At 49.9% G+C, this 62,459-nt stretch overlaps 4 protein-coding genes across 5 annotated transcripts; 2 read left to right on the top strand and 2 right to left on the bottom strand.

Moving 5' to 3' along the window:
- Window positions 1-9,460: 9,460 nt before the first annotated feature.
- On the bottom strand, window positions 9,461-42,866 carry EFTUD2 (elongation factor Tu GTP binding domain containing 2). Its single transcript, XM_081218561.1, has 28 exons — window positions 42,761-42,866; window positions 39,846-39,954; window positions 36,947-37,112; window positions 35,922-36,000; window positions 33,766-33,841; window positions 33,190-33,255; window positions 32,379-32,414; window positions 31,157-31,247; window positions 30,026-30,108; window positions 27,633-27,799; window positions 24,882-25,006; window positions 21,582-21,645; window positions 21,105-21,195; window positions 19,500-19,635; window positions 18,160-18,287; window positions 16,833-17,026; window positions 15,768-15,879; window positions 15,217-15,357; window positions 14,464-14,565; window positions 13,412-13,494; window positions 12,788-12,874; window positions 12,436-12,562; window positions 12,143-12,230; window positions 11,402-11,520; window positions 11,169-11,263; window positions 10,554-10,707; window positions 10,266-10,373; window positions 9,461-9,934 (listed from the first exon to the last, which is right to left on the bottom strand). Exons 2-28 carry the CDS (start codon window positions 39,948-39,950, stop codon window positions 9,839-9,841), a joined length of 2,919 nt encoding a protein of 972 aa, XP_081074687.1. The 5' UTR covers window positions 39,951-39,954; window positions 42,761-42,866; the 3' UTR covers window positions 9,461-9,838.
- A 261-nt stretch (window positions 42,867-43,127) lies between these two features.
- DNAAF19 (dynein axonemal assembly factor 19) lies at window positions 43,128-47,263 on the top strand. Its single transcript, XM_081218954.1, has 4 exons — window positions 43,128-43,184; window positions 44,856-45,007; window positions 45,408-45,540; window positions 46,448-47,263. Exons 2-4 carry the CDS (start codon window positions 44,865-44,867, stop codon window positions 46,874-46,876), a joined length of 705 nt encoding a protein of 234 aa, XP_081075080.1. The 5' UTR covers window positions 43,128-43,184; window positions 44,856-44,864; the 3' UTR covers window positions 46,877-47,263.
- A 637-nt stretch (window positions 47,264-47,900) lies between these two features.
- On the top strand, window positions 47,901-49,142 carry FAM187A (family with sequence similarity 187 member A; the record flags this gene model as incomplete). Its single annotated transcript, XM_081218934.1, has 1 exon — window positions 47,901-49,142. The coding sequence occupies one exon, from the start codon at window positions 47,901-47,903 to the stop codon at window positions 49,140-49,142; it is 1,242 nt and encodes a 413-aa protein (XP_081075060.1).
- An 831-nt stretch (window positions 49,143-49,973) lies between these two features.
- On the bottom strand, window positions 49,974-59,500 carry GFAP (glial fibrillary acidic protein; the record flags this gene model as incomplete). Of its 2 annotated transcripts, XM_081218916.1 has the most annotated exons (10): window positions 49,974-51,561; window positions 52,192-52,277; window positions 53,557-53,682; window positions 54,054-54,097; window positions 54,683-54,903; window positions 55,114-55,239; window positions 56,416-56,577; window positions 57,529-57,624; window positions 57,820-57,880; window positions 59,037-59,485. In XM_081218916.1, the coding sequence occupies 10 exons, from the start codon at window positions 59,483-59,485 to the stop codon at window positions 51,520-51,522; spliced, it is 1,413 nt and encodes a 470-aa protein (XP_081075042.1). In that variant the 3' UTR covers window positions 49,974-51,519. The 2 variants fall into 2 exon arrangements, with proteins under 2 accessions (XP_081075042.1, XP_081075041.1); XM_081218915.1 differs by lacking the exon at window positions 53,557-53,682 and having other exon boundaries at window positions 59,037-59,500.
- Between the last annotated feature and the right edge of the window lie 2,959 nt (window positions 59,501-62,459).

Below are 62,459 nucleotides of genomic sequence, written 5' to 3'. Positions count from 1 at the left end.
GCCTGACTGATTTTCATTAGCTGCTTGGCCTCTGTATTTAGATTATCTTCCCCCTATACTTGCCATGCCCCAGTCTCCGTCCCCTCCCCATTATCACGTTACCTCTCTACAAATGTATTTAAAATGACAAGTGTGAAGACCCTGTAAATATGTGAAAATAGGAATAAAGAACATGTTAGCTAAGATGACACAGGAGACAACATCCATACTGACTACAATATTAAAACTCTCATCTATTGCTAGTACAAGTGTAAATCACTACAGATCACTTTGGAAGACTGGCGATGTCTACTAAAGCTGAAACTAGGAATGCACTTTGAATCTGAAATGTCACAGAAATGTGTACAAAATGCTTGTTCTAGAATATTCATGGAAGCACTATTTGTAATAGCCAAAAAACTGGGAACTACCCAAAATGCCCATCCACCATAGCAAGGATAGATAAAATGTTATATTCTGACAATGGTACATTATGCAGCAATGAGAATGAATAATCTACAATTACCCGCAGCGATAGATGAATCTCACAAGACTTTCCATTTATATAAAGTTCAAAAACAGGCAGAGCTAATCTGTACTGTTAGAGGTAAGGATAGTGGTTATCCTAGGGTAAGGATAGTTATCGGAAGGGAGCCTGAGGGGGCTTCTGGGGGGCTGTTCCAGTTATGTTCTTGAGCTGGATGCTGAATATACGATATACAGGTATCTTTAGTTGCCACATTTGAGCTGTTCTCTTGATAGTGATAGTACACTTTTCTGTGGCATGTTGACTTCAATCAGAACCTTTAAAATATTTGGTTATATATGTATATATAATATTTATAAACAAATATGTATTGTGTATTTTATATATATATATATATATATATATATATATATATATATATATATACTCAAATGTTTATTAGGTATTATTTTCCTATAAATTCATGGATGAACCTGCCAGGGAGTGTGGAGTCCTAATCACTGGACCGCTAGGGAATTCCCAAGAGCAACCTTTTAAAGACGGAAATGATGTGTTTCCCTGGTGGCTTCCCTGGTTAAACATCCGCCTGCCAATGCAGGAGACACGGGTTCGATCCCTGGTCTGGGAAGATCCCATATGCTGTGGAGCAAATAAGCCCGTGTGCCACAACTACTGAGCCTGTGCTCTAGAGCCCGCGCTCCGCAACAAGAGAGACCACCACAATGAGAAGCCTGCGCGCAGCAACGAAGACCCAATGCAGCCAATAAATTTAAAAAGTAAATTTTAAAAAATAAAATAAAAAAATAAAGATGGAAATGAGACCCAGGGAAGCTAAGTTGTTTTAACTGCAGATAGTTTAAAAAACAGAAATGTAGCCAAAGACTCCGTCTCCTAGTCAGGACTCTTCGTCTGCTCCTCTCTCACCTTGCCAGCTACTGACATCCTTTAATCCAGTTACAGGTGGGGAAGCTGAGGCCAGAAACCTAAGCCAGAGGTCCAGGCATTCACCATGGTCCGGAGCAAACCAGGGCATCTGCTAGAATGTGAGCTCCCTGAAGGCAGGGCCACTGTGTCGCAGCCCCTTGAGCCCAGCCCAGCACACAGTAGGTGCCCGGCAAGTGTATGCAGAGTGCATGAGTGAAGGAAGGCTTGCCATTGCTAACATAAGAAAGGAGGGAAGAAAAAAAAGCCTCAAGTTTCAAACAGGGAAATGGGTCTGGTTTCCAGCCTCTGGCAGGGAGTGGTAGAGCCGGGTGCTGTGAGAACCACGTCACTTTTTATTCACATGGGGCCCAGGCAGGAAAGGATCAAAACCCAGTTTGAGAACTTGAGAGTCGCCCTGGGGCTCTGTGGTTTGGAAATTGTAGGGTCAACTTGAAGGCTGCAGTGTGTCACTATTTCCATTACACATTTTCCTGGGTCCCCACTTGGCTGGTAAACTCGGAGCAGATTCTTCTGTCCAGGGGGATGGGAGCGGAGGCCCAGAGAGGTAGGATTTGGGAAAGCTTCCGGTTGGCAACAGGAAGCCCTGCTTGCCCCAGACTGGCCGGATAAGAAGCTCTTGATTACTTGTGCTATTGGGAGGGGGGTGTTGTTAGCACAACCCCCTGCCCCCATAATCCCCAGCAGTTTCAGTTAACCTGTGAGACACATTATACTGCTCCTCCCTGCCACAGGGATGTTGTTTGAAGCAGATTTTTTTGTCAAAAATTTTTTGGAATCGGTAATGCAAGTAGTAGAGACGGAACAGTCAGATGACTCCCCCCAGTGTTTCCCAGAGCCCAGCTAGCTGTTTCTTGTGTATTTAATGCTGGATTTCAAGTTAAGGTCAATTTACTTGCAAATGAAGGGTAGGTGAAGTATGCTCAGGAATTAGGGGTGGGGAGAAGGGTATGGGAGATGAAGAGACCTCCTCTGGTACCACCCACAAACAAGGACATTTGGACACACTCAGAACACAGTGCGGGGGGGAGGGATGAACTGGGAGACTGGGACTGACATATATACGCTATTGATACTATGTACAAAATAGATAACTAATGAGAACCTACTGTATAGCACGGGGAACTCTACTCAGTGCTCTCTGGTGACCTAAATGGGAAAGAAATCCAAAAAAGAAGGGATATATGTATACGTATAGCTGATTCACTTTGCTGTACAGTAGAAACTAACACAACATTGTAAAGCAACCATACACCAATAAAAATTAAAAAAAAAAAAAAAGAACACAGTGCGCTGGCTCAGGACCTACCCTGCCTTGGTGAGAGGCAGTGCGGTGGGTGTGCAGTCCTTGAGTGTCTGGAAGCCCTGGGTTCAGAGGTCTGCTCTGCCCAGCTGTGTGCATTCATTTATGTGTATTTCTAAGATGGTGTGAGAATGTGATGAAATGTACAGGAAATCACATTGTCATATGTTAATTTTTCATTGTAAAGTGGTCTATAGTGGTTATCATTTCTTTTTTCTTTTTTTTGGCCGCACCATGCAGCATGCAGGATCTTAGTTCCCCGACCAGGGATCGACCCCAGGACCTTGGCAGTGAGAGCACGGAGTCCTAACCACTGGACCACCAGGGAATTCCCTGTAGTGGTTATCATTATTGGCTGGATAGTGCAGCCATTTACCTGCTGTGTGATATGGCTGTTACTTAACCTCTCAGCCTTGGTTTCCTCATCTATAAAATGGGGATAATGATATCTACCAGTTGGGGCTGTTGCGAAGGTTAAATATGTGAAGTACCCTAAATCTTGTAGGCTCTCAAGACATTAGTTCCCTCTCATAGTGCGCTTTGGGTACTTTGGGTATTCAAAAGCCCGCAACACAAGAACTTCAGCAAAACATTTCAACTCCTCTGGAGCAACCATTTGTTAGTACAGGGGTCTGTACTGGTGTCTTCTGCAGCTCAAAATTTTTCCTTCACAAGACATGATTCTGTGTCAGCATCGCTACAGTCTGATTCAGCCTTCCAATTGCTATTATTATCCACACCCTCTTAGAATCTTTAAAAATATGTGAGCAGACCCTCCAGAATGATTAGGGGGTACCAAAGGCCCCCAAGCCTGTGGCTCTTGAGGTGTTCTTGGACAAATGCTGCGAGGTCCTTGGAACCCAGTGCCTGTTTTTAGAAGGAGAGGGGGTGTCCCACCCTCCCCACCCCAGGCACCCTCTAGAGGCTGCGTCAGCCTAGCCACATCATCTGGAAACTTCCACTGCCTCTGCCTGTTCCTGCTACTCCCTCTTTGCCCCTCAAGTCCCCCAGATACTACTATATGGCCCAATGTTTTCTCCCCTGTGATTACCCCAGCCCTTCAGCCTGGGTCCTTCCCATTCCAACCCCAACTCAGAGCATCCTCTGTTCCTTGTCCAGTTCATTCATCATCATCCCCTCACTCACAGCACTCCTTAGCTCAAGGCAAAAGCTGCACGTCCCTCACCTCCCCCCTCTTGTCACTCAGCTCCCTCAGGCTATATATAGCACAGCTGTGTCTTAGATTGTGTACAGCCTCAAGTCCAAGTCCCCCTCCCCTACCCATTCCCTTCCCCCCACACAATAAGGAGAACAAGCCTGAAGCTTCCAGTTAGGGCAGGGAAGCCCCTCCAACAAGGAGGAGGTGGGATTGGAGAGGGATGAGAGTGTGCTGAATTCAGGACCACCCAGAACATGGGAACCTTCCCATCTGTTGTCAGGGGCTTTCCACTTCTCCCCCAGCCTGTTACCCATCCCTGCCACTTGCTCATTCTGGAGGAAGAGAAGCAGGCAGTGTGCAGGGGAATTCTAACAATCATCTTATTTAACCCTTAAAACGATCCTATAGGTAGATGCTACCTCCATTTTACAGATGATGACACACGCTCAAGAGAGGTTGAGTGGCATAAGACCAAGTATTCAGAGAGTGGTTGGTCAAGCAGCTGACCCCACGTCTGACTCTGGCCTGCACTCCGGATCCATTAAGTCTGTCTGCATCATTCAATTAGAGCCCTCTAATAGAATTTCTATTAGTGTGACCTGATCTGGGAGAGGTTTATTAAGCAAATTACTAATGTAGAAAGGCTTAAATCAAAGTAATTATTGAAGACTTGGCATATTAAACAAAAATGTTATCATAATTTTATCTTATCTGTTTACTAAAACAGGACTCTACAGAAATCTGGTCCTTGAAGTTTTAATTACTGTGTGTTCTCAGAGGTTCTTTTTTTTTTTTGTGGTACGCGGGCCTCTCACTGTTGTGGCCTCTCCCGTTGCGGAGCACAGGCTCCGGACGCGCAGGCTCAGCAGCCATGGCTTACAGGCCCAGCCGCTCCGTGGCATGTGGGATCCTCCCGGACTGGGGCATGAACCCGCGTCCCCTGCGTCGGCAGGCGGACTCTCAGCCACTGCACCACCAGGGAAGCCCAAGCCTCAGTTTTTCATCTTTGAAATAGGAATAAAAATAATAGTACCTACCACATACCTAATAGAATAATAGTTGTGAGGATTAAATAAAATAACCTACTTAAAGCAATTAGCACATTTCTAGGCTCATAGGTGCTCAGAAGATCATAGCAACTATTACTATTTTCTTGGTTCTGGGCTGAGATGCTGTGGGAGCATCGACATCATCTCAACGGGGAGGAGTTGAACTTCGCTCTCCATAGCTTGGCCTCCATTTTCTAAAGGGCTTGGAGTTGACCCTGATTCTTGCACTGTCTCATCCAGACATTTCCATCCTCCCACTTGTGGCCTAGAGCATTGATCTCTGGGGAATTCAGGCCACTGCTGGGACTGGGAGAGGCAGCACAGGAGTGTGTGTGAATGACTGGGAGGAGAGTTCCCATGGACGCTGGGGATATGCGGAGGCCCTGGGGAGATGCTGTGACCCTGGGTCTCTCCCTGAAGCAGTGAGGGCTAGGGAGAGAAAAGAGAGACGTCAGCTGCTGGACACATTTCCAGTGCTGAAAAGCCCCTTTAGGACAGACACACGGGCTAGGAGAGGAACAAAGGCATGGGATGGAGTGGGACTCTCCACAGTGCATCTGATCTTGCTCCATTTCTTAGCAAGAAGCTACTTTGGAGCCAGCCAGACCTAGGTTCAGATCATGACACTGCCATTTACTAGCTGTGTACTTGTGGATAATTCATTTAGCCTCTCCGAAGCTCAGTTCCTGGTCTATGAACAAGCTGCTACTTACTGTGTAGAATAGTGGAAAGGTCTGAAATATAAATACTTGAAATAGAATAGGTGCTAATGCTGGTCGTTGTCATCTCTGTATCCTGAGTGAGCATCACCCCACAGGCAGTATGAAGGGGTCTGGAGGTGTGAGGGAAGTCCCAGTTGTTTCAAACTCCTGGACAAATCTCTTTGGCCCAGAAAACATCCTTGGAAGGATCAAGACCAAGACCAGACAGCCCGTCTCTCACAATTAAGGCACAATTAAGGCAGTACAACTTGCGGGCGAGCCCAGGATCTCTACCCATCCTTGCCTCTATATTCCCATCTTAGTTCTCCAAATCAAGTCTGTCTCTGATCCAGCCACTTACGTCCAGAGGAATGAAAAGACTGGATTGAGGTAAGGGCTCCCCTCCATCTGATCTTTCATTACTTTCCAGTGCTTGGAGCTCCAGCCTGGAACTCAGCAGATGGGGGGTTAAGACTGATGCCCTGTCCTATCTCCTCCCCTCTCCATTCCTGACTTCAGAGTCTCCATAAAGCCGGACACTGCTTCCCTGACCCCATAGTGGCAGCTCCGTCATCAGCTCTTGGCTGATTCAAAACAGCAGACGCTGAGCCCTGGCTGGGCTGCCCGCACTCCACTTTCTAGACGTCTCCTAGCGTAAGCACCGGCGTGCTGAGGACCTGTGGGGCCAGCAGTCTTTGCTCCTCCAGGAGAGGAGAGGCAACTAGGAATAGAAGTCACCTCAAGCAGGGACTTTGTCTCGTGGTTAGACTTAGAAGCCACCCGGCAGGCAGAACCCCTGGTCTAAGGACCAGGACTCTGGGACTCCATCTAGTTTTTGATCAGAGCAGACATTGACAGGGTTAGCAAGTAGAGCCATAGGGGTTTCAGTGCAGGGATAAGGCAGGGGGTTGGTACCTGCAAAGAACCTGTCAAGAGATGGACTTAGAGACAGGGGAACAGCTCAGGGACCAGAATTTGTTCCATTAGCCTTAACATCCAAAATCTACACAAAATTATACACAGATCCATGCCTAATCGTTTCAATCTCTGGCTCTGGTGATTCGGTGACCAGTACTGTAACACTGTCTGGGATGGCTCTGGCTGCCTGGGGCCAGATCTTCCTCTGCAGCTCCATCAGGGACAGCCATCACAGACTCAAGGCCAGTGGGGGACCCAAGGTTAAAGGCCTGTTCCTCCCACCCTCATCTGTGGATTTTTCCAGCTGCTTTTCTTGGCCCAAGGATCACACCCATAGGGACACAGATGATAGAGGGGGAGGCAGAGAAAACAGTGAAGCTGGAATGATCTGGGCAAGAGGCAGATGTTGGGAGGAAGAGACGGAGAAATGGCTCCAGCCATCTGAGACAGGACACCCAGGACATCTTTTTTTTTTTTTTTTGCGGTACGCGGGCCTCTCACTGTTGTGTCCTCTCCTGTTGCGGAGCACAGGCTCCGGACGCGCAGGCTCAGCGGCCATGGCTCACGGGCCCAGCCACTCCGCGGCATGTGGGATCTTCCCAGACCGGGGCACGAACCCGTGTCCCCTGCATCGGCAGGTGGACTCTCAACCACTGCGCCACCAGGGAAGCCCCCAGGACATCTTTTTAAGTAGTGTCTATGTTGGGCATGGTAAGAGAGGTCTCAGCAGTCCACTTCTTCCTTCCCACCCTTGACTGGGAATTGGAGTTCTTCCTGCCTCCTTCTAGGACTGGTTTGACGCCTAGGAGCCCCAGCTCCTAGCATCTGGGGGCAGGATCACGTCTGCTAACAAAGGCTGGTGGGCATCACCTCAGGGTGAGGACAGCGTGTCTGAGAAGTTCCTGAGGAAGACCAGGGAGTCTCTGCTGGTGCCTATAGGTGAGTGGGAGATGAAGGAATGGGGGGCGAGGAGGGGGCCTTCTCTCAGAGAACATGTCTCCTAGTCCTTTCAAAGAATGAAGCACAGAACTCAAGTGGTCCTACCCATCGAATAATCAACAGCTAGAAGAGAAGTGAACCAACAACAAAGGTGCCGAGGAACTAAGGGACACATCCTGACAATGAAACGAAGGAGTCTGGATGGCTGGAGGTGGCAGCCAACCAAGCACATGGGATACTGACACCAGCGTCAGGATGGGCAGGAGCAGTTTGGGGTCCCCCGGGGCTCCCTTCCCCCGGCCCTGGGAGGTTAGAACAGCTGTGGGGGCTGGCAGCAGTTGGAGAAGAGCTAAGCGGGGTGGAAGAGTCATGATGATGGGCTACTTGTACAGGGAGGAGGGGAGTCATTGGAGGGAAGCACTTCATAAGTATTTTGAGAAGAAGCAACTCAATGTTCTAATGATAGCCTCTCCTCACCCCACTGCCAGCCCCAAAGCAGCAGCAGGAAGGCAGCTGATTATCCAGATGCCCAGCCTGCCTAGTGAGGTGTCTCTCACCAGGAGAGCGAGGTACTTGGTGACTGAGGTCCAAGGGGTCAGTCCTCTGCCTACATAGGCTTAGGAGGCCGCGTGGTGGTGGCAGCGTATACAGGATTTACCGGCTGAAGCGTCGTGGTTCCACCAAGATGTCCACACACCTGATCCACACCCGAGTGGCAGCCCAGGCCTGTGCTGTGGGTGTGATCGTGCTGGCTAAGTAGCTGGTGGGGTCACGGGAGAATGAGGGCAAAACTGATTAGGCAAAATCTGGCTGTGAGTCCTGACAGTTAAGGGACCGTGAGCTCAGTCCCTGTTCCCTATACCGGGCTCCACAGCAAGTCCTTGGTGAGGCCCTCATGCCGAGACAGTTTCAGGGTTCCCTGTTTAATTTCCTTTGTTCCAGGGGAAGATGCACAGTCTGTTTCGTGAGTTTGTCCTAGAAATGAGAAAAACCAACGCAGCAGAACCCATGCTGAATTTCTTTTCCTCTCTGGATCAAAAGGCAGACAGCTACTTACTAGCTGTGCGACAGTGGACCAATCTGTTTCCCCCCGTGCGACATGATGACAACCACCCCAGCTTGCCTCCCTCATGTACTGCCGTGAGGTTTCTCAGACAGATAATATACATTAAAGTACTTTGTCAAGCGTTAAATGGGATGTTTCCCCAGGCTGTGCGGCCAGGTGTTTGCAGCAGCTGTGGTGACCTAGGGCGGAAAGATAAGCAACAAAGCTGGACTCTCAAGGGGATATAGCTAGTGTTGGACCCTCAGGACTCTGGGACACCTGAGAGAGCCAGAGGATGGGTGGAGGGTGCGAAGTCATGGGGCCTTTTCCCTTCTCCCTCACACAGGTGCTGTGTACACGATGTACAGAGACTACATCAAGAGAACCGCACGGGATGCTGGGGAGAAGTGGGACTCCTGCAGGCCTGAGGCAGACCTCTTCGACCAACCCCTGGTATGCACCTAATAAAGGAGTTCGAGGCAAATCAACAGTCTCTTCCTCACGTAGACGAGAGCAGAGTAAGGGACTGGTAGTGGCTGGTAGGAGGACTTAGAGCCAAGGGCTGGAAAGCAGAGAGTTCTGGCCCCCAGCTCGAGGGCAAGGAGAATCCTCAGGGGCAGAGGAGGAGCTGTAGCCCTCTGATCCCAGAGACCCAAGAACTCCCAAGCCCCCTCAGGTGCCATCCACCAGGAATGGGAGCTGGGGACAGTGAAGAGGCCTCAGTGCTCATGGGAACACTGAGTGAAGAGGCAGGCGTTCCTCCCCCCACAGGCCGCCTCCCTGGGGACCAGGCAGGAAGAAGGCTGCAGCTGGGAGCAGAGTCGTCAGTGCAGCCTCATGGAGACAACACAGATCCAGGACCCAAGTGCCAGGAAGAGCCTGTGCTGGAGGGAAGGGGGCGGAGCGGTGGGGATGAAAAGAACGGAGCGAGGCAGAGGTCAGAATGTTCTGTTCATTTATAAACCATGTCTAAGGTCAAACTTTTATACAAAAAAAAAAAGAAAAGAAAAATCCACGTAAATCCTGAGGACAGGGCCCCGTGGGCTTCAACACTTCCGTCCCCTTCTCCTTCCCTGAGCCCAAGCTCCGCTCTGTTCTCTGGGAATGGAGCCAGGCAGAGGCCGCAGGAGGAACCAGGGAGCCAACTGCTCCTCCGTCTGGGCTGGAGGCCTGGAGGCTCCGGGCTTGTCAAGGGCGGCCACAGCAGTCCCAGACACACTCTGACAGCACGGAGTCCGAGTCCCACCCGGTCCCCAGCTTCAAAGTCCAGGATGCAGCCCCGCGCAGGCAGCAGGAGCCGCCAGGCGTCCGGGCGCTCACATGGGGTAATTGAGCACAACATCCTGCTTGGCGAGCTCCAGCAACATAGGATCATCGAAGAACTTGCTGATGCTGACGTCTTCACTCAGGCCCTGCAGAGTGGGGCAAATGCAAGGGTGAGCCCTGCGTGACCGAGCTGTGCCTGAGTGCGGGGAGCGGGTGGGGGCCGAGTGTCGGCTGAGCTGCTTCGGGAGCCCTGCCTTCAGGGTACTGTCCCAGGGCGGGGGAAGGCGCTCCCCTCCCAGGCACGCGGCCCCGGGTCTGGTTGCCTGAAGCCTATACAGATCGTGACTCTCCACGCTGTGCTGTGAAATGCTTTCAGTTTTTGGGAGAAGGGTCCAAAAGCAAGAAGTGAAGGGAGATCCAACTCCTGGCAAGACCCTTGGGGGTGGAGGGATGGCTGTGGGTCTGAGGGACATGTACCTTCCTACGACGGGTTTTGATCATGAATTCTCGGGCCAGGTGGGGCGCTGGCTGCGGCTCCAAGGGACGGATGACAATGCTCTTGTCCAGAGGATCACCGGGTACAATCTGAAAGGCAAAGTGGTTTCATCAGATGGTCCAGGCCGACCGCCCAGAGCATCCGGCCTAGAAGCAGGGCCCTTCTCTAGGATGCTGGTGATCCCCCTTGGGGCCTGGAGAGGAACAGGTCAGAGGGGATGGCCTTGCAGAGGTGGGGACCACAGCGGCCAGCCTGCGTTGTTTTCTTACCTGCCAATGGTGGAAGACAGACAAGGAAAAGGCCTGCCCCTGCGTGTGAGTCCGCAGATCGGTCTCAAAGCCAAAAGAGTCGATGGCGGGGATGAAAGCTTTGATGGTGTAGAGAGGGGAGCCTGGGATGGGTGCATCCTGAGTCACATGCCCCCTGAGACAGAAAAACAAAGGCCGAGTCCCTAGTCCTGAAGAGGCCCAAAGCAGAGAAGTAGTGTACCCCCAAATGTTGACCATCAAAGAAAGGATAACCACAAGTGCGCTACAGAGGGCAGGAACGGCTCTTGGCATAGTTCCCTGTGGAAGTCAAAGGGGCAGCAACCTCTGGGCAACAGTGCAACATTGACGAGACAAGGACCTGTAGACATTCCCACCACTGACACACCCCAGGAATACCTGCCCCAGGAGCTCTCTGAGGGGGGAGCCCAAGGAGAAATCTCAAATTATAATCTGTGGTAAGGCTGGGGATTGCCTCATTCCTTTCCTACTTCCTTCTAAAAACCTTGGTTTCAGGAGTGGGGAGTGTGAGGTCCAGTCCCTCCCCCTCCACAGCGAGGTTCCCTCTTGCTGGGCTTGTGCTCGCTGCCCCCTCCCTTACGTGCCTGGGCGGCTCACCTGCGCCTGGCCAGGACAGTATAAACAGCAGAAACACAATCTGCGGGGGCCTGGACCTCTACGAAGTAGTAGGGCTCCATCAGACGAGGGGTGGCCTGCAAGAGAGCCAGGAGGAAGGGTTCCTCAGCTTGGGGAAGGCTGAGGACCGAGAACCCGGGTAAAGGGAAGGCTGGGGGACAGCGGCCTCGAGGCCCCACTTGATGCCCTGCGGCAGGACAGCCCTGCTCGCTCACCATGAGGAAGGCCGAGTAGACGACTCTTCTGGCCGTGGGGATGATCTGGCCCCCGCCCCGGTGCAGGGGCTCCTGGGCAACCACCGCATCCAGGATCTTAAACTTGACATTTCGAATCACTGGAAAGGAGAAAGGGGAGCTGACTGCTGAGTGGTTCTGGTGCTAGTCAAGGGCGCACGGGCAGAGCAGCCAGGAGCCTCCTGCAGCACTGCAGCTGTCTTGTAGCCGTGAAAGACGTGGTACAGAATCAGCCTGCAGATGCGCGTTCTAATAGCATGTGCGGAGGTGTGAAGGTAAGCATATGTTCTCAGTGTTGGTTTCAGGCCACGTTCAGACAGCATAAAGTGTCCCTAGAAGTTTATGTGTTTCTTTTCCAGATACTTAATTATCTGGGGGATGTAGAATACGTTCCAGGAATTGCACATTTGTCCCTACTAAGTTCAGTCCTGGTCTATAAACCACTCCAATCCCATCCCCCGGATACCCTTCCTGAAACACATTCCAGAAATGAGGAGCAAATGTCAATCTAGACGTGACTTCCATTTCTAAGATGTACCAAGCAGTAGCACCAGGATTGGGAAGGAGAAGGGAGGAAGCTGGCCCAGGACATGGGGAGGCCCTGTGGGCCCCAAGCTGCTGCTTCTGCCGGGTCCGAAAGATGAGCCCACCCCACCTCATACACCCAGATGCAAGGACCCTAGAGGCCTGGGGCAGCAAAGGCAGAGGCGCTGGTGGACTTACACTCATCACACAGGGGCCCCTCCCTGGTTCCCCACTGGAAACCTTGAACGATGCTGTCCTTCACCGAGCCGAGAAGAGCCTTGTCCACCTGCACAAAACATGAGGGCCCCTTAGCAGTGACCCTGGCAACAGCCGAAGAGTTTAGAGGGAGAAGGAGGTAGGTACACCAGTGAAAGGGTACTCTTCTTCACCAGAAGATACAAAATACTTTCGGGAAAAATGAGAACACTCTGTAGTTTCTTCCACTCAAGAACTAAGAGAAGGCCACAGGGCTTCCACTAGTTCTTCTGTACCTCAGAGGGCAGGGTATCATCCACCAGGATGTTGGGGCCGGTGGCATCAGGGCCAAAAGCCCAGATGGAACGGGCAGCCAGCAGATCCCAATCGTACTTGGTCTGGAAGAACTCTCCCAGCTTCTTTCTGGGGGAGGAGGAGAAAATGGTCATGTCAGACAGTTCTGTGATTGCCGGTTCCTGAGGCCACAGATCCTGCTTTTCTGGATGACAGTCGCCTCAGCCTACCTACACTGTGCCAGGACCATAGCGAGAAGGGGGAGACAAAATCGATTCCTAGAGGGAGGGATGTGTCGTGCTAGAGACTCATCAAGTAAGCTGTTCGGCCCTGGAATCAGAGCCACGTTCTCACCTGTTCCATGTGATCTGGACCACCTCGTTCTCTATGTCCTCAGCAAGACCCTTCTCAAGAGGCTCAGCAATCATGGTGATCTTGTTCCTAGTCGGAAAGGAAATGGGTAATGAGGAGGGTCAGCAGGTTGACCCTCTCATCAGAAAGGAAGCGGGTTCTGAGCAGGGTCAGAAGGGCTGTTCCTAAGAAAGGGTGACAAAGGAAAGAGCTACGGCAGCGACATCAGTGAAGGCCACAGGAGCAGAACAGAGGAAAAGGGGCTCATCTTCTGACGTGTGAATCTATCACTTTAAAAAAGTAAGATTTGGGGCATTTTTTAAAAAAGCTTTAAACAGTATTAGTTATTGAACAGTGAAACAGTAGAGTTGCTGCTAGGGAAAATTTTAAGATGGTCATATTATACAGAGAGAAAAAGTGGCAATTACGAAACCACTGGGAGTAACTAAGGCAAAGAATTCCACCGCATCGTGTCCAAAGGCATAATGAGAGGGCTGGGGTAAAACTCAAGTATCCTAAGCACCCTCATCCCACGACTTAGGGGCCTCGATTTGTGATTGGGGTAGAGTTGGGGGCAGGGGAAAGCCACCCCTGTGAGTCCCAGGGTCACTATGACCCCCAGCTTACTTCTTATTGGGAGTTTCAGCAAAGCACTTGAGGGAGGATGTTTCCACGACTGTCTCACAAAACGTGACAACGGGGTCAGCCACCTGAGACACAAAATAAACTGTTAGGCAAGGTCTAACTGTTGGGAGGACAACCTTCTACCAAAGGGGACTCCAAGGTTCCCCTGACGCTACCTCTGCGAGAACCCCTGTCTTAATCAGCGTTAGCGACAAGTACCATAGCAGGCTGAGGCTAAAAGTCTGCACCTACACTAAGCGGCCTGGAAAACTTAGTGTAGCGCGCCATTTATGTTCCTGAGCCAAGAGGAAGTGGAGATCGGTTTAGGGCCTAAATTATGGTCCCCCAAGGTCTCTTTCAACGTCCGTAGAGCCACCCCACCAGCACCCACTGAACACCGTGGGTCTGTCAGAGCTCTGCCTTGACGGGCTGACCGGCGAGCGCCCGTTCCATCCTCAACCCACGACCTCGGGGCAGCACAGCCCCTCCCGGAAGCCCCCACACGGCCCACTCCCGGAAGAACGCAGCGTCTTCTACAGCACCAGCCCTGGGCTAAGAGGGGCACTTGAGGGCACTCACTCCCACGACCACCACCCATGGCCCTGGAGAAAATGTGTGTGTCCACTGAGACCAAGGCTGTGCGACGGGCAGTTTAACTGAGGGGCTACATTAAGACCTCACCACGAGTCCAGAAGAGCCAGTCCCCACGCTCTCCTCGAAACCATCCACTCTGAGCCCTCATCACCACAGATAGCTTAGCTGTGCAACCATTTTCTTAACAAAAGATCAAGAATAACTTTGGCTTGGGAGCCTTGACTCTGAACGTTTGACACTGAGAATAACCCCCACCGAAGGAGGCAAACTGGATTTCCAATCCTTCCCACACAGGGAGCAACAGGTCATGCTTTTCCCACACAGATCTCCTCCCCTGGACCACCCTTCTCCCCTTGGGCCTTCCTGGGGACTCAAGGGTTTGGCTGCTTGTAAAATCAGCCTGGAGCTGTGAGCCAAGCTCCTGGCCAAGCAGGCGCCAAAGAAAGGAGAGGCTGCTTTACCTTGATGTCTATCTCCGAGTACATCTTCCGCAAATCGTGCATCACACAGTCCAGGTAGAGCTCCCCAGTACCCAGGATCACGTGCTCACCAGATTCTTCCACCTGAAACACAGCGACGCTGGTGGTCACAGCCTGGACTCTCTTGTGGCAGCAACAGCAGACAGACAGCACCAAGGCTAGAACCCAGGAGGAGGTGCCCAAGCCCACTATGAGGAGAGCCACTGGTCGGCGCTGGTTCCAGCCTCTCCAGGAAGGGTCAGTGGGGAGCAGCGACCTATGAGTCAGTCCTCGAGACACCTGGACCACTGAGCACAGTGCTACTGGGTGTGAGGTCACGGACTGAATTAACATCTTAGCCATTTAGGGAAAACCCTGCTCTGTCTGTGGATATAAGGTGACCCTGTAGCCCTGGCCAACTCCTCAGAAAGCTATGCTGGCAGGCTCAGAGTGACTCACCTTTCCCTGTGTGTTTTTTGGAAAATCAATTCAAAGTGTACTTTCTAGGAATCACCTTTCCTATCTAAAGACGCTTGTGTAAGAGGCACACACACGTGCGTACAGGCCCATACACACAAACAGGGGTCGTGTGCTGCCTTCAAATGACAATTAACAGACAGGGACCAGTCCCTGATGTAGGCTGCCGGAAGCAGCAGATCAGAGCCACCCGATGGACACGAAGCAGAGTGCGGCACAAGCAAAGACCCCTCAGCCTGGGCACACAGGGCTCGGCAGCGACTGCGGCCTTGGGCCTACCTTGGTGGTGAGGGACGGATAGCTCTTGTTGACCTTGCGGAGGCCGTCCAGCATCTTGGGCAGCTCAGAGGGGTTGACTGGCTCCACAGCAATCTTGATAACAGATGTGGTGTTGAACTTCAAGGGCCGGAAAATCTGAGCCTGAGACCCAAAACGCAGAGCAGTGAGGACACCTGGCCTGAGCAGGCACAGACAGTGCAGAGGTCAGGGAGAAGCTGACGACCTGCTGGGGAGCGGACTATCTCCCCCACCTGGAGCCAGGGCGCTGCTTGGAGGCAACCTGAAGGGCCATTTATTCCCACATATGTTGGCAGAACAAAAAGAGGAGGGAAAGAATAAAAGGATCCCTTCTAGTTCCTAGCATTCGGTACAAGGAGAGTCCAGCAGGGTCAGATCTGGAAGGCTGGGCCCATGCTGAGGCCTGGCAGCAGGAAGCAGCAGTGACGCCGGGTTCAACCCCTGCGTGTTCTGCTGCTTGGTGCTCACGTGTGCTGCGGCTCCTCGTGACCCTCTAGCTTAAGCCAATCTAGTTGCCTCTTCCAAAACTCTACCTCCTCGTTGCCTCGGGGTTCAGTTATGGTCGCGGTCTTCACAATTGGTTGGTCGACACCTTCAATCAGAACCCAGTTGCCAGCAGGAACACGGTTCACTTCAATGTGGTACCTGGAGCAGCATCCAACAAACAGCAATGGAACTTGGGCAGAGTATTCCAGAGTAGTTATTCATTCCATAAAAATTTACTGAGCACCTGCTCTGTGCCAGGCACTGAGCCAGGAGCAGGGTGAGCAAAACAGATATTCTAGCAGGGGAGGGATGCGATAAATCAATAATATAGCCACACATATATGTGGTTACAAACTGATGCATGCCATGAAAGAAAAATGCAAGGTATAACATGAGGACAAAACAGGCAAATCTAATTCCAGTTAGATGTTGGTAGTAAGCAAACCACTGCCCAAGGGGTAGAATGTAAGGAGATGCCAAAAGCACCACAGAAGATACTGCAACTCTCCTAGCTCTTTAATTTTCTTCTGGCTTCTAGAGAATGGGGTGAATTTGGAGGGAAAAGGGGCTGTTGGCAAGGTGCAGCAGCCACCCTAGGAACAGGACAGCCTCGGTTCGGCTTTCTACCTAAAACGCCAAAGTGATGAACTGACAAGCAGCCCAGACACGCAAGTGAAGTTTAATTCTGCAGACTGGGACGCTACAAGGGATCCAGCAAAGTCTTTATCTTAGTCAAAAAATAGTCAGTGGAGTTTGGGAAATAATTTCTTTGGGAAGAAACATAAAGGTTATGATTTAAAGAACACAGAAGAGGAAGACAAGATTAAGATGAATGAACATGGAAATCCTGCTACAAGAGTTTATACAAACCATCCAAAAGGCAAAGGCAGGGCTCTTGGCATTATCCCAACAGTAGCTGCCTTGTGACCCTAGCAACCTTGGATAGTAAGAACCAGAAGTCAACAGATCTGCTGAAGGAGTGTCCATCTTACCCCCATCACAGGGGGCCAGGCAGCTACTGTGTTTCCAAAGAGGACCACCCCTTTCAGCTCACTGGGACAGTTCCACTGCAGAGGCCCAGGCATGCCCCTAGGGGCCCTGGTTGGCAGTACCTGGCCACGGAGATCCAAAGGCGGCCCACGGTGCATATCTGGGAGTCTTCCTCATCCTCCAGGGTGTAGTTCTCCCCCAGTACCTTCACAGGCTGCCCAGCATGGATGGTGCCACTTAGCACTCGGCCAAAGGCATGAAACTGAACTCCATCATCTGTGCTGTACATCTTGGTAGTATGGCACATCAGGGGACCCTGGAGGTGGCGACAGAGTGCAGCCTCAACCACACAGACTCTGTGGGTAAGCACCACTGTCTCCACCTTCCTTGTTAGCAATGACGTGAGCTCCACGAGAAGGCAGCCCAGACCGAGAAGAAGATATGGCAATCTCCTGGGAAAATTCCAACCAAGGCCCACCCCCTGCTTAGTTAATAGATGTCACAGGCATAGCAAAAAAAACCCTTCCTTCTTCTTGGGGGGGATGAGGGCACTGGGAAAGAGAAGCAGGTTTAGGATGGCAGAATGGCACTTTTAACTTGCAAGATTATAAGACTAACTTGCCCCAAATTTCCTCCAAAGAAACGACTCACAATTCTCGACTGGCTGTAACGTTTATGCCAAGAAACTAGATTGCCTAAGGAATGACTGGGAAAGATTTTTTTAAAAGCCAGGACTGGGACTTCCCCGGCGGTCCAGTGGTTAAGACTCCGCACTTGCACTTCAGGGGGCACGGGTTCGATCCCTGGTCAGGGAACTAAGATCCCGCGTGCTGTGTGGCAATCAATCAATCAATCAAAAATTAAAAGCCACGGGCTTCCCTGGTGGCGCAGTGGTTGAGAGTCCGCCTGCCAATGCAGGGGACACGGGTTTGTGCCCCGGTCCGGGAGGACCCCACATGCCGCGGAGCGGCTGGGCCCGTGAGCCATGGCCGCTGAGCCTGCGCGTCCGGAACCTGTGCTCCGCGACGGGAGAGGCCACAACAGTGAGAGGCCCGCGTACCGCAAAAAAAAAAAAAAAAAAAAAATTAAAAGCCAGGACTGACAAGATTAGTTATCATTCGTTCAAGCTTTACTAACTGTTAGGCACCATGCTAAACACAACCGTGACACTTGCTTAATCTTACTTACCTCTCATAACTACCACATACAAATTATTATCATCACTTTAAGAGACCAAGACCCTTAGACTCATAAAGCCTAAACAATGTTCTCAAGATCACACCAGCAGTAGTGGTAACATCGGGCTTTGAATTCACGTCATTCTGACTACGCCCATTGGGAGGGCCATGTAAGGATGGAAAAGAAGGCATCGCTCCTGTGACTGGAAAACAGTATTCCCCATACAGTAGGGGACGGAAATCAGAGAACCGGGGAGCCACGTTCCCTTACATCAGGGTCACAGTCGCTCATGGCCTCGCCAAGGTCGGAATCCACACCTCCGGTGTAGGTGTGCTCTATCTTGGGCTTGGCGCCCACCTTTGGAGAGGGGATATGCTGTACACACATGTCCACAAAGCCTGTAGAGGGAGAAGAGAAAGCCATTACTCTACACTCTCATGGGGGAAGGGAGTGGGGAGTTCTGATCCACTCATGATGGTCAGAAAACTAACAGTGAGGGGACTGCTTTTCAGCTCTAAAAGCTATGGTCCTATGATTCTAGGCAGAAGTGATACCCTGTTTCCTGGGCATATGCTGCTAAAAGATTTGGAATCACACCGATGCCAGGGAAGAGCAAGAACCAGGTCTAAGCAGTTCCTTGGAACTCAGCTGACAAAAACTTTGATGTATCTGTATCGGTCCATGACCTTTTACTGAATATAAGGAATTACTGAGCACTTACACAAAACTAAATAAGTACCCCATCTCTTCTTTCTAGATCTACTTAGAACAATCTCCGAACTCACTCTTCCCTTTGGGAAACACTGCATACGTTTCTGTTTAATAAGTTATTCTGTTTTTCTAACAGCCAATAAGCCATACAAGAGAGAACCTCCACTGGCACCTTGGGGTGCCTAGCATGTCTGCTTTTAGTTGGGATCTCCTATGTCAGATTGATGACCAGCCCAGAATGAACCATTAAAATTATGTGCTTTAGGGATTCAGATACCTAATTCCTACCAGACTCGGAATCAAGAGATTGCTGAGAGGGCCCTTAGCCATCACCTTTTCCACCTCCCTTTTTTCTACAGATGAGAAATTAGAGTGACAGAAGGATTGAGTGGCTGGCCCGGGATCACCCCATGGGACAGGGCCAGAGGAGGATTAAGACTCAAGTCTTTTCCCAACCAGTCTGGGGCTTGTTTTACTACAGTACCTGCCTTCTGCGTGACTGAAATACGAGAAAGGGAGCTTGGGGGAAAGAGAGATCGGAGTCTATATAATCCATCTTCCAAGTCCCAGCCTGGGGCTTTTCCCACTATTTTACCACACCCACGAGTCCACCTTCCTGACTGCCCTCTGGCAAAAATACCAGAACCTCAGAATCTGCTTCCCCATCCCCTTTACTTGCATGCTCCTCCTGGTAGGGAAATTTAATTGCTTTTGTCTTCCCAACATAGAATTCTTGGTACCATCCTCTAAGCAAAGCAGCTAGGCAAAAACCCAGGTGCCCTGAATCCTGACCTGCAGTTTACTTAAAAGAGACTCAGATCTCCAAACACCACTGTGGGGTAAGGAAAAGGTCCCCATGATACATGTGGAGGAAATGGTGATGACGACGAGCTCCTTACCTGTGAACTCGCCAAAGAATTTTTTGCAGACCAGCCTGAGCAGGGGGCGGATGTTCAGCTTCAGCTCCTCCTTGGTCAGGTGGATGCCAAGCTCATCCAGGGTCCTCGGGAGGCTGGTGTCCACATCACCCACCACCTGTGACAGAAACAGACACCATGTCAGCTCGAATGATAGCCCCGTGTGGTGGTACAGAGGACAAGGGGGGCCAAAGGGCAAGAGCAAGGGTCACTGCACTGGGTTCTCTTCTACAGGGAGAGCTCTTGGCAAGGATATCAATTTGGTTTCAGGGAAATCTTTGGTACTTACACTTCAAACCAACAGTGGGTGTAGCAAGCTCAGTTAAATGCCCACACCAGCCAATAAACCTGGCCCTCTCAGACGGACTGCTATCAGTGCTGCCCCCTGGTGTCCAAAAAGCAGCATCTCATCTCACTCAGGAAATCCCTTACCCTTCCTTCCCTATTTAGAGATTTCTCAGATTTAGAGGATCACTGCCCTGGAAGGAGCCAAAAAAGGTCACCCAGCAGTCCATCAGCTGTCAGGATGGAGCCAAGCTAAATCATCCTCAGCAGACTCAAGGTCTCTACGGAGACGGACTCTATAAATTTCTTCTTTAATTCATCCCAATCTCACACAAGATACAAAGTATTTTCCAGCACTGATAAATTTTAATCGTGGTACTTTGTCTTGTTGCTATGTTTTACTATTTTGTCAGTTGGAATGGCCACACACATTTTGTGTATGTGTGTGTGTTCACTGTGCACAGTGCTTATTAAACACTTGCATAAACACATAACAGTCATAAAGTGTAACTGTCTTGGGAGAAAGGTATGTATGAAAATTCCTGTATAACATTTATTACCCTTTTAGGTAGCGCAAATTCATACAAATGCAATGTTATATTCTTTTCTTTGGAGCATCCCACATGTTTGTTTGTTTATTTGTTATTAATTTTCATCAGCGTATAGCTGCTGGGAGCATCCCACATGTTTAACTACATCACTACCACTGTCTGATGCATCCTTTTCAATCTGACAAACATCACATACATACGTGCCCAGAATAGTCATTAGAATCAAGCTCACATAGCCATTCATTTAATGGCTACAAAATACTTCATTTTATGGGGTGTATCGTAATTCATTTAATCAGATTCTCCCCGATGAACACGTATTTCCAGTTTTTCCCCTTTTCCTGCTGGTAGGTATGAATAACGCTATAACATATATATATTTTTTAAATATATTTTTATATGTGTATAAAAATAAAAACTAGAGGACGTTCATGTGAAACAATTATATCTAAGTTAAATCCCCATAACTGAAACTATTATTTCTCAAGTGTCACATTCTTTCGAATAGTCAAAATCTTTGTACATTTCTCCAGGCTGTGCCTTTTCTTTTCTATCTTCCCCCTTTACTCTGATCTCAACAGCACTTAGAGGACTGTAGTGTTCTAGATCCAGAAGATTGGTGACCAACCTTCCTCGTACTGAGTAATACAAAACTGATCAGGTTCAGGGGCAGGGGGAAGACCAAGTTCACCAGCTCTTCCACCTTGTGCTTAGAAGGGCAGACCTGAGCCAGGGGGCCTGACACACTCACCTGAGCGAGGATCTTATAGAGGGGCTCCAAGATAAACTCCACGAAGCTCCTCTGGGAGCTGCTGGTTGGGGCCTTTTTGGTGAACTTTCGCCTGAAGAGATCAAGAGTTATGGGAGACCCAGGAGGGAGAAGGCAGTGTCACCAACCCCAAGGGTGTATTTCCTAACTTCTGAATCTGGGCAAGGCCAAGGCTTGAGGGGAAGGAATGTGTGTGATCATACAATCTCCAAACAGACTCCTGAGAGGGCATAGGTTATGACGCTCATGAATGCCTGGGCTGAGCTGTGGAGACTTCAAGGGAAATGGCCTCTCACCGTGTTAGAGCTCATGAAGCCAGCTCACTTAGAGGAGAAAAGATGGTAGTTCACGTCTAATAAAAAAGTAGATTTTAATCTTAGGAACTCTTTCTCTGTCTGTCTGCACTTACTGGGAAAATGGATCACGCCTCTAGAGAGTCGCTTCCTGCACTCTACTTACGTCTTGGGGTTGAAGTAGATGTCACCCCAGAGTCTTTTAGCAAATTCCTGGTAGTTAATGTCACCTATAAGAGAAGCCATACAATTATAGTCTACCTAGCAAAGTACTATTTAAAATTGTTTCATGTGCCACAAGTGGTTTCTAGCTGAGGAATTCTTGCACCTTCCTCTCCAAGGTCCAGACATTCGCTTCTACCCAGGCAGGCAGACAAGGATACTGAGGCACAAGGGACACGACTGGTCCAAAGTCAACAAGGCGATGCTGGAGCCAAAATGAGCACTCAGGTAGCTCCGTCTCCAGCAAGCCTACGACTGAGCTATGGACAAGGGTACAGTTTATATCCTTTCCTTTGATGCAACAGGCTCAAGCGCCCACATGCTGTCCTCTGTGTGCACCTGGCACCGCCCCTTCCTGCAGTGGGTCTCAGTAGTTCCTTCATTCCTTCCTGACCCACAGAAGCTCTACTCTGCTGCCAGTGTGGGCCACCTCCCAGCTGCAGCACCACGCTGAGGCTCCGACTAGCCCTCAACCTCTAGAAGGCACACACCCAGCCCTCTGGAGAGAAAACACCAAAGCTAACCGTTGTGTCATCTTTTACCAATTGATATTTTTAGTTTGACTGCAACTGCTGATCCTCATCAGACTCAAGCAAGCAATTGTGGCTTTTAAAGATCTTCTGAGTCCAGAGCTCCTCTAACGTTCAGTTAGATCCCTGATATCACCAGCTATCTCGTGATGCTTCTAACCCAGATGTCAGACTGCAATCTCTTTCTCGAGAAGGCAGAGAGGAAATTCATCACCTTTTCCCTAAAGCCACGTTCCCTCAGACTTTTCGCTCCCTTTCAGCGAGGCCATCATCGGCACTACAACCAAGCTCAAAATCTCTTCGTTGGTTAATTACCACATTTCCCCTTCTTTCCCACGTTATTAGTTACTTTAACCCTCTCTCCTCTGTGAACCGCTGTTTCTTTTACACACCTCTATTACTGCACTTAACGTACACCGTATCATAATTACTGGAGCGAGCTGCCCGAGCACTCACAAGAACCAGGCCTAGTCCGTAACAGACGTTTAATACATGCTCACTCAAAGAACGAGTGAACACCTCTCCAATCCCCCTGCCCCCGTTCAATCTCAAAGATGACATCCAGCCAATAATCACAATCCTGTATCTGCATATTGACGAAAATGTCTAAATAAGTGTCCCTTCCCTCATCCTTTCCTCTCTCTGGCCTATCTTCCATCAGCTTTGCACATATCACCCTACCCCAATCTTTACTAGCTCCTAACTGCCTACAGGATAAAGTCTAAATTCATTAACCTCGCATTCCAACCCTCCCCAATGTGGTCCCAACCCAGCCTCCCAGTAGTTTTACTTGAACTCTTCTCCTTGATGCAACAATCCACTATTCCTGAACAGCCACCCGTGGGCCAACACCACCTGCCTCCGTGCCTCCTCTCCCAGCCCAGCGAGTCTGGACATCCTGGCTCCCTACTCTCCACCGTCAAAGCCCCATCTCCTTCACGCAGCCTCCCCTGGGCCTTTGGAGCTCTACCTGCCTACGGCAGCCACCAGGCACCAAGCCTACACCACCTTACACTGTCATTCATCACTGTGGGATTCTGTCTACCCACTGGATGAAGTTCCCAGGAGTCAGAGATTATTCATCATGCCCTGTGTTCCTAGTAAGAAGACATGGTATCAACTTTGGCAGGATGATGTGATAAAAAAAGCACCAAAGTGGATTCTAGTCCCAACCCCATCAATAGGTTCTGTGTCCCTGGGCACAGTTTTCCCACATGTAAAACAATGGGGAAGGACTCAGTGATCTCTGATTCCTTCCAGTGCTGACTTTCCAGAAGTCCATACATGGCTTTTCATAATGATGCTGGGGCTCACAGCTGGCTTCTTCGGAAACTAACAGTGGGTTTGAAGGGTGAGTAATAATCTCTCCTGAGGCTCAGAGCCATTTTCAGTCAGAAACTGAACCGTCAATACATTATAATTACAGAAACAATCTTGGATTTTGCTTCGTATGTTGATACAAAGAACATTCAGAAACATAACCTGGAACCTTGTTCGGGTGAATTTCATTTACTGTCTGTCCATCTATACATTTTTTTAAAAAGAGCCATTTGGAAACAACCAAAATATATGTCTAATGATGAGAAGGCGAATAAGTTATAGTTCATCTACACAGCGGACCAGTAGGCAGTTACATAAAATCATCTTTTCAATAAATTTTAATAGGCAAATTATTGTGATCTAATGCTAAGTGAATATTTATCTTATGCTATTATACTATATGTATATATATAAAATATGATCTCTTTTATGTAAAAAACTGAACTCAGAAAGAAGGAACTATATCAGAAAGTTTGCAGTGGTTATGGTCATGAGGTTATGGGTGAATTTTGTTTCCTTCACATTTTACTGTATTTTCCAATTTTCTCAATAAGGATGCAGTAAATATGTATATATTTTTAAAAAGACCAAGCTTCAATTGGTCCATTATGTTCACCAGAGCAAACGTTTCCACGTTTGAGAGCAAGGCAAGACCAGTAACTGGAGAGAACACCGGTGCCCCAGCGCCAGTGCCGACCGGCTGTGAGCCCTCTCACTGAGCCTGTCTCCTCAGCTCCGGAAACGGGGCTGACAAAGACCTCCGTGAGGAAGTACAGTATTTTACACACAGGCTGCACACTGACACCCAGGACATGGTTCCTACTAGATCTGAGGGAACTGGGGAGGCACCGAGGTGGAGCGCACGGGAACCCCTTGAGAGCTGGGGAGCTGGTCCCAGGGTTCTGGTGTTGCAGCTCCAGGGGCCTATAAAATCATTCCGCTGGACGTCCCAGTGGGCTGCGAATCCAACTCGAGTTCTCAAGTGGGCCTAGAGAACTTCTGTGTGCCTGGATATAGTTGGAAAGACAGCTAGAAGCACGACCGGTGAGAGAGATTCCATCTCTGAGAAAGAGGCCTGAATGGCTTTGGGGCCATGGATAATTCCTTCTTGACAAAATCTGTTTCACTCTAGGAGAGATTCTGATTCCTAACTTGAGCTCCCTCTTCACCCATTTCTTCCCAGGCACCTTTATCCTTCTACCTATTGTTTGGAAAGCAGTTAGCCTGAGGAAAGAGCCTCGGTGCCAAAAAGAACCCCAGATGTGAAGACACCTGGTAAAACGCCTCCCTCCGACAGTGGACTCTGGCATGAAGCCCATTTCTAAACCATGCAGCAGGAAAGGCACACATGACCTTGGGGAAGCTGGAGAGACAGACTGCCAGCCAGAGCTTACCAAAGGTGTCAGCGTAGATCTTGGCAAAGGAGCCCAGTGTGAAGCAGATGCTGTACTGGGAGCTGGAGAAGCAGACGTTGCCCAGGAGCGGGGAAAGGATTAGGTTCTCGTCAGTGGAATACATGCTGAAAGAGAGACAGCCGTGAGTGCAGAGCCAGGCTGGGCAGCAATGCCGACGCGATGCCAAGGGTGAAGGGTGCAGGGACTCAATATCACAGCTTCTTTCCAGCCCTCACCCTCAGAAGGGGCTTGTGTAATACACTCAGCTTTGCCAATAGCCTGGTCCAAGAGGGTGACATGATGGAGCTGTACCCTAACCCCCAGTAACAGAGTGATTTCCCAGAGCTGGAAACATTCTGCGTGATCTTTAAGAAGTTATCTGCGCCGGACAAGGGGAAACTTGGAGGACAGAGGCAAAAAGACCTTGGAACACAGGAAACTAATCTAATGTGGTAAGATTAGAGAAATCCAACATTTTAGGGAAATCTCAATTTCACAAAGAGAAACACCAGTGTAAGTGAATGAATGAATGAAGGAAGGAAGGAAGAAAAAGCAACTTCGCCCCCTGCTCTCACTGCCCTACTCTTTATTGCCTTGTTTGGCTTTGCTCTACAAATTCACGTTAAAACGTTCAGTCTTAAAAGCCATGCAGAAGCCACAGCACCCCAAGTTCACTAGCATTTCTAACAAAACCCGCTGTACACAGGGATCCAATCCACAACCCTAGCCTGACACCCTGCTTTACCGCATTTCTTTTCTTTTTAAAAAATATTTATTTATTTGGCTGCGTCAGGTCTCAGTTGCAGCGTGCAGAATCTTTTTACCTGCGGCATGTGGGATCTAGCTCCCTAGGTCGAACCCGGGCCCCCTGTGTTGGAAGCGCAGTCTCAGCCACTGGACCACCAGGGAAGTCCCTGGAGTCTCTTCACTTAGAAATAGCAGTGTTGGCTCACACTCCCCTGCCACGCTCCCACGTCACGGCCCCAGAGGCAATTGCTTTCAACTCTTCTAAAGGTGCTGCTAGAGCATTCTCCTCTGTATTTCTAAATAACATGTTCATGTTACCATTTCTTTTTATTTCTTTTCTTTTTCTTTTTATGGCTGCATTGGGTCTTCATTGCTGTGCATGGGCTTTCTCTAGTTGCGGCGAGTGGGGGCTGCTCTTCGTTGCGGAGCACAGGCTCTATCTAGGTGGCGGGCTTCAGTAGTTGATGCACGTGGGCTTAGTAGTTGTGGCTCGCAGGCTCTAGAGCGCAGGCTCAGTAGTTGTGGCGCACGGGCTTAGTTGCTCCGCGGCATGTGGGATCTTCCCGGACTAGGGCTTGAACCCGTGTGCCCTGCATTGGCAGGCGGATTCTTAACCACTGTGCCACCAGGGAAGACCCATGTTGCTATTGCTCGTTTGGTGGTTGAGATGTGACTTCTTGACTTCCTATTCTGGTAGATCAGGATTTAGCCCTGTCCAAGCCGTCCCCCCTTTAGAGACGTTTATCATTTCATCTTTTGGACTCCAGCCATTATATGGGCTCCAGTCATTCTCAGCCCTTCCAGTGACAGGGAGAAGATACCCTTGTTGAGAACCAGTGTTACAAACTGGGGGGTGGCGGGGGTGGGGTGTCTGAAGGGGAACCTGTCCCTGGCCACGAGAGTACTGTCCCTGATCCTCAGCTGGAGAGGAGTTCTCTCAGGAGGACAGCCTCCTCCCAGGTCCTTCAACGGGCCTCAAAAAGTCATCCAGTACATCCTTCAGCCTACAGATAAAACTGTCTTTAAGAATATATTTAGGGAGTTCCCTGGCGGTTCAGTGGTTAGGACTCCACACTTCCACTGCTGGGGGCCCGGATTAGATCCCTGGTCGGGGAACTAAGATCCCACAAGCTGCACGGTGTGGCCAAAAAAAAAAACTATATTTAAGCTGTTCTTCAAAGCCACCTTGGTACTGTATCCTAAGGTCTCCCAACCATCACTCATAAACCCCAGATCCATCTCACTGAAAAGCAGCTTCAACAAGAAATAAAAGCCAACAGTTCCTTCGCTTACTGAGTCTGTGCTAGTAAGATAATAGCAGCTAACATTACTCACCAATCAGCTACTGTCTGCTGAGCACTGTGCTATGTGTGTTACATTGGCTGTCTTTTTTTTTTTTTTTTTTTTTTTTTTGTGGTATGCGGGCCTCTCACTGTTGTGGCCTCTCCCGTTGCGGAGCACAGGCTCCGGATGCGCAGGCCCAGCGGCCATGGCTCACGGGCCCAGCCGCTCCGCGGCATATGGGATCCTCCCAGACCGGGGCACGAACCCGTATCCCCTGCATCGGCAGGCGGACTCTCAACCACTGCGCCACCAGGGAGGCCCACATTGGCTGTCTTTAATTTCCTGTAACATCTCATTGGGCAAATATTATTATTCCCTTCTTACAGAAGCAGAAACTGAGGCTCTATGAGCTTAAGGACTCTGCCCAACTTTACATGGTTGGTTCGGTGAAGACGAGACTGATTCTAGAGCTCAGGATACTGACTGCAGTACTAAGGTGAGGATGTGAGGCGAGCTGCATATCTGGTTAAGGAGCAGAGTTAACGAGGCCAAGGCGGCGGAGTCAATCCCTGCAGAGCCACAGAATGCGCCTCTAGCTGTGCCCAACAAGCCCGTCAACGCATGCCAAGGAATCAGAGTTGCCCCCAGAGGTGTTCAAGGTTAAGATTTATAAAAACCAGAGTGCCGAGGACAGGAGGTCCACTCCCAGGGTTCCTCTACCTTATTAATCCGTTGACCTCATCTACAATGTGACGCAGCTTGTAATAAGCATCAGTGGGGGGCAGCTTCAGCTCCAGGATCAGCCGGTCAATCTTGTTGATGCACACGGTGACTGCCAGCCTCTCCTGCACGGCGTGCTTGATCAGCCGCTCTGTGTTCAGCATCACCTGCGAGACACAAGGCTCAGAAGGTGGTGATGAGAGCAAAGAGGGCAGAACAATCCAGAGCAGAGCCAAAAAAGGTACTACTTAAAAATATGAAGAATGTGGAAAAGAGGAAATAGATTGTTGGGGGGAAGCAGAGGGTATCTTGCCCAATGGCAGATTCAGGAATTTTAAGAGGTGACCTTGCAGGATTGAGAAATGAATAAATACACTGATGTTGGGAGCCAGGTTTCTCAGTGCCAGAGGAGGAACCTAGGAAGGCTTGGGAAGAAGCTGTGGTGCTGAAATAGAATTGTGGGTATTAGGATAAACTTATTTTTTTCTTCTCTTCTACTGTGTTAATAGTTTTTAATATGTATGTGTACAAACAGTTACAGATATGTATGGGTGTATATTATCTGTGTTCAGTGGAAAGTCCTAGAAGCAATGTGTCCCTGTAGCAATGAACATACTCTGATCTTTGTTTCTAAGTATCCGTCCTCACTATAAGGAGCCGAAGCTCTATGGAGAAATGGCTGATTCCAGGATTGGGGCAGGGAAAGTATAAGATGAGTCTAGGACATCTTTTTGTGCCTAAAAAAAGACAGGGCACGTCAAAAGGATGAAGGAGCCAGCCTGAAGGAGTTCTCACTAGCCAAATCTGGGATAACTAGAGTATCAAAAGATATAAAGATACTAGTGGATTATAACCCACTGAGTAAAATAAAAATCCGTGTATCCATACGGATAATAAATAAGCAAATGGAGAAGGGAAATCTCTTCCTTACAACAGAATTCCCACCAATAAATATAAAAGAAATAGTAAGAGTTAGAAAACCACCATTTGCGACTATTATATCAATAAGCTAGGAATGACCTATGGATGATAAAACTGGTAAAGTTTGATAAGGAATAACATGTATACATAGACTCAAGGTATCGCCCCACAAATCAGTTATTACAAAGGGGGAAAACAGTAACTTTACATTGGAGAGGCCTGGCACACCCACCTTAACCAAGTGATCAAAGTTAACATCACCAATAATGGGATAAGGTTACATCATGGGCCTTCTGATGTGAGGGACTAAGAACACAACTGTGCTGATATAGTATTCCTGCCCCAAACAACCTGAACCTAATCATAAGGAAACATTAGACAAACCCTGACTGAGAGACAGTCTACAAAATAAATGGCCTATACACTTCAAAAATGCCCATGTCATAAGAGGCCAAGAAAGGTAAAAGAAGAATTCCAATTAAAAGAGACATGAAAACTAAATGTTATGCATCATCCTGGATTAGGAAAAAAAATTCTATAAAGGACATTATTGGGACAATTAGTGAGACTGACTAAGGTCTACAGAAAACGATCTGTACAACAATATTGTAACAACGTTGAATTCCCAGATTCTGGTAAGTGTATTACGATTATGTAAGTGAATGTCCTTGTTCTTAGGAAATACATTCTGAAATATTTTATTTTCAAATGGTTCAAGGGGAAAACACATAAGTGTGAGTGCATATGTACATGTACAGACACAGAATTACAAATGAGGGTGTTCTCTGTACTACTGCAACTTTTCAGTAAGTTTGAAATTACTCCAAGATGGAGTCGATTTTTAAAAAGGTAACCCTGGGGCTTCCCTGGTGGCGCAGTGGTTGAGAGTCCGCCTGCCAATGCAGGGGACGCGGGTTCGTGCCCCGGTCCGGGAAGATCCCACATGCCGTGGAGCGGCTGGGCCGGTGAGCCATGGCCGCTGGGCCTGCACGTCCGGAGCCTGTGCTCCGCAACGGGAGCGGCCACAGCAGTGAGAGGCCCACGTACCGCAAAAAAAAAAAAAAAAAAAAAGGGAACCCTGGCTCCCTCTGCTGGCTGTCTCACCGATGACAGCATGAAGGAGGTTAGCCAAATTACCTAATCTTTGGGCCTTTTAACTCCAGTCTCTCTTTACCTTAGACAAATTCATTAACATTTAAAACTCTCCTCCCTCCCTTTTATTTACCTTTGTCATTTTTGTGTTTCCGAATGACAATGGGTCCTATCATTTTGAGCTTCACTGCGCAGGCAGTGAGGGACTCACTGAGAACTAATTTTGACTTTCATTTGCTGCCCTAATTTTAGAGCAAAGGTGAGCCTTAATCCCACAGACTCTCACGTTCTCTAATTCCCAGCTCACTCAGAGCTCTGGGCATTGTGTGCGGCAAACAGGACAGGGAGGAGGGGTCCTAAGAGAACTGACGCAGACTCACGCCCTCAGCAGCATCGATGAAAAGGACCACCCCATCTGAGATGCGCAAGCCAGCTGTGACCTCGTCAGAAAAATTCACGTGTCCTGAAAAGCAAATACCAAGTAAGTCGCCACTGGTGTGGTGGCAGGATGAGGCACGATTAACTTGTACGTGGTCTGTGGGGCACTGCAAAGCATGTGAACCCACAAATACCGCCTTCCCTTCTCCCCACAGCTCCCTATAGTGTGCCAAGTTCCACGTTAGAGTCACATCCTTGGATTACGCTTTTATACAGGAGGCCCCCAAACATAAAGGAAGCATTTTATCAAGGAGGGCACAACACATTCAACTTGTACACTAAACCAGTCTAATCAGCAGTGAACAGCGTTCTGCCGGACAGAAGACAATTTGGAAGCAGGAAAGAGGGCAAAGGAGGGCCTGGAGCACGGGAGCTGGTTCCTGGCAAGGTGGTGCTGGTGGGTGCGGGTAGGGGTCAGGGGCTGAGAGGCACGAGGGCATCGGGCATCTGATGGGGCAAAGAAGGCCAATCTGTCAAAACCCAAATTTTCCTATTTAAAAAAAGGGCCCGTGAGCCATGGCCGCTGAGCCTGCGCATCCGGAGCCTGTGCTCCGCAACGGGAGAGGCCACAACAGTGAGAGGCCCGCGTAATGCAAAAAAAAAAAAAAAAAAAAAAAAGGGAACCCTGAGCTGGCCCTTCCCGAAGAGAAAGTCAGCCACAGGGTGAGGTATGCTGCTTCTATGGTAACCTGCATGTCCCCCAGCCATCGATGTGTGCTCCCATAGTCTCCTTCAAAAGACTGAGACTGCCTGAGGCTGGGACCATGTCTAACTCAGCTTTCTTGCCCCAATGTCTAGCATGGGCTGACACAGGCTGATAGAAATAAGTGAATAAGATTCCCCCAAATTTAAATCTTCTATAGCAGAGTCAAGAGAGGAACAAAATAGAAGGCCTGGAGCACACCGCTGGCTAATTAACTAGTTAGAAGCAAAGGAGACAGATAAAAAAAGAAAATTATCTCAATGAAGGCAAGGGAATGTAAAAACAAAGACATAATGCTCTGCCCTGTTCTGGAAGCAAAAGAAACAAACAGGACAGAGTTCTGATGGTAAAAAGTCAAGGAATGTCCTACCTGGAGTGTCCATGATATTGAAGAGGTAGGATTTCCCTTTGGTATCTGGCAAGACTACGGTCACAGGAGTACTCTTGATGCCGACACCCCTCTGAAAGTCGCAGAGAGAAAGAGGGCGAGAGTGATCAAGGTTTCTTCCTATGCAGGAGGGATTCATTCTGCTCTTGGATCTTTCCAGTTGCTAGTAAATTACACTGATGTCTCTCCTTGTAATGGGTATGATTTTTATCTAGGTCTCTAACCAGAATGACCTTAAAGATGAACAATCTTGATGTTAAAAAGCACCGGGGCGGCGGGGGCAGGGGGAGTTGGTTCAAATACAAAAAAGTAAAAATAAAAAAATGAACAAGCTAGCAAAGCAGTATTAAACCTTAATAGAGAATCCAGAGTCCTAAAATCTTATCCTCCTCATACACTGTAAACAAAAATAATTAAGCACAGTACAAGTAAAAAGAAACAATCTGCAGCATTTTAGGTTTTCTTAAAAATATATTATAAAAGCTGTAACAGAAAATAAGTATTAAAACAACTCCAGTCAAACAGATACATAAATAAAAAACAATAGCTAGTATCTGTTGAGTGCTTAACATATGCCAGCACCACTCAGAGTTCCTTTGGTTAATCACAGTGCTTACACTCTTGTGCTTTCCATGTGGTCATTTGAGACAGAAATAAAGAAGAGGGGGAAACAAGGGATTAGAGGGGAGGGACAAAGCTCCAGATGGAAAGGAAGACCAACCAGTAGGAACGGGAAAGACAGAGATGTATGCTCACTCCTTTATACAGAAAGAGAAGCACAAAGACAGACGAACCCCTTCTCCAGGAGAAGCTACTCCCAGAAAGATCAACATATGGATGGAGTCATGTTACAGATTTTAAGGATGATGTCATTTAAAAAATCATGTTTAGCTTCTGCAGAACTTACAGCATAAATGTACACATCACCTCTTAGCATTTGCCCTACTAGGCTAAATTAAATCCAGCCAAGGATAGGAGGGTCCCCCCTTTTACCCTACAGTTTGCCTACCCAGCTCTCTTTCAAGTTATAGATCATAGGATGACCGAGAGAAGCAGGGAGATAAAGAGATGAGGGGTGGAGTGAGGGTGGGGAGGCGTGTGGTATGGACCAAAATGTTACCGTGAAGGTCTTCTACATTCCCTACAAAACTACTACTGCTGGGCCTGCTGTGGACAACAATCAGACTTCCAAAGGCACACTTACCTCTTGCTCTGTGAAGAGGATGTCAGTGTAGCACAGCTTAAAAAAAAAAAAAAAAAAAAAAACAACTGTAATTACCTCCTGAATTCAGACTCCTCTCCTACACAAACCATCAATCACTTTTCCTCACCACCTCCCAGCTCAAGGGTCTCTGCCTCAGGAGGAGAATAGATGGAAGAAAACAGGGTACCCCTACAGAAATTTCAGACAATGAGACCAGCACCCTCCCGGATGGAAAATGCTCCTGGGTGTGTGGTTTTTTGGGGAGTGGGGGAAGTCGCTAAAGACCAGGTATGACTGAAGAGCTAAATTATATCAAATGCACTGAATTTTTCACAGTGGTACAGGGAGACACATCCGGCCTTCATGGGACCCTGAAGGTCAGAACAGTCAATCTGGCCAAGATTGAACATTTATTGCACTGAGACTTGCAGCCCCACCTGGCCTCATTCACAGGCGCTTAAATTTATCACGAAAACAACAAGGTCCAATTGTATTATATTTATAAAGAGGCTATTAATACTATGACAGGAAAGAATAGGCTATCGAAGTCAGGATATATCAGAACAGAGGAGGGATCCCAAGCACAGAACAGATCATCCAAAAATACTGCACACTAATATTTCTATGTTTCTGAGAAAGTTGAAATTATTTTAAGGCCTATTAATAGAAATTACAATTATAAAGCAGCACATTATATGCATCATTATTTACAGTGAGAGTGGGAAGGTGGAAGAAAGGGGAAGGAGAGAGACACCCACCCCTGTATATTCCGAATGGTTCATCCTAAACCTTCAACAGAATTTCTACTCACATCTTGGTCGTAGCGCTTTCTGATTTCCGGGTGAGTCTGCTCTATTAAACAATCTACAAAACATGTCTGAAAGGGAAGAGAAAGTTGAACATGTCTGAAAAAGAAGAGAAAGTTAAGTTCTGCCAACCACAGAGAAAAATCTACTCTACCCTTCTCCCAGCTCCCACTACACCACATAATTTAGGGATAAAGAGAGGAAGAAGAGAGCAGGGAGGATTATGGGACAGCAAAGAATTAACAAGGAAGCCACAGGATTATTTTCAAATGAAAGATGAAATCTTTCTTAGACAAGCATCCCCCAGGAAATGAAAACTTATAAAATCAGAGTAAGGCTCAATTTCCCCTCTTCTGTCCAGATGTAGACACAAGGCTCAGGCATGCAAGTGGCTTAGCTTTCCATCTGCTGCTCAGGAAAAGCTAGAATTTCACAGCTCAGTTTCACAATAGGCATGGAGGCCCCCCAGAGTGAGGAGGTCCAGCCTTATGGCCTCAGACCCCAACGTGTGGCTCTGAGGGCTGAAAAAACGAGCAGAAATGAAGAGCGACCCTGTTCCAAGTAGCCGAAAGCTCTCTCACCTTGCCATGGTGGAGATGACCACAAAGGGTCACATTTCTGATGAGCTCCGAGTTATCCATCAGATCTGCCAAGAAACTGAAAGGAGAAAGGAAAAGAGCAAAAGGGACTTTGCCACAAGTTTTCAAATGGGGGAGTGGTACAAAGGTGTTTTAGGTATTTTCGGCCAGGAACAACTTTCAGACCAACTGGAGAATGCTCAGAGGCAGAAGTGAGTTTCTACCTCTACACAGTTCTGTCTTTGGTTACGGAACAGACTTATTCATGAGGAGACACGACCTGTGAAATGTCATGGAGATTTCAACAGTAAAATAATGAAATTTGAAAAGCAAGCAAGAAGAAAAAACCAAATACCAGCACACACATCCATGAGTACTGTTCAGTTCAAAACATTCAGGCTAGATGTTATACATTTATACCACTGATACCAAGGGGACTTCAAATCACTTTGGGAGCTTTGCTTCTGAAACTGCCGTTACCGCTGGATAACTAGGCTTTCAAGAAAACCTCATCTCATTAATGATGAGCAGAGGAGTTCCATCCTGATCAAAACCAACCCTGCCCTCCTTGCTTATCATCCGCATTACTTACGGTAAATAGCCTTCAGATGACTTTTGGCTCTTTGAAAAATCACGCCTGATTTCAAAGACTGGAGATTTTTTTTTAAAATCACCACTGAGAACACAAAAGAATGTGACGCAAGTTCTGAAGAAAACTGAAGGGTTGTTTCAAAAATGTGTGAATGGAGGACTTCTTGGTGGCGCAGTGGTTAAGACTCCACACTCTCAATGCAAGGGGCCCAGGTTCGATCCCTGCTCAGGGAACTAGATCCCACATGAGATTCACTTGCCACAACTAAGAAGCCCACCTGCCGCAACTAAGGAGCCCGTGAGCTGCAACTAAGACCCAGTGCGACAAAATAAATAAATATATTTTTTTTAAAAAGTGTGAATGACGGCAGGGGAGCTGACCATGTCAGAAGGGACCTCACTCCTTCGGACATACAAGATGTCAACATGTTTTTTTTTAAAAAGTTTCATTATCTGATAATGGGCCACAAGCTCCTCAATATATGAGCCTTATAAGTGCATTTCATCAATGAAAATATTTTCAAAAACAGTTTTCAGTTTGAAGAGTCTAAATTATTCTACACATATCTACCTACCTGTGCCTCCTTTTCAAAATAAAGAGTTGCTATGTTTCCAAAACACTTAGCAACCATACCGTGTCAAAACAGGCTCTGGTGGCCCCAACACTGACAATTATAATACCCAGTTCTGTCTCAAAGGGTGGCTTCTAATACCCAACTAAAGGTTTGGAAGAAGAGAAAATGGCTGAGATCTGGATGAGAGCCAAGAAGAAAGTTAAGACCGAGCCTAAATATCTCAGCAACGATATAAGCTGAAGGAAAATTTTGGCAAATTGTAGGAAGAGATTTTTGCTTTCACAATAATTCACTGGTGCAGCACCATGGATGGACCTAGAGATTATTATCCTAAGTGAAGGAAGCCAGACAGAGGAAAACAAATATCATACGATATCACTTACATGTGGAATCTAAAAGAAAAAAAAAAGATACAAATGAGCTTATTTACAAAACAGAAATAGGCCCACAGACATAGATAACAAACTGACGGTTACCAAAGAGGAAAGGGGAGGGGAGGAGAGGGATAAATTAGGAGTTGGGGATTAAAATATACACACTACTATCTATAAAACAGATAACCAACAAGGACCTACTGCATAGCACAGGGAACTATACTCAATATTTTGTAATAACATAAGGGAAAAGAATCTGAATCAGTGTGTTGTACAGCGGAAACTAACACAACATTGCAAATCAACTATACCTCAATTTTTAAAAATTAAATAAATAATAAAGAGCTCAGGGCTATGCCCTTTTACCTACCAAAATAAATAAATACATAAATAAAGTTGAAATCTGTCAGACTAGATGTGGCAGCGGGCAGCGACAGAGCTGAACCTGGTCATAGAGAGAAGTCAGCAAAATGACTCAGGCACAAACAGATGCCACTGCTCTCACCACCACCACCCCAAAAATTCACTGGTTACTTCAACCACAAACCACCTCCTACCTCCATGAAGAAACTGAACCTACAATATTCATGCAGAGAGGATGCAAGACCTTATAACTTACTCCATTTCATATACCGTGACAGGTAATGTCTGCTCCATCAGAGTGAATTTCTTGGTTTTCACCGGTTTAATAATGGGTTCTAGGAGGAAAAAAAAAGTAGTGATGTGCAGGTAGGCATAAAGCATAAAAATACAGAGCCCTACTCCACTAGACTGAGCTTTCAGAATGGATGATATATGACATCAATTTATGTTGTTCTCGAGGACCACTCAGGTTGAGAAAGTTCTGGGAACACTGTTTGGCATGAGACACTGAAAGATCTTGAATTGTGGACTGAGGTGTTTGGACTTCATTTTGTGGGAGGAGGGGAGAGGGACTGGATATAGGATGAGGTCAATGTCAGTTCAAAATCTCTCCTTGCATTTATAAAATGCAACTACTTCCCAGAAGATCAATGAAAATTATTAAGGAAGTGGAAAATAAGCATTGTGGGGACTAGTTAAAGAAACTGGTATTATTTGGATGGAAAAACATATCAGGGGCTTCCCTGGTGGCGCAGTGGTTGAGAATCTGCCTGCCAATGCACGGGACACGGGTTCGAGCCCTGGTCTGGGAAGATCCCACATGCCGCGGAGCAACTAGGCCCCGTGAGCCACAATAACTGAGCCTGCGCGTCTGGAGCCTGTGCTCCGCAACAAGAGAGGCCCACGCACAAACGATGAAAAGTGGCCCCCACTTGCCACAACTAGAGAAAGCCCTCGCACAGAAACAAAGACCCAACACAGCCATAAATAAATAAATAAATAAATAAAATTTTTTAAAAATCAGACCAGAGGGAGAACTTAAAAACAGTCTTCAAGAACCCAAACAAATATTAGATAAAGAAAGAAGTAACACTTATTTGCTTGGTAACAAGCTGTTTTGTTGAATATCAAAACAGGGTTAATTGAATCTCAATCCAGAAATACCACCTGAAAGAAAAACTAGTCAGTTCATTCACTGAACTTTCAAGACTGCTGATGGCTATCAAATGAAGTTTTCTAGTTTCGATTTCACCTCTCACAGCCCAGTGCCTCCAGACTCACCTGTGAGAGGCTGGGTGTCCTCCTCCTGAACTATGGTCTCCACTTCAGGACCATACACCTCCTCAGCTGTGGGGTAGTACTTCTTGTCCTCATGCAGCACCACCTCCATCCCAGGGTGGTCTTCATCATGATCTCCCAGCTCGTCGTCGTCGTCATCATCATCAACCTAAAAGCAAAAGACAGAAGGAGGTTGGAAGAGGCATGCACTTTTCCTGCTCAATGACTCACTACACTACACGAGTTAAGAGCAATGACTTCACATGCCTGACAGCTTCTTATTTTGAATTCTGTGCTACAGTCAGTGGCGCAGGTTCTACTCTTGCGTGATCCTTCACAAAGAGAAGACTGTAAGCCATGGGTGTGGACGGCTCTCCTGATTCAAATGGACCCTTTCTTAAATGCAGGCCATTGGTCACAAATGGATCAAGCTTGGAGGCACTTTTCTGGATATTGCCCTATGCCTCACATATTAGGAATCCCATAGGACGGGAGTTCTCTGAGCACTATTCATCTCTGCGTCCTCGGAACACAGCACGGTGCCTGGCACATAGCAGACCATGTTAAATAAATGAACTCTCTCTACGTATTCCTGTCCCTGTTGAATACTTCCAGTAACAACAGTACTCACTCACAAGACAGCCCAGTTCCCTGTTGGAAAGTGAGTCTTCGTAAATCACATCGAAGTCACCTCCTTATAAATTAAAACCCACAGTCACAAGCAACACTGAACAAAGCTATGCCCTCTTCTCCTAAAAAGTCTTTCAAATGATTAAAAGTGGCTACTACATAACCCTTTATGTTCCAAAACACCCTGGTTAATTCATTCGCTCAACAAATATCTACTGAGCACTTACTATGTGCCAGGCACTGTTCTAGGTATTGGTAATATAGCAACGCAAAAAAGAGAGGTGATGGATGACATTTGAGCAAAAATCTGAGGGAAGAGAGAGTAAGTTCTACAAGTAAGTGGGGAAGAGCATTCTAGTTGGCTGAAACGGCAAATGCAAAGGCTCTGAGTCAAGGGTATGCTGGCAACTTTGAGGATCAGCAAGGAAGCCAGTTCAGTAAATAATGGGGAGAACGGTATATGCTGAAATCACATAGGAGGTGATCATGTAGGATCTTCTGGATCATTCTAAGTAATCTAACTTTACTCTATGACAGTGCTTCTCAGCCAAAGACAATTCTGTCTCCCAGGGAACATTTGGCAATGTCTGAAGATGTTTCTGGTTGTCACAGCTGGGTATGTGTGTGGGGGACCTAGTGAGTAGAAGCCAGGGATGCTGCTAAACATCCTATAAAGCACAGGACAGCCCCTGCAACGAAGAATTATCTGGCCCCAAACGTCAGTGGTACTGAGGCTAAGAAGTCCTGTTCTAGCAGTTCTGAGCAGAGGAGTAACATGATCAGGCTTTTGTTTTAAAAGACTCACTCTGGTTCCCATACTGAGATATACTAAAAGGAGAGAGATTAGTTGGAAGGCTACTGCAGTGATACAGGAGAGAGATGGCAGTGATTGTGGCAGTGATTGCGGCTTATACCCAGAGGAGTAGCTGTGAAGGTGGAAGGAGAGGTTGGATTCTGCATATATTTTATAAATAGAGTAAAAAATGTATTCTAGTGAATTCAGAGTAGGAGTGAAAAAAAAGAGACAAGGTTTTTGACCTGAGCAACCGGGGAATGGCCCTGTCTTTACTAGATGAGGAAGACTGTAAGAGGAGGTTGGAGGCAGAGGCAGGGGACAGGGGATGGGGAAGCTCTGTGTTTAGGCCTTAGATATGCTAAGTTTGAGATGCCACATTAGACATCAAGTAGAGATGCCAAGTAGAAAGCTAGACATACAAACCTGAGGTTCAAGAGAAAGGTCCAGGTTGGAGATATAAATTTGAGAGTCCTCAGGGAATAGAAGGGATTTGATATACTGGATAAGACGACCAGGGGAGTGGGTGCAGATAGAAAACAGGTATTAGGAATGGAGCCTTGGGGCCCATTGACAGTTAAGAGGTCAGGGAGATGAGGAGGAACCAGCGGCAAAGACTGAGAAGGACCGGCCAGAGAAGAGAAGGAAAACCAGGGGATTCCCTGGAAGCCAAGGGAAGAGAGTTTTTTTAAGGAGGGAGAGATCAGCTGGGCCAGATGCTGCAGACAGGTCGAGCAGGATGAGCCCTGCGTCTGCGGCAGAGGTCACTGATGACCCTGACAAGAGCAGTCTGTGTGGAATGCGGGAGGCAAAACAACAAAACCTGGATTCAGAGAAAATGGGAGGAGAGGATTTGGAGACAGCAAGTAACAACTCTTTTGTGATGTGCCGCATTGGGAAACAGGGAAATGGGAGGTAACGGAAGGGGGCTATAAGGTCGTGAAAGGACTTTATGATGAAACAACAGCGTATCTGTATGCTGATGGAGATGATCTAGTAGAGAGGGAAAACTAATGACATGGGAGAGAGAGGAGAATTGCTGGGGTGAACATCTTGAGTAAATGAGAAGGGATGATGGAAAAATCAAAAACACTAGTTCAAAAAGACACATGCACCCCCAGGTTCACAGCAGCACTATTTACAACAGCCAAGACATGGAAACAACCCAAGTGCCCATCAACAGATGATGACTGATTTAAGAAGACGTGGTACATGTATACAGTGGAATATTACTCAGCCATAAAAAAGAATGAAATATTGCCATTTGCAGCAACGTTGATGGACCTAGAGAATATCATACTAAGTGAAGCCAGACAAAGACAAATATCATATGATATTACTTATATGTGGAATCTAAAACACAACACAAATGAATCTATATACAAAACAGAAACAGACTCACAGACACAGAAAACACATTTATGGTTACTACTTTATTGCTTTCTTAAAAGAGATGAAAAAAGTATATATTTGTTTTACCTCATCAAGATCTTTGGTCTCTCTGCCCAATTCATCATCATCTTCATCAGAATCAAGCTCTGGTCCAATATAATTCCCAAACTCATCATACAAGTCAGTATCCATGATGCTAAAATTCAAGGAGAAGAGTTAGATGCTGGCAAGGTAATCAAGGCCTCCGCCCTAGCCTGTGGTTGACCATATCCCTCACACAGTCTCCTCTCCAGTTACATCAACCCACTGACTGCTCCTCCAAAGCCCTGTACCTTCCCCTCCTGTCTGTTCCACTCCTGTTTCTGTTTACATATACTTCACCCACTTCTGTTTTCTAATACTAAACAAATTTTAATTTTAAAATAATTAAATACCAGAAAGTTGCGAAAATAGTACACATAACTTTCTTTCTCCTAAATTATTTGCAAATAAGCTGCTGACACAGTGTCTCATCGCCTCCTCATACTTTTGTGCAGCAGCTGGTAAACTATAGCCTGTGGCCACATCTGGCCTGCCAACTGTTTTCATACAGCCCTGAAGGTAAGATGTTTCTTATTATTTTTAAATAGTTGAAAAAAATCAAAAGAATAATATTTCATGACACATGAAAATTAATTATATGAAATTCAAATTTCAGCGTCTATAAAAACAGCTTTATTGGAACACAGCCATGCTCGTTCTTTTATATTGTCTGTGGCTGCTTTCACACTGTAACAGCGGAGCAGAACAGCTGACACTGAGACCATATGGCCCACAAAGTCTAAAATATTTACTATCTAGCCCTTGACAGACAAAGTTTGCCAACCCCTGCTTTTAGTGCATGTGATTCCTACAAACGAGGACATTCTCCTACATAACCACAATACAACCATCAAAATCAGAAAACACTGACATCTTACTACCACCCAGCCCACAGGCCCCCGTTCAAGTTTCACAGACTGTTCCAATAATCTCCTGCACAGAAAAGGAGCCAATCCAGGATTCCATGTTTGCGTTTAGCTGTCATGTCTTTAGTCTCTTTCAATCTGGAACAGTTCCTTGGTCTTTCCTTTGACTTCCATGACTTGACACTTTTGAAGATTATAGGCTAGTGAGTTTGTAGAATGTCCCTTAATTTAAGTTTGCCAATGTTTCCTCATGATTAGATTCAGGTTATGCATTTTTTTGGCAAGAATATCACAGAAGTGATGCTGTGCTCTTTTCGGTGCATCTTCTAACAAGTGGCATATGATTTTAATTTGTCCCATCAGTGGTGATGTTAACTTCACCACTGATTATGGTGGTGCCTACCAGGCCTTTCCATTGTAAAGTTACATGCTTTCTCTTTGTAATTAATAAGTATTTTGTGGGTTGTCTCCACTTCAATTACAGAAATTCTACTCAAGGTAACAGGTCAAATACCCCCTCCTTCAAGCCTTCCTATAGCCTCAATTTCTCACTCTCCTATACTGCTGTAGCCTTTCGTGTCTTTATCAGCATTTAATTCTGTCATGAATGGTAGTTAACTGTACTAATTACCCTCACCAACACCTCTACAGCTTACAGTGATAGGCAACAGACCAGAGTGTGGGTTAATGGTCAGGGCTCTGGAATTGGAAGACCTAGATTTGAATCCCAACTTTGTCACTTAATAACTATGTCATTTCAGGTTATTTCACCTCTCCAAGCTTGTTTCTTTAATTGGAAAATAAAGTGATTAATCCCCATTGCATAAAGGGTTATGAGAATTAAGCAAAATAGTCTGTGTAAACAAGTTATTACAGTTCCAGGCTCAATAAATGTTAGCCAGCATTATTTTTTGGCCATTCTTGAATACAGGAACCCTGCGTTCCTTGTGCCCACCTGCCAATGGCCAAGACAGCGCTTCACCTAAGTAGAAACTGGATAAATGTTAACTGAGCAGAATGTTTAATTTTGAAATACTGATACTTCTTTCATGAGGCTAATCCCGCCACCTCCCTCAATGCCCCTGTTGAGGGCTGACTGTGGATAAAATAGAGAATTAAGAGTTCCAAGCACTAATAATTAAATGTAAATTATTATGGAAACTTTCATATGCACAGAGATTCTGTTTACTTCCAAAGAAGCTACCACATCTGTGCACATTTCATTCTCCCAAGACACCCATGAAATGACTGCAGAAATTTTTACATACGGCTGTCCATGGAACAACCTATCTCATTTCTGCTTCAGGGCCACTGCACTTACTATTCTCTTCCAAAATGCTCTCCCCTTGCGCATGTATATCTTGTTCCTTCATCTCACCCAGGTCTCTACTATATAAAATGTTACCTTCTCTGAGAAGCCTTCCCTTGTCACTCTAAAAAAAGCTCCACCTATACACACATTCTCCAACCCCCACTTCCATTGTTTTATTATTTTTTATTAACATTTATCATTAGCTGACACGTATCTATTCGTGTATTTACTGTCATCCCTCCAACTACAGTTGAAGCAAGGACTGGTTTTTTTCACTTAGAACGGTGCCTGGCACAAAATAGAACCTCAATCAGTATTTGAATGACTAAATGAGTGACTCCAACAAGGCACACAGAAGATAGCTGATTGCCCACAGTTGCAAAAATTAGTCAATTTCGGTACCAAACTTCACCGCAGCTTCCCGCTACAACGCAGGCTCTCCAAGGAATACAGAGTAAGGACGGAGAGAGCTTGGTAGAGAAAGGGTGAAGGCCGCACAGCTGGAACAGGGAGTGAGACAGTGCAAGAACGACCCCTGCCCCGGGAAAGGGTTTTAAAGATGGACGACATTAGGGAACCCCGGAATCGGGGGGGGGGGCTTTCATTCCCTTTCCCGCCTCAATTAACCCATGTGTAAAGTGAAAGTAGAAGATAGCATATAACGTCTCCTCCACATCTGCCATTATTTAATTTCCCATCCCACTGTAGCAACCTTCCCATGCCGTGGACCCGTGTCAACTCACCTCCCGCTGCTCAGCCAAACACTCCGAGTAGGCCGCCAGAGACCGCGCTTCCGTCCAACGCCGCCGCGCCGCCTGCGCCTGCTGTTCGGAAGGACCCCGCAGACGCCGGAGGACAGCCCTTTGCCTGTGGACCAGCTCGGAAGAATGCCGGCCGCGGACACAGGAACCTGCGAGGCGGAGTTGTGGGTCCCCAAACCAAGGCGTGGGTTGCTCCAAAGAAAGCAAGGCCCGAGGAGGCGAGAATCTGATCAGGCGCCTCGGGGCAACCCTGAAGGGGTCCTTCGGGGCGGTCACGTGGGCAGGCTGGTGGAGCAGTTGCTGGGCAACCACAGCTGCTGGGCGTGGTCTACGCCGAGCAGACGGTCTGGCGGTAACTGGGGATCCCCAAAGAAAGGAAACCAGGGCCCTGGCTGCTGGGGTGAAGGTCAGGGGGCAGGAGGATTAGGTGTTCTATTTATTCAGTGGCTGGCAAGGGCTCAGAACTAGACAGGAGCCAGGACACCTGAGTTCAGTTCCTGGCTAACCCAGCCTCCTTCTTGGTCTTCAAGCTTACCCATGTTGGGGTGGAGGGGGAGGGCACGGGGTTGGTTGTAGACCTCAAGCTTCCCTGCCCTAGGGCTGTTGATGATGACTTCACCACGTAATCTAGCTTAGTGCATTAGGAGTCTGATGTTCAAAGGGGTCTCACAGCAAGGAAATGCTAGAGCCAAGACTAGAACCCGTACAGGTGATCTGCGTGTAGAACAGGTCAATCAGCCTCAGATATGCGGAGGCTGCAGAACTACAGTGGCAGCGCTGAAGAGGTTGCCCAAGAACCTAGGAATCTGTGCTCCAGCCCTGGCTGGAAACGGGGATCATTGAGCCCCTTCTTCTGCCACCTCTACTTGATTTCCTGCTCAGTCACTGCGTCTGGTTTGGGTGGAAAGTATCATTCCTCGTTAAAGACATTTAACAATGAGTGGTATTTTATCCCAGGGCTCAAGAGTAGGTTACAATAGTTCTGCTTTTGTGTGAGGGCCTCTATCACAACTCGCTATAGAGTGAGTCCATGTGGAAATGTGAAGGGACTGAATTCTGAAATCCATATGCTTCCTCAGCCAAAGCACCAATACTAAAATATTTTTAGAGGCAGAATAAAAAAGAATGAAAAATTGCCGTTTAAAACAACATGGGGGGCTTCCCTGGTGGCGCAGTGGTTGAGAGTCCGCCTGCCGATGCAGGGGACGCGGATTCGTGCGCTGGTCCGGGAAGATCCCGCATGCCGCGCGGAGCGGCTAGACCCGTGAGCCATGGCCGCTGAGCCTGCGCGTCTGGAGCCTGTGCTCCGCAGAGGGAGAGGCCACAACAGTGAGAGGCCCGCGTACCGCAAAAATAAATAAATAAAATAAAATAAAATAAAATAAAACAACATGGATGGACCTAGAGGGTGTTATGCTAAGGTATTATACAGCATTACAGGGTATTATAAGTCAGACAGAGAAAGACAAATGCTGTATGATTTCACTTATATGTGGAATCTAAAACACAAATGAACAAACAAAACAGAACAAACTGGTGGTTGCCAGAGGGGAAGGGGGTACTGGGGTGGATGAACTAGGTTAAGAAGCACAAACTTCCAGGTATAATATATATGTTATTAGAACGTAATATACAGAATAGGGAATATAGTCAATAGTATTGTAATAAACTTAAATGATGACAGATGGTAACAAGACTTATTGTGGTGATCATCTTGTAATGTATATAAATGTCGAATCACTATGTTGTACACCTGAAGCTAATATAACATTGTATGTCAATTATACTTCAATTAAAAAAATATTTTCAGAAGCAGAGAGCAAAATTAAGAGAAGGCACTAAACTGAAAGTCAAGACTATTTTCAGTGGCAAAAAATCTTAAGCAAGACCTCACTGTGCAGCTCAGCTTCCCTCTGTAAAATAGAGAACTAGATTTTTATAACACCCCCCTCAAGATAAGTGACTAGATATCCAGAGTGCTTTGGAGTCATTTTGTGGGCTGGCAAAGAATCCAGATGCAACCCCCCCATCCCTGATATTCACCCTCTGCTGACATTCATTCCCTTTGCCTTCCCAGGCACAGGCCATGAAAAGGAATGACATCATTGACTTCAAGGCTCTGGAGAAAGAGCTGCAGGCTGCACTAACTGCTGATGAGAAGTACAAACGGGAAAATGCTGCCAAGTTACGGGCCGTGGAACAGAGGGTGGCTTCCTATGAGGAGTTCAGGTCGGCTTACTGCCATTTTTCTCAGGCTCTCCTGTTATGGTTTACTATAGTGGATAAGAGCGTGCACTTGGAGTCAGACAATTCTGGGCTCAATCTTGACCGTACCTTCTGCTACCTGTGTGAGCTTGTGCACGTTATTTAACCTATCTGAGCCTCTGTTCCTCATCTGTAAGAGACAGTAACCACTGTCATGATTAAATGTCATTGCACATAAGATTCTGAGCACAATATCTGGCACATGTAAAGTGCTCAAAAGTTGTCAGCTATTGTTGCTGCTGTTGTTATTATCACTGTCATATTGGCCTGCCAACAGGTTCAGCCGGTATCACGCAAAGTCCAGCCACCTCACACCTACAGGTGGCATTAGGTCCATCCCCTAATCTCTGTCCTTTGCCTGTAGGGGTATTGTCCTTGCATCACATCTGAAGCCACTGGAGCAGAAGGACAAGATAGGAGGAAAGAGGACTGTGCCCTGGAACTGTCACACTATTCAGGGAAGGCCCTCCCAGGATGAAACCACTGAAATCTCCCCGGTAAGTGAGGCCCAGCGGGATTCTCTGCCTTAAACCTCCAACCTTGTTTTCTTATAACATATATGTTTTCCTTATTTCTCATGTAAAGCCAACAGAGGCAGGTTTCTGCCTCCAATCCCAGAAAGAAAAGCAACCAACGGGTGGTGAGGCCTAAACCAACCAGAATAAGTCAGAAAGGCGGGCTCAGCAGGCCCCTGTCAGTCAGTCCTTGGTTCCCGTTCCCAGATCAGATTTGGGTTACGCTACCTCGAGTTATATGGTATAGAGCCTATGAGCCTCTGGCAGTGTTGGGAAGGAGATTCAGCCTGTCATGTCCTTTTTTTTTTTTTTTTTTTTTTTTGCGGTACGCGGGCCTCTCACTGTTGTGGCCTCTCCCGTTGCGGAGCACAGGCTCCGGACGTGCAGGCTCAGCGGCCATGGCTCACGGGCCCAGCCGCTCCGCGGCATGTGGGATCTTCCCGAACCGGGGCACGAACCCGTGTCCCCTGCATCGGCAGGTGGACTCTCAACCACTGCGCCACCAGGGAAGCCCCAGCCTGTCATAGCCTTAATACTCATCTTGAGTTCCTTTCTCTCCTCCAGAGGTTTCCAATTACCCCCTCTCCTGCCCCGCCCAGAGTAAACTCTGACTTAGTCTTGCAGAGAAGGACTATGTCCACATTCATCAGTAGGAAAAGCCTGGTACAACTGAGAGTCTCAGATCACAGCCTGGGTTCCTTGGGACCCTCCCTCCCCATCCCATCCCTTGTTCTCTCATCTGAAAATGAGGCCCACAGGGACCGCAGCCTTGCCAGTGCTCAGAGTGTGATACTAGAGCTCAGATGAAAATCCACAGGCTCCCCTCACTCTCACTGTCACAGAGCAGCTGGAGGAGCTCTGTACTCTCTTTCCTTCCTTTGCAATCCAGGAGAAAACGCTCCTCCAGCCCGAGACCTCGGCTGAGTTCTACCGTGATTGGCGGCGATACTTGCGGAGTGGGCCAGAGCGCTACGAGGCCCTGCTGCAGCTCGGGGGCCCAAAGCTGGGCCGCCTCTTCCAGATGGATGTGGGGTTTGGACTTCTAGGGGAGATGCTGATGGCACTGGCTGATCACGTGAGGCCAGCTGACTGGTGGGTGGTGCTGGGGATCCTGCGCAGCCTGGCCAGCACTGGCCGCTTCACCCTGAACCTGAGCCTGATGAGCCATGCGGAGAGAGAGAGCTGCAGATCCTTGTTTCAGAAGCTGCAGGCCATGGGCACCCCCAGCCTGGAGGGGCGGGGTCTGGGGGAGCAGCCTAGTGGGCTTCAGGAGAAGGAGAGTCTGCAAGAGCTGCTAAGGCTGTACCATGTGGACTGATGGGACCAGTTACCTTCAGAGGCCCCCAGTGGTCACTGGAGGCATTTTTTCATTGTCTCGAGGGCTCTGCAAGACTGTAGTGAGAAGCCCACACCTAAGTCCCTTCTGGTCTTGGAATTTTCACAACAAAAGCAGTAACTGAATTTTCCCTTTTCCTCCAGCCTTTTGGGGGCTCCATATTCTGAACTGTGTAGATCCACCGGATGGTCAAGGGCCCAAGAAGTTGAAAGACTTGTGCTTCCCACCTTTAGAGTCTGCCTGTCTGCTAGCCCATGGCCCTGAGAGATGGGTGAGCACCCAACCAAATACTGGTACCACCAGTTATAGCCTCCACTCAAAAAAAAGAAAAAGCAAAATTGTTAATCTTCCATGATAAATTAATATTGATCTCCATAGCTCTTAACAAGAGTATTTGTAACTGGAAATCAACAGAATGGACATTTAATCAATAAATGATCAAATGCTACCTCATTTGAGGTTCATTACTTTTCTCCGGGGGCTGAGTTCCCTTGCAGGTTGGGCCTGGGAAAGCCCCAAGCCATCAGCTCAGGCCTGGCCAGCCTCCCAGGCATCTTTAGATGGCCAGATGTGCAGGTAGGAGGGTTGCCTTCAACTCCTGGATTAACCAAAGGGAGGACCTTTCCACCAGGCAGGCAGGGCAGGGCCTGGAACAGAGAGGCAGAGATTTCCCTGTCCTGGTACCTGGGCCCTTGCTTCTCATTCTGGCTTCCCCTGACCCATTCTTGAGTGAGTGCCAGTGTTCTAGAAGGGGAGAAAGGGCCAGGTTCTAGAATGGTTTTCCCTCAAGTTCACGTCCAGAACGTTAGAAGGGCATCTTGTACATCCACTGGGAATAAATTGCCTTGTCTGTGGCAGCTTCCTCGGCAGATTGTTGCTTCTTTTCCTGGCTGCTGGATCCTTTCCTCATATAGATGACTTCTCCCAGCAGTGATTTCTAGAAGCCCCATAGGCCTTCAGTGCCTAGGTTTTGCCCCGGCCCCTCTGACTCTTCCCTTGCACAGGCATGAACCTGGCCCAGGCCACTGTGCTCCTATGGGTGTTGGGGAGCCTCCAGGCCTTTGAAATCGTGGAGAAGGAGAACATTTTTCAGAGGACCCCCTGCCCAGCATTCCTGATGTTTGACAATGCAGCCTACCTGGCTGACATGAGCATCGAGCTCCCCTGCCACTGCAAGCCCGAGGAGGTGTCCGCTGTCGTCTGGTACTATCAGAAACACCTCGGCAGCAGCCACACCAAAGTGCTGACGGACTTTGATGGGCGGGTCCTGACGGAGGCAGCCCAGGTGCGTGTGGGCAGCGACATGCTGGTCCGCTTCAGCATCCGCATGTTCAGCCTGTTGGTCTTCCGGGTGCAGCCCGAGGACTCAGGCTTGTATTTCTGCGGCACCCGCAAGGGGGACTACTTTTATGCCTACGACGTGGACATCCAGAGCAGTGAGGGGATGAAGGCCACCTTCAAGGACCAGGGCCAGGAGCCCTTCGCAGATGAGTACCACGGGAGCCTCCACGTCTTCACCACCTTCTGGGAGTGGACCCCCTGCGACCGCTGCGGGGTGCGCGGGGAGCAGTGGCGCATTGGCCTGTGTTACCTGCAGAGCCCAGGCCTCTCCCCCCGCTACCGCAAGACAATGCCCGACGTGGTGTCCTGTGGTTCGCGGGCTGTACCCAGGCAGCTCCGGGCCAAGGCCAGCAGCCACGCCCCCGAGCTGCTGCTTCGGAGCTGCCTGGTGCCCTGCGAGAAGAAGAAGATCCAGGAGGGTGTGATGGCGCTCTTCAGCTACGTGTCCAAAGTGGGCAGCCGGCCCTGGTTGCCCCAGGTGCCCATTCAGTTCCACCAGCAGAGGCTGGGCCACGGACTAATCATCTCCTGTCCCGGGGCCCGGCCGGAGCATGCCGTGGCCTGGGACAAGGACCAGCAGAACCTCTACCGCACGCAGTACCTAGAGGGCGTCAACAGGTCCATGAGGGTGTTCATCGACCACGGCAACCATCTCCACATCCGCTTCACCCGGCTGGAAGACCGGGGCATCTACTATTGCTGGCGGCAGGGCGTGCGCATCGCTGGGTTGCGACTGGGCGTGACATCTCGAGGCCGCTACCCAGTCTCGTTCTCCAACCCCGAGATTCGGGCCACCCTGGTGCGCACCCTGATAGGCTACCTGGTCATCACGGCAGTCTTCATCACTATTCACCTCTGTCGTTGCTGCTGTTACTTATTCCGCTGTTGTCCCAACTTCTCCCCCTAGGCTCTCTCTTCCCCAGCTCTGAAGACCAATTGTGCACAAATGTGTTTGTTAAATGGTACCAGATGCCTCTGGATAGGCATCCTGAGCTGGGATGTGTGGCAGGGCATGTGGACAAAGTTGTTAGCTATAACCTGTTCCCTGCTATCATGAGCGAGTCTGGGACCCAATCTGGGAAGCGGGGAGGCCCGAGGCTGGTGGGAGATGGGGGACTGAAGCGAGATGGAAGTAGCCAGGGTGCCTGTGTCTTCTGACTGCACGCTCAGAGAAGGAAGAAGTGAACCTAACATTTATCACCTGTCTGGTGTTGAACAGCGTCTGACGTGCTTTATTTTCTTGCCTTCGAGGATTGCTAAGTGGGCGCTGTTTGAATTGGGGGTAGCAGAGGGAGGAAGAAAAGGGTCGGGGTACCTAGTGTATATCCTCTTTGCCTTCTTTCCCAGCCTCATCCCGGCACTGGCAGGTAGAAATGGTGAGTTTGGGAACACAGGTAGAGACTAGAACAGGGGAAATGGATGAGGAAATTGGAGACTGAATTCAGGACTTTCCTGAGAGATTGCACCCAGGCTGGGGGCTGGGGGTGAGAAGAGGGGCGGGAAGCAAAGGCTGTGGGGGAAGTCACCAGGGCTGCAGGGCAGAGTAGGGCTGGAGATGGGATTTGTCATGTGGCCACTGCTGGGGGTGGCTGGGGGTCCCAAGATGATCAGTGATAAGAAGCAAGTTGTGTCTTGTCCAAGGCTACTTCCTGCCCCCTTCCCCCAGCCCCAGCCTCTGCCGAACAGATCAGAGTCCACTCTGGGGAAAGCCACAGCAGTTGTCTTTATTTATGTCAGTGACTAAAGGCAGCAGTGGTGCCCCGAAGGTTAGCAGCAGTGGGTGGCAGGAGGGAGTAGGGGAAGGGCACCAGCCTTGGAAGGAGGGAGGGACTCCGACTTCTCCCTCCCTCTGCCTTAGAGGGAGATGGGGACCCTGGAGTGGGCCTCTGAGCCCCACTCGTGGCCACTGATCATCTCGTGCCCGCCAGTCTTCCCGTGGACCCCAGAACAGGTGCTCGGGGTGAAAGTGTCTGCCCCAAGCTGTCCTGCCTCTAGGCTGCAGGAACACAAACCAGTGTCTTCACTCTGCATGGGTCTCGGGTTCCCAAATTATAAAATAGGGTGCTACCTAAAACACGGGGGTACGTTTTGTATTTGACTACAAGGGGACAACAGGGGCCTTGGCTTAGGGAAGAGCAGCGGTCACTGTGGGGAGGAGGGGGTTGGGCGTGCAGCAGAGGCTTTGCCTAGCAGTATTTGCTGGGGTCAGGCGGCAGCTGCAGTGGCTCCCAGGCCTGGGTGGACAGGGATTACGCAGCCAGGAAAGGGCCTTTAGTGCTGGGACAAAGTGGGCCCCGCCCCCAGGAACAGCAGCCTCTTTCTTTCCTGTTTCAGCATCTTCAAGAGGATGAGTCACTTTCTTGATTCCCACGACCCAGAGGCCAAGTGTAACTGCTCACGCACAGCCCCCCACTCTGATGTCTGGCCTCATCCCAACCGCCTCCTCTACCCTCTCTACCTGCGCCCCCTCCAGCCTGTATGGGGTGGGGGGAGTCCTCCCGGGCTTGACCTCTCTGTGCCCACAGCTCGGGGCCAGGTCCCCTTCTACTCCCCCCCAGCACCCCTTCCCTCACCACTTACACTGTAGTTCCCCCAAGTGCTGAGAATCAAGCTCCCACGGGCCCACGGCATGCCCACGTGGCAGCTCAGTGGGGCTGAGACACTTGAACCATCACTCAGGAAGCCCCTCTGCAATCTGGGCAGGCCAGGAATTTTGTCCTGCGACTACTCCAGGTGGCAGGATAGCCCCACCCATCCTCAGACTGGTCAGAGTCAGTCTAGAAGAATAAGCCTCTGGCCAAAGCCTCCTTGCCTGTGGGGATTCCCCTGCCTGTCTCAGAGTCTCGGTTTTCCTCCACCAGCCTGAAGAAATTCAAAGGCCCCATTCCCAGATACCCCCAGACACCTCCGGCTCTGGCAACAGTTGCCATGACAACAGAGATTCGGGATACGGAGGGTGATTTATTAGGTCTCCCTGCCCTCCCCAACTTCTCTCCTCCCTCCCAATTCTAACCCAAGCTGTTGGCCATGCCCCTTCAGGCTGCCCCTTTGGGGTGAGTGCCCTGTTAGAGTTGCTGGGTGCTGGGTGGGTGCTGTCTGACAGGCTTAATGCTGATGGAGCCTAGGGCAGCAAGCTGACATAGAGACTGAGGGGGAAAAGGAGCAGCTGGGGTGGGTGGGAACTCAAGTCTGGGGAAATTAACTAGCAGAGGAGGGGCAACTACCCCGACTCCTGCTGCAGGCCCCTCATACTGTGGGGCAGGGACCACCAGGTGGGTCCTGTCTCACATCACATCCTTGTGCTCCTGCTTGGACTCCTTAATGACCTGCAGGGGACAGAGAAGGTGCCACAGTTAGGTTAAGAGCTCACACAGACTCCAGGTCCACCACAGCTAGGCTATGGACCTAGACAAGTCCCCCGCCTTCCTGGGTCATCTTTTCTGTGATAGTAGCCAGAACACCCCCAATGCAGCAGTCAGAGGGGGAGATGAGGTAACACGGGCAAACAACTATCACGGTGCCTGGCACATGGTGAGCTGATCTTGTGAGATTAGCTGGTACTGTTGCTGGTGTGATGGGGAGGGGGTATGACCAATCCCCCCATCCCATTCTTCTGCCAGGTTCCTTTCACCAAGCTGCAAGTTGAAAGTTGGGAGTGAAAGCTACTAACTTTAATTTTCTTTCTCTCTCCCCCAGGCCTGGCATGGGGGCACCTGAGTCTGAGGGTGAGATAGGGAGAAAGCTGGAGTCAGGACCCCATCCAGTGGTCTAGGCACCCAGGCTCCCCTTAGAACTGCCAGTGGAGGGGCTGGGGAAATGAATTACATCCGGGTTCCTTCCCCTCTTGCAGAGCCTCCCAGAGGAGCTCTTTGTGAATTATCAAAAACCTTCTATGTGCCAGTCAAGCTTTCTTCCAGAGTCTGCCGGGGCCAGAATCTGGGATCCACCCTCCTCACCTCTCCATCCCGCATCTCCACAGTCTTCACCACGATGTTCCTCTTGAGGTGGCCTTCTGTCACGGAATTGGTGTCCAGGCTGGTTTCTGCAGGCATGAGGAGAGGAGGCCTCCATGGGCTCTCAGGGCACTAGACATCCTCTCCCACCCTCGGTTTCACCATGAAACCCCCAATCATGAGTACAAAAGCCTATCCAATCAGGCAGAGTGGGCATAGGCTCTTCCAAAGGGGCTGGCAACCTCCTAAGTCCCCACGGTGCTGGGCAAGTCCTTGCTGCACTGCTCGCTCTCCTGGCCTGGCTGCATTTCAGCCCCTCTGCAAGCCCTCACCTGGCTCCTGGCTTCCTGTCAACGCAGCGCCATGCCAAGGAAGGAGCACGTGGGTTTTGAAGTCAGGCAGGCCAGAACTTGAGTCCCAGCTCAGCCACATGACTGTGGGCAAATTAATTTACCTCTTCCGGCCTCAGTGTCCTCATCTGCAAAATGGGGATGCTGTTGTCTACTTTTCCACGTGGGAGTGAGGAGTCAGTTAACTGAAATAATGTTTGTTAAATGACGGGCACATATGAGTGCTCAATACACGTGGGTCCCTTTCCTGTCCCCCTTCCTCTTTCCTACTTCTCTCTGCCTCTTCTCTGGGCCCTAGTGACCCTTTTCTGTCTGGCATTTGGCAGTATTGCCTCTACCTGGTCTGCCTGGTTAACCCTTCTGATGCTGAACTAAGCCCTGGGACATGCAAAGCTAGTGTTCCTAAATTTCTAGCCCAAAAGAAAGAAGAATTTTTTTTCCTTAGCTAAGAATCATTTGAGGGCCACATACAAGTAAGAAGTAATTTACTTCTTTTCACCCCCTCAGAGAGAAAAATATAACATGTCACACTCACTAATATTTAAAATTAAGAGCAGGGGACATAAAACTTTATTCACTCCAAGAGCAGCCGTCCAGGGGGAAATAATCCTCTGGGTTGAATCATCACTGAGCTGAACAATGGAGCCTCAGGGACAGACGAATCAGGCAGAGAGCCTGGCCGCCTGGCCACCGGGCACAGTGAGACCCTAGGGGCCCTCCCAGTGATGGGAAAGAGGTGAGGCAGAGGCTGGCGTTTGCTCAGAGGCCCCAGAGCATCTCATCTGTGCACCCAAGGACTTATCACCTTGAACACCGGCCAACTCTGCTACTTTAACCTACATTTACCCTGTGCCAGGTCCTGGGCTGGGTGCTGAGGTTGCTGGGAAAATGACACAGGCTTGGCCCTTTAAGGAAACCTGGGAGGAGGGAGCCCAAGAGGATGGGGAAAGTGGACTTGGTGAGGCTCGCTCCCTATCAAGCTGAGAAGAGCACCGTGTCTATAAGGCAGGCAGCTAACCGAGAGCCGAGCCGGCGGGGGCTCCATTTACAATCTGGTGAGCCTGTATTGGTATAACTTGTATTGTGAGGCTTTTGAGATGTCTTGTGACCTTGTGACTTTCCCCTTCTTTGGTGCTTTTGCCCCCTGTAGTGACAAGCAGTTAAAAAAAACAACACAAACATCAAACACTTGGATGCGCAGAGCTTAATCAGGGATCTGCAGACAGGACAGAGGTTGAGACAATCACCCAGTTCTGCAATGGAATGGGGTGTGGGGATGGCGGGGGCGGGTGGGACGAAGGGCAGAGCAGGACAGGAGTGGCTGCAAGCCCCACCTTGAATGCTCTGGGATGGTGTGTTCTGGCTAGAAGTTCTGCGGTGAATCATGAAGGTCCCCATGGAGAGCCCCAGGCCCGTTTGCCCTGGTCCTTGGCCCCAGGCCAGAACAGTAACTCACAGGCCTGGGGGAGGGGGCAGGAATCCAACACTCTGCCCACAAGACCCTGTTCTACTGACCTCGGATCTGCAGGTTGGAGAAGGTCTGCACAGGAATGGTGATGCTGAAAGACAGCAGAGAGAGAGAGAGAGAGAGGGGTGACCAGGCTGCCCGAGGATATCCCCAGGCCAGGTCCTGGTCTGGAGATTTCATGACAGCTTTGAAGCTTTCTTCCTTGCCAGGAAAGGCCGACCCCATCTTTTAGCTTCCCCAGCAGCAAACACACTCCTTGGAGCTACCAAAGCTGGCAAGGAGCCTGGATGTTGTGAGGGGCACATCTCTATTCAAAAGAGAGTGGACGCTTGGAGGATGGCAGAGGGGAGGGAAGAGTGGCGAAGAGAATTCCCAGGCGGCAGAAGACACTGGTCAGGGGAAAAGAAGTCCGATTTTTGTGGGGAGGGTGGGGAGTGAGCCTCAGTTTGGGAGGTGACCCGAGTCCTTACTCTGGGACCTAATCAACATGGGCTGAATTGAATCCGTTCACTCATTCATCAGACATTTATTGAATACCAACTGTGTGCTAGGCAAGCACTGTGCTGGGCACTGGGATAGGAGGGGGCTGGACGCAAGACTGAATAAGACGGTCCCTGAAGGGAGCAAAGCAACTCCAGGGAGGGGCCAGCAGGGAGGGCTGCTGGGCAGGGCTCACCGGTTCTCCTCTCCCTCCAGCAGCTTCCTGTAGGTGGCGATCTCGATATCCAGGGCCAGTTTAACGCTGAGCAGGTCCTGGTACTCCTGCAGGTGGCGGGCCATCTCGTCCTTGAGGCTCTGCCCCTCCTCTTCCAGCCGGGCCAGCGCCTCCAGGTAACTCGCCGCCTCCCGCGCGTGGCGCTCCTCCTGCTCCCGCATCTGCCTCTCCAGGGACTCGTTCTGTGGGTGGAGTCGGCTGGTTTCTCGAGGCCCCGCCCCCGTCCCCGCCCCGCCCCGCCCCGAGTAACTTTTCAGAGCTCCGCCCCCAGCCCTGGTCCCAGCCCCTGGCCCTTTTCCAGCACCTCCTAGGGCGGCAGGTTCCCTCCTCCGGTTCGCCAGCCTCCGCTCGCGGACCCCGTCCCCCCCGCCTCGGGCCCTGCCCGCGCTCACCGTGCCGCGCAAGGACTCCAGGTCGCAGGTTAAGGCCTGCAGCTGGCGCCGGTAGTCGTTGGCCTCGTGCTTGGCCTGGCGGAGCAGCTCCGCGTTGCGGGCAGCAGCGTCCGTCAAGTCCGCAAACTAAATGGGGAGAGGGCTTTATGCTGAGGGGAGGGCTGGGGACGCTTACGGCGGGAGCTGTGCTGACCCGTGGGGAGGGACGATGTCTGGAGGATCAGGGAGATGGGCGGGACCCCAGGGTTGTTGTCCAGCTCACCCCAGCCAATGGCCTGGGTGGGATTATTCGCAGCGACTGCGGCCTGTGGACCGGGGACACACAAGACACTGCTACGTCTCTAGCACCTAGCACAATGCCTGGTCAGGGAATGCAGGAATGAACAGTGTTTGCCACGGAATCCGGAATCTCCAGCATTGGCAGCTCCATCCACGTGACTGAACCCTGACCTCCTCCACCTTACACAGGGGATTCTGGTGAGCAGAGCTCTGTACTCTAATAGCCCTGTTGCAGTGAAGCCCTCAGGGCTCCATCACGTCTTGCCCTGCTCAGAACCATCACTGGCTTCTGCCACTTACACACCTCAGCTCCACGCCCTGGCCCAGGATCTCTGGGCCCCTACCTCTTTGTGCTTTTCGGCCTCTACTCAGGCTCTGTCCTGCACTCTGAATGCCCCTTTCCTCTTTTCTTTATGTTCACAGGCTTCCAGTCCTGCCTGGCCCCAGTGCCCTCCCTTCTATGATATCCTTGCTGTCCCCACATTGTATGTAAACTCTGCCCTGCTGTGTTCTCCGTAGACATCATTATTGAGTGACATAACATCTCCCTGGTCAGACATGTCTCTGTATCCTGGGCAGAGCTGGAGATGTAGTAGATGCTCAATAACCCAGGATACAGACGCATCAAGAATACAGGCTCCCAAGCGAGGTAGCTAGGGTTAGAAATCCAGCTCTACTGCTTAGGAGCTGTGTGACACTGGGCAAGTTAGTTAACCTCTCTGGACTTTAGTTCTCTCATCTATCAAAGAACAGTACCTACTTCATGGTGAAATAATCCATGCAAAGCACAGGGCCTAATACACAACAGTGTTGGCTAATAGTAATAGCAATAAGTACTAATAAGTACTTATTGGAAATAATATTGCCTGTGTAGCCCTGGGCAAGGCACCTCACTTCTCTGGTGAAGGTCAGTCACTCAGAGAGGATCCTCCCCCAGCTTCCTCCACCCTCCTTCCCCAGTTCTTTTGTACGGAGCCAGGAGGGCTGCCTGGAGGAGGCAGGCTGGCCCAAAGTCAGGGCTACCTTGGAGCGGTACCACTCCTCCGCCTCATGCATGTTGCTGGATGCCACTGCCTCGTACTGTGTACGGATCTCTCTCAGGGCTGCTGTGAGGTCGGGCTTGGCCACATCCATCTCCACATGGACCTGCTGCTGAGCCAGCTGCTCCTGGAGCTCCCGCACCTCCTGGCCAGGGTGAGAGAAGGGATGCCAGGGCTCAAGGACCAGGCTGCAACTGGGGTTTCCCCACAGCATCATGCCCTCTTCTGTCTGCCCCTCGGACACAGAAGTTGGCTAAGGGAGGTGGGCATTCCTAGTTGGAGGAAATGGCATGGCCCAGGCTAAGGGAGGTGGGGGTAGTTTGGGGGTCTCATGGTGTCCTCCTCCCAGGCCTGGAAGGCAGGAGCACTGAAAGTGTCCCTGTGTTCTCGTGGGTGAGTGACTGAGTCCCTGTGGTGTGGGTGTGCCTGTGGGTTCCCAGGTTCCCTGAGGCCATGGATTCTGCATCCATTATCTGAAGTCAGAGCTCAGTGGGGGTAGGGGGGTTTGTTCGTTTGTTTGTGTGTGTGTTTTCATGTATGGCTCTCATTTAAATGAAGACAGATGGCAGAGGGAATGGAGTCAGAGAGACTAACTGTGTGACCTTAGCAAGTTCTTTAATATCTCTGGGCTTCAGTGTCCTCCTCTATGAAAAGGAGAGAACACTGGAACGGTCCCTATCTCACAGGGCTGTAGTGAAGAAAAACAGGAGGTGACGAGGCCCGTTGTAATTCTCAGTAAGTGGAGTGTGTCTGTGTGCATTTTACCAGGGGCTGGAGATGCTCTCTTGTCTATCATTTTGTACCCTGGCCGCACCGCGAGGCATGTGAGTTCCCCAGCCAGGGATGGACCCCGTGCTCCCTGCAGTGGAAGCGCAGAGTCCTAACCACTGGACTACCAGGGAAGGCCCTGTCTTTGTCTCCCTTAGTCTCTCTCTGTATCTCTCTCTGTCTTTTCTCTCTCTCTCATTTTTTCTCTCTCTGTCAGTCTGTCTCCTTCTCTCTCTGTCTGAATATCTCTGTCTCAGTCTCCGTCTCTCTGTCTCTTTTCCTCAGTTCCAATCTGTGTTGGCCTTTCCTCCCTCTGCCCTGGCCTTACCTCCTCATGGATCTTCCTCCAGAACCGGATTTCCTCCTCCAGAGACTCAGTCTTCCTCTCCAGATCCAGGCGGCCCAGGGTGGCTTCATCTGCCTCCTGGAGTACGGAGGAAGCAAAGGGCCCCTCTGACCCCAGACTCCTCCTCCCCACTCCCTAGTCTTATCTGATCCCTCCTTTTGTGGCTGGGGGGAGCAGCACATTGCTCTGGAGGGCTGGGCTTGGGGGCTGTGTTTGGGTGGGCTGCCATCAACACTCTCCCCCTCCCCGGCCCCTCCCCTCTACCACCCTGACCTGTCGATAGGCAGCCAGGTTGTTCTCAGCCTCCAGCCTCAGGTTGGTTTCATCCTGGAGCCTGGGGTAGGGGGACACATTCCTGGGTCCGGGCTCTTCTGAGGACTATTGGACCCCTGCCCTAACCTCCCTGGAGGTGGCTGCCAGAGAACCTCCCCTCCCTCCCAGGACCACTGTGAGCGGCAAGAGGAGTGAGGGGCCGCAGGACTTGGCCAGGCGGGTGAGCAGACAAGGGCCTTTGCTTTAACTCATTACCAAGGGGCCTTATCAGGGTTGCTGCACCTGCTCCTGCTCACACAGGCGCTTCCACCAATGTACACTCACTGCTGCACACACACCACACACACACACACACACACCACACACACCACACACACCACACACACACCACACACACACCACACACACACCTCCCCCACACCACACACACACACACCCCACACCCCCCCCACATCATACACACACCACACACACACCTCCCCCACACCACACACACACACACCCCACACCCCCCCCACATCATACACACACCACACACACCACACACCACACACACACACCACACACACATACACACCACACACACACACCACACACACACACGTCCTCCCACACTTGAAGTTACACACGCCTGCCCTGCCAGCTCAGCAAGGACCATGCCCCTGGGGTTTCCTCTGACCTTTGGAAATGGGTTTTATTAAGATCTCCGCTTTACAGCTGTGCAAGTTGAATTGTCTTTTCTAGGGTCATAAGCTGGTGACAGGCAGCGTCTCCTGTATTCTGAAGCCAGCATTCTGCCTGCTCTTTCCCCGTCTTCCTGTAGCCCCAGCCCAGTCCTCCTGGTGCACACCGATCTTCCTTCCAATTCCCCCTCTAGACAGACCCAGGCTCAGAATAGGTGCGCTCCCCGACCACAGTAACAAGGCCCTGCAGTGAGTGAAGCGCAGAGACCCTGCCCGCTGGGGGTCCCTGACTGTCCCACACAGCTTTCCCCAGCGGGGAGGCGCTGAGAGTACCCGAAGGTCTTTGGGAATCAGATCCCTGAGATCCTGGGCCTCCTCCCGGGCCCACCCTCATCTTGGGGAGCAAGGGCCACCCTCTCCTCCCAGAGGTGGGAAAGTGGGGAGCAGGGAGGCAGAGCCCCTGCCCGAGACCCAGCAGGCCTGCAGGCGCTCCCTCTCCGGGGGTGGGGGGCAGCTCATGAGACCCCTCCTCACTTCTGCCTCAGGGTGCCCAGGTCCTGCGCCAGGTTGTCCCTCTCCACCTCGAGCCGGGCGCTGTTGGCGGTAAGTTGATCAAGCCGCAGCCGCAGCTCGCGCAGCTCCGCCTGGTAGACGTCGGCAAGCTTGGTGGGCTCCTTGGCCCGCAGCTGGTTCAGCTCGGCAGCCAGCGCCTTGTTCTGCTGTTCCAGGAAGCGCACCTTCTCGATGTAGCTGGCGAAGCGGTCATTGAGCTCCATCATCTCCGCCCGCTCACTGGCCCGGGTCTCCTTGAAGCTGGAGTTGAGCGCCCCGGCCAAGGAGAAGTCCACCCGGGCCGGCCGTGGAGATGGCATTCGAGCCAGGGACAGGCGGGTGCCAGGACCCAGGCGGCGGCCCCCCACCCCCATCTCTGAGGAGGAGACATAGGAGCGGCGAGCCGCTGAGGTGACCCGTCTCCTCTCCATCCTGTCCTGGCTCTGCCTGCTCCTGGGATGTGCTGGCTTTATGGAGGAGGGCCTGGCCCGGCCCGGCCCAGGCTGCCCCTGGCAACACCCCCTGGCATAGCCTGAGTGGGTGGGGCTGGGCCGCAGCCCAGCCATGGGGAGAGTGCCTCTCACGCCCACCGAGGTCACTGTGCCCAGAGACAGGGCCTCCTGGGCATGCCAGCCCCAGCCTGGCTCCAGACAGAGGTGCTAGTGGGCAGTTCCCGGGGCCGATGCTGCATCTGGGGCCCTGACCACTGACTGGACAAGGAGACCCTTTCACTGGGATGGTGGGTCAAGGAAGGGCTGGACCAGATGACCTCTGACCTGTCTTCTAACTTTTAGATCCTATGACCCAGGCCTTTCCTCACTCAGCATTCTCAGGCACACTCAGTGCCTGTTAGATGCTGGGACTCTGGTGGAAAACAAACCTGTTCCATATCTTCAAGGAACAGCCTGTTACAGTTTCCTGCCAGCCTCATTCCCAGCAGATTCCTGGAGTCCTTCCCTTCTGAATACAGGCGTTCTGCATTCCTGCTTTCTCCCCATCTGCAGGTGCGGGGCTGTGGGCTGGAATTAGAACCGGCCCTTTGTCTGGAGGGTCAATTGAGGCCTCTGTCTAGCAGTGGGGGAATGATGGAAGGAACGTGGAGCCCCTGATAGGGTAAGTGGGGGCAGGCGCTGTACTCTCTGGCCCTCCCCCTGGGTCACCCTTAAGCCCCAGCCTCAGCCTCATCAGGCTCACCCCTTCCTTGCCCAGCCTCCCCGCACCCCCTCCCAGAGCGCAGCTTGACAGCTCCACAAAGCACTTATGAATGAGCTGGCTGTCCCAACTCCCATCTTTGTTCCTGTAACACGCCGTTTCCTTGGCCACCCCTCACCTCACTCTCACACTGGAGATTTATCTCCTTCAAGTTCCCACACAACAAGCTGAGAAGCTGGGAAAGGCTTCTGGGGAATCGGTGGGTATGGGAACCTAGGAGCCAGTGGGTTTGAACTGGGAGCCTGGGGCCTGGGCCCTGTTGGCCCTTGAGATTTCAGATCCAATCACACCTTCTATCTGGTCCCCCGGGGTCAGTACCCTGCCCAGGCCCTTCACCCATCTGTGTCCCTGGACTTCTGGGAAGTGGGCAGCCTTCCTCTCCTGCCCCCCCGCCACCGCCCCACTGCCCACTGCCCATGCCTGGGCTTCTGATCCCTTTTCCCGAGCACTTGCTGAATGGAGCCTTGTTCTCCACTGCCGGTGAGGGTGTCGCGTGGCAAGGGCAGCCCTTGCAGGGGGCTGTGCTGTTTTTATCCCAAGATGCCAGCCTGTTGGGTGGGGTGCAGCCCAAGCCCCTTGCTCAAAGAACTTCTCGGAAGGCATCTGATGGGGGCTGGGGTGCAGCAGGGAGCAGGCTCTGTGCCCACCCCTGACCATTGTGTTTGTGCCAAGGTGAGTCATTCAGTGGGCCCCTCACAGTGGTAAGTCATTCAGTGGGCACCAAGGGGAGGCCCTGGGGGTAGCCCAGCACTGCCAGGTCTCCAGTTCTGCAGACAGAGTCTGGCTACTCGCCTCCTCCCCAGCTGTCAGAGCCAGCACAGCCCCTGAGCTCCTGTCTGGGCAATGCCCCCCCGTCCACGCCAGGGGAGATGCTTTTCATTTGGGCAGGTTACAGGCTGCTTGCCGAGATTTCCCCATGAGTCCCAAGCAGAGAGAGGAGGTGAGAATCCCTAATTCTTTAGCAGAGTCTGACCCTGGGCCTGAGCAGTCTCATGGGGAGGGGAATCTTGAATCTTGAGGAGGGGGCACCCAGTCACTTGATCCTGCTGTGGGTTGAGGGGCCGGGGAAGGATGGGGGCGGGGAGTGACATTAAAGGAAGAACAAGACTGGGGACAAACCCTTGCCCCAACTCCTCTGTGTGGCTTGGAGAGGCTGCCCCTCCAGCTTGCCCGGCAAGTCACAGCGTGTGGCCTTCTCTCTTTGTACAAGTGAAATCTAGTTGAAATGAGCGCAAAGCGGTCCTGGAGGGAAAAGATGTAATAGAGCAGAAAGGGCTTGTCAGGGGCTCTCAGTAATTGTGTCTGGGAGACAGAGGCTCAGCTCCTTTTAGCAGCGGCAGATGAGGCCCCCTCTTTAACCCCTTCAGTCACTCGCTGGGCCCCTGTCACCCGCCCAGGCCCTCTCCCTCCATCTTCAACTCCCATCCGACCTTCAGACCCAGCTCCACACTCAGCCCTTAACTATCTGAAGTTGTCCACACAGAGAAGCAAAGAAATAGACAGACTCGGTCATGGTTGTTTGTCAAAGCTTCATTATTTTTTATTATACCTTCATTGTAGAAAAATCAGCAGATACAGATAAGCAAAACAAAATTTAATTAGCTATAATTTTGCCACCTGGAGATATAAACATTACCGGATATTTTTTTCTACACATATAAATTCATTTTTTAAAAGTAGGCTCATGCTGTACAAATTATTTTGTAACTTGCTTTCTTTTACTAGACAATATGTTGTGAACATCTTTCCATATCAGTAAATATTTATCTACATCAACATTTTAACAGTTGCATGGTTTTCCGCTATGTGCATTAATGTAACCAAGCCCTGTTGTTGGACAGTTATGTCCCCTCTCTCTCTGTTCTAGGTCACACCGTGATGCACATCTGCCTCAGGCAGACACAGCTCCCGGCCTCCACCTCTACCACCCTCCTCCCAGCCTGACTCAGGCCCCGTTCTCTGTGGCGCCTCCTCTCCTGCTTCCCCAGTCTGAGGGCCTCATCATCCAAAGCCTCAGGCCAGTTCCTAGACTGACTTCTGGACTAGACGGCAGAATGCTGTGGGTCCCAAGAAGAGGATGCCTGGACACCCTTCCACACGGCCTTCAGCCAAGCTGCGCCCCACTTCAAGCCGAGTTGGGGACAAGATGACCTCCCACTCCCTGTGCCCATCTTCTACGTCAGAATTTGCCAG

This window comes from Mesoplodon bidens, assembly GCF_964165515.1.
Source record: "Mesoplodon bidens genome assembly, chromosome: 19".
Taxonomy (NCBI): Eukaryota; Metazoa; Chordata; class Mammalia; order Artiodactyla; family Ziphiidae; genus Mesoplodon; species Mesoplodon bidens.
This window is presented reverse-complemented; position numbering and strand designations above follow the sequence as displayed.

What these genes read in the sequence shown, in the direction of transcription:
- EFTUD2 (XM_081218561.1), bottom strand. Translation starts at nt 39,950, where the DNA reads ATGGATACTGACTTGTATGATGAGTTTGGGAATTATATTGGACCAGAG. An exon ending in CAATATCATGGACACTCCAG is followed by an intron (nt 30,109 to 31,156) that starts GTAGGACATTCC and finishes TTTGCTTTTCAG; the next exon opens with GACACGTGAATTTTTCTGAC. An exon ending in CTTTGGATCTCCGTGGCCAG is followed by an intron (nt 15,880 to 16,832) that starts GTACTGCCAACC and finishes ATGCTGCTCCAG; the next exon opens with GTACCACATTGAAGTGAACC.
- DNAAF19 (XM_081218954.1), top strand. Translation starts at nt 44,865, where the DNA reads ATGAAAAGGAATGACATCATTGACTTCAAGGCTCTGGAGAAAGAGCTG. An exon ending in GCTTCCTATGAGGAGTTCAG is followed by an intron (nt 45,008 to 45,407) that starts GTCGGCTTACTG and finishes CTTTGCCTGTAG; the next exon opens with GGGTATTGTCCTTGCATCAC. An exon ending in AAACCACTGAAATCTCCCCG is followed by an intron (nt 45,541 to 46,447) that starts GTAAGTGAGGCC and finishes TTTGCAATCCAG; the next exon opens with GAGAAAACGCTCCTCCAGCC.